The sequence below is a fragment of the Akebia trifoliata genome, unplaced genomic scaffold (genome assembly GCF_017979445.1).
Source record: "Akebia trifoliata isolate Shusen 1 unplaced genomic scaffold, ASM1797944v1 Contig00341_ERROPOS679206+, whole genome shotgun sequence".
Lineage (NCBI taxonomy): Eukaryota > Viridiplantae > Streptophyta > Magnoliopsida > Ranunculales > Lardizabalaceae > Akebia > Akebia trifoliata.
Window position 1 is genome coordinate 382,262 of NW_028236971.1, and position 72,089 is coordinate 454,350.

General features: G+C 35.2%; 4 protein-coding genes, 3 long non-coding RNA genes and 1 pseudogene across 14 annotated transcripts in view; 5 read left to right on the forward strand and 3 right to left on the reverse strand.

Moving 5' to 3' along the window:
• The first annotated feature begins 1,858 nt into the window (after nt 1-1,858).
• On the forward strand, nt 1,859-7,059 carry LOC147381605 (transcription termination factor MTEF18, mitochondrial-like). Of its 5 annotated transcripts, none has more exons than XR_015174464.1 (2): nt 1,859-4,464; nt 6,682-7,059. XR_015174464.1 is itself a non-coding variant. In XM_086430198.1 (2 exons), the coding sequence occupies exon 1, from the start codon at nt 2,212-2,214 to the stop codon at nt 3,991-3,993; it is 1,782 nt and encodes a 593-aa protein (XP_086286324.1). In that variant the 5' UTR covers nt 1,859-2,211; the 3' UTR covers nt 3,994-3,995; nt 4,161-4,993. The 5 variants fall into 5 exon arrangements, 1 of the variants encoding a protein (XP_086286324.1); XR_015174463.1 differs by lacking the exon at nt 6,682-7,059 and adding an exon at nt 5,000-6,351; XR_015174462.1 differs by lacking the exon at nt 6,682-7,059 and adding an exon at nt 6,107-6,351.
• A 175-nt stretch (nt 7,060-7,234) lies between these two features.
• On the reverse strand, nt 7,235-9,636 carry LOC147381606 (pentatricopeptide repeat-containing protein At5g59600 pseudogene; annotated as a pseudogene).
• Nucleotides 9,637-15,451: 5,815 nt separating this feature from the next.
• On the forward strand, nt 15,452-25,547 carry LOC147381607 (ribose-phosphate pyrophosphokinase 1-like). The gene is made up of 8 exons (XM_086430196.1): nt 15,452-15,859; nt 19,777-19,950; nt 21,447-21,695; nt 22,213-22,356; nt 22,502-22,669; nt 22,781-22,850; nt 23,341-23,422; nt 24,920-25,547. The coding sequence occupies exons 1-8, from the start codon at nt 15,737-15,739 to the stop codon at nt 25,098-25,100; spliced, it is 1,191 nt and encodes a 396-aa protein (XP_086286322.1). The 5' UTR covers nt 15,452-15,736; the 3' UTR covers nt 25,101-25,547.
• A 294-nt stretch (nt 25,548-25,841) lies between these two features.
• Nucleotides 25,842-28,276, reverse strand: LOC147381608 (G-type lectin S-receptor-like serine/threonine-protein kinase LECRK3). The gene has a single exon (XM_086430226.1). The coding sequence runs from the start codon at nt 28,274-28,276 to the stop codon at nt 25,883-25,885; it is 2,394 nt and encodes a 797-aa protein (XP_086286352.1). The 3' UTR covers nt 25,842-25,882.
• Nucleotides 28,277-35,641: 7,365 nt separating this feature from the next.
• LOC147381609 (G-type lectin S-receptor-like serine/threonine-protein kinase LECRK3) lies at nt 35,642-38,082 on the reverse strand. The gene has a single exon (XM_086430220.1). It carries the CDS (start codon nt 38,080-38,082, stop codon nt 35,686-35,688), a length of 2,397 nt encoding a protein of 798 aa, XP_086286346.1. The 3' UTR covers nt 35,642-35,685.
• Nucleotides 38,083-49,109: 11,027 nt separating this feature from the next.
• Nucleotides 49,110-53,890, forward strand: LOC147381610 (uncharacterized). 2 transcript variants are annotated; one of them, XR_015174470.1, is made up of 4 exons: nt 49,110-49,328; nt 50,578-50,659; nt 51,299-51,409; nt 52,105-53,890. It is a non-coding gene; the product is annotated as an uncharacterized LOC147381610 (long non-coding RNA). The 2 variants fall into 2 exon arrangements; XR_015174469.1 differs by lacking the exon at nt 49,110-49,328 and having other exon boundaries at nt 50,184-50,659.
• An 8,382-nt stretch (nt 53,891-62,272) lies between these two features.
• On the forward strand, nt 62,273-68,531 carry LOC147381611 (uncharacterized). 3 transcript variants are annotated; one of them, XR_015174461.1, is made up of 5 exons: nt 62,273-62,512; nt 64,222-64,581; nt 64,736-64,979; nt 67,716-67,776; nt 67,904-68,531. It is a non-coding gene; the product is annotated as an uncharacterized LOC147381611 (long non-coding RNA). The 3 variants fall into 3 exon arrangements; XR_015174459.1 differs by having other exon boundaries at nt 64,222-64,979; XR_015174460.1 differs by having other exon boundaries at nt 62,273-62,438; nt 64,222-64,979.
• A 975-nt stretch (nt 68,532-69,506) lies between these two features.
• Nucleotides 69,507-72,089, forward strand: part of LOC147381612 (uncharacterized) — a 4,765-nt gene continuing 2,182 nt past the window's right edge. Inside the window, exon 1 of the long non-coding RNA XR_015174466.1 lies at nt 69,507-70,245. This is a non-coding gene — a long non-coding RNA (uncharacterized LOC147381612). The remainder of the gene's footprint in view (nt 70,246-72,089) is intronic.

Below are 72,089 nucleotides of genomic sequence, written 5' to 3' on the forward strand. Positions count from 1 at the left end.
CACCAAAAATCAGCCCATTCCAAAACCTCTAACCTATGTTTTGAAAAATGTTTTGCCAAAAAGTTTGCTAAAAAGTTGGCCCTTGAACGCCCCCCAATATATATATATATAAGTTTGGGATTTTTGAAAAACATGCTTGTTTTTTATTTGAAAATGAATGTTTCTAGGTAGGAAATGATTTCATTTGGGATTCACTTATAGAATACTTGAAGAGTTCTTGAAAAACATTGCTCTCGACGAGGACGAGTTAATAACTCAAGCGAGTACAAAATGTGGCGTTCAGAGCAATTCCATAAATACTAGCCATAGTGACTAGGCATGCCCTTTTGGATATTCAAGGGGGTATGCAATCTAATCGTGCTATCCAAAATGACTACCATAAAATATTTTAGTATTTTCTTAATTCTACCCAAAATTCAGCTACAACAAAATCCTACCCAACTGTCATTGTTTTTTTTTTTATTGTCAAAAGGTAGAGATCCCATATCTCCCTCTCTTGTTTTGCCGACCAAAAACTCTACTCTTCAGAATACACCAAAATGAAGAGAGAGTTGCAAAGTACGTTGGAGGCCCTTCTAAGGGCTTTAGCTCTCCAAAATGATAGTTGGGAGTGGATACAAAGCATGAGAGTAATGGATAAATAAAGGAAAGAAAGGACCATCTCTTCAACTAGATTTACTAGATATAAATCTCATCAACATTGTGAGCCAAACATCTTGACAAAAAAAAGAAAAAAAAAAGAAAAAGAAAATGAATATAAATCTCGAGGCACATGATGGGGTGATGATCTCGAGCCATGGGTAGGTTATAGACATCAAATAATTGTCACTTCAAGAACGAGATAATTAGGATGTTGGCACATAAATGACAACAAGATTCTCAAAGATGTAACCATCATGTCACGATTATCATAAATTAAGGTGAACAAGATGAATTATGCTTGTGACATAAAGAAATAGAGAAAAAAAAACTCCCTACAAGAAGGGAGTGGGGGATGAACCTATAAAAAGAGAGTAAGAACATTTTATATAATTTCGATAAATAATAGTACTTGAAAGTCTATCTTAAAGTCTCTTTAGTAGATATCACATCGATGTCTAGAAATAAAGAGGAATGGGTTGATTCCATGAAAGATCTCAAGGTGTTGGATTGAAGGAAAAACACCCCATTCTATATAATAACAACATCCTTAATGAAGAGAGATTCTATTGCCATAGCAACATTTGTTGAGATTGGCATAAGCAAAAGTTAGTGTGGCAATAACAGCACTCTAAATAAAGTCTAAGATGATTATCAATCCAACAATCAAGTTGAAAAAAAAAAAAAAAATCTCCTTAGTGGGCATCATAACAAATACCAATATATGTCTATCTACTATTTCTTTTGAGAGATGCTATTGCCACACCAATTTCTAGGTAAATGACCAAAGAGTTGGGGTGGCATTAGCAAAAGTTGGTGTAGCAATAACAGCTCTCTTTCTTTTTTTACTCGTTTTTAAACATTATCTCAAAACGAGGCTTGAAGCTGTTCATCAAACAAACCATTAAGATGAGAGAATATTCCTAAAAATTCCCAAAATATGTATCCCTAGAAAATATGTACTGATTCTGAAGAAAACTAGTACTAATCTCTAGAAAATCTGTGTTTTTCTTCGCATCTCAGCGTTATGTTGGATGAAGATTCGAGTAGTCCTTCCTTCCTTCTCTCTCCCTCATCGTTTGGGGGCCCGAGTTGGCCTGTAAATTGGCCCGTTGGCCGGGTTAGAGATGGGCCAATATTAGTTATATATTACATTTTTCAATGCTGGGCCCATCAACAATCATGAAGCCCATTAACTGGGATTTTGACTTTTGACTGGAGTTAGATAAACAATTGGCATCAGAGGGAAGAATCGATGTTCGAAATCGAAACCCTAATATTCTTTCTTTTTAAGACAAATTCTCGATGAAAATTGCTCTAAATTTAAAGGTGCGATCTCTAATCCCTTTAAATTCATCTCTCTCATTCAAAATCCTGACAAATTCGACTGTTTTTTTTCCACCATTTCTGCATTCTTTATATTTAATTTAATTTATTATATGGTTCTCTTTCAATTTCAAACCGAGCTTAATAACTCGTCGAGACATCTAAAACCCTAATTGTTTATATCTGATTTTATAGTTTATCATCTCTGGATTTAATTAATTACCGAATGTATACTTGTCATGAATCATGATAATTCGAAGAATCTTTAAAAGCATCCCTCCTAGAACCAAAATGATTTTGCTACTCAGTCACCCATCTATCTTTCCTGTTTTTTCTGAAAAATCCTTTAATTTGAGCAAAAACCCATCTTTCAATTTCATAAAAAGCCGATCTTTTTACAGTAGTAAGCCTTACTACATTGCAAAAGCCCCAATTTCCATGTCAAAACCGTCATCTAATTCTTCTTTCGCCGCTCGAATTTCTCGCTCTGCACGAACCGAAGCACAAGAAGTACTATTTGATTACCTACATTGCACTAGAAATTTGCATTTTATGGATGCAGAGCATATCAGCAAGAATTCTCCAACTTTCCTTGAAAATCTTATCTCTAAGGTCGACAATGAGCAAGAAATCACTCGGTCACTAACCCGATTTCTTCGCTACTACCCGATTAATGAGTTTGAACCCTTTTTTGAGAGCTTGGGTTTGACACCATCCGAGCTTCTATACCTTCTTCCACGTGATCGGATGTTTCTCAGTGACGATGATGTTCTACTTGAGAACTTTCATGTTCTTTGCAATTACGGGATACCCCGTAGTAAGATTGGTAAGATGTACAAGGAAGGGATAGAAATGTTCAGATATGATTATGGGGTCTTGGACTCGAAACTTCGGGCTTATGAAGAATTGGGTTTGAGTAAGCCCACAGTTGTTAAGTTGGTCATTTGTTGCCCAACGCTTTTGATTGGTGGTTTAAATAAGGAATTTGTTCTTGTTCTCGAAAAGTTGAAGGGTTTAGGTATTGAGTATGATTGGATTAGAAGGTATCTGTCGGATAAAAGCACATATAGTTGGAGTAGAATGCTTGAGATGATGAGTTTTCTTGAAGAAATGGGTTTTAGTAAGAAGGATATGTGGAGTTTATTTAAGACACATCCTTTGTTCTTGTTTGAGGATTCTGGAAAGAAAATATATGTTCTGGTTGCATTGCTAATCAAAGTAGGTCTCAAGATGGAAGAAGTTTTGGTTTTGTTCCTAAAATATCCTCGAATCCTTGCTGGGAATTTTGCAAAAAATCTATGGCAGGCCATGCATTTCTTGTTTGAGATTGGGATGGAAAGGGAAGACATTGCAAAGATCATTTGTACTCATACACAAATTCTGGGTTCTTGTTCTTTGAAAAAACCTAGAACGGTTTTGTCGAAATTAAATATGGAACCAAATGAGTTGTGTGAAATAATAAAGGTAGACCCAAATAAGTTGATCAGTTTGGCTTCACGATCGAAGATTACTAGTGTCAAGAAAGTAGCCAGTGAGGAAGGAGGGCATCTTATGGAGAAAACCATGTTTTTGTTGAGTATAGGGTACACTGAGAACTCGGAGGAGATGGTGAAGGCTTTGAAACAGTTTCGTGGCAGAGGAAATCAGCTGCAAGAGAGGTTTGATTGCTTGGTGAGCTCGGGATTGGACTACCATGTTGTCTCCAACATGATCAAAGCGGCCCCTCCAGTGCTGAACCAATCCAAGGAGGTTATAGAGATGAAGATCAATTATCTAGTGAACCATTTGGGTTTTCCTTTACAATCCTTAGTAGCATTTCCAACATATTTGTGTTATGATATAGAGAAAATCAAGCTTAGATTTTCAATGTATAAGTGGCTTAAGGAGAAAGGTGCAGCAAAATTGAAGTTGGCCTTGAGTACGATTCTTGCATGCTCAGATGCTAGATTTGTAAAATATTTTGTAAATGTCCATCCAGAAGGTCCGGATGTATGGAACAGATTAAAGAAATCTTCGTCTTCAATCTAATGGTAATGTTCTCTATATTTGACACGATATCTTGAGTGTGCGGTAAGCACATTTGTCTATCAAAATGTCAGCACTTGTTGATTTGGGTATGCGGCCGCACCATTTTTTTTCCTTAGCTGGACAATATTGATAATTTATTCACAATATCTGTGGCGAATAAATTGCAGCTAGAAGGGTATTTTCAACTGATCTTACCATGTAAAGAAGCAGAGAAAGAAGCATCGAGGGAAGGACTAAAGCTTGAAAGATCCATCCAATTGATTGGAAGGCAAATCCATGTGATATTATGAATTTTTTCTCCAAGAAGTTGGCATGTGGAATCTATTTTGTTCAACTCTACAATGTTATCCACACCTTGGGATGATCAAATAGTGACTCATATGTTCACTCAATGGGCAACAAAGTACTGCAAGAGTGGTGCCTGGTTCAGACCCTCTGGTCATGGTTGATGGAAAACATTCACATGTAATTGTAAGTGGCTATAATTTTCTTTTGCTTTCTTGTTTGTCTTGATGTATCTTACCACCCCCAAAAGAGTAAAAGTTCTATTCATTAGCTCTCAAATTAACAGCTAATTAAAGTCAAATGTTTTAAATTAGTAAACCTGGTTAGAATTATACACTCTTAAACAAGATTTCCATGAAAGATGGAACCAAATTCGAAGAACTCCATATACTTGTTGAAAATGGGAAATCCTTGAAACTCCATGCCTTGTGAATTAAAGAGCTTAGAAACCTCATGATACAGAAAAGGAAAGTTGGCTTCAGTTAATATGATCTTGATGGTCGAGATTCATAGTTGGTCTAAGCTCTTCTCAAAATGTAGAGGTTTTTTTACGAGGACTTTATTTTTTGGCTTGGAGTCTTTTATTTATTGGGAGTCGGATGGCATTGTTAAGGCTATTCTTTTCATGGGAAGTTTTTCCTCTGCTTTTGTCAGTCCTTTGTACTTGCTCTTATATTAATAAATTTATACTTATTAAAGAAAAGGGTGTCGCCCCCAATAGGTGATAAATGAAGGGAAAGTTGATTGATATGGTTTGGATATGTGCAACAAAGACCAATAACAGCCCCGTTCAGAAGGAATGTGCAAGTTGAAGGTTCTAAAAGAATAGAGGAAGATCTGAGGTAGTGAAAGCTGATTGAATGCACTTGAATTAACATTGAATGGAGATAAGGGTTTGATGATGATTACTGTAGATTTTTTTTTTTTTTTTTTATAGTAACAATGTGAGTTAGCAACATGTATTTCTTTTAAGAAGTATTTATGCTTAAAATGACTGTTTTATGCTGAAGAAATAAAAATTTCTTTGGAAAATTCAATTCCCCATGCAAGAAGCACTCTGAAATCATTGTGTAAATTAAATGAGAAGAGTAGGCCATTTACGTAATTAACTCATGTTCAAAGAACACCTCACAATATTCAGAAGCCCTTCCTACTCTTATTTTTAGGTTGCCTTGGCCATTAAGAATTCCCACAGTTTTCATTTCCCCTTATTCATAACTGAAAATCCTATCAAAACCCTCCAAAGCCTCAGAAGATTGAGGCCGTGAACCACAATGGAACTTCAAGAATAACTTGATGAATAAAAGATTAGTGGTTGTAGGCTTTTCAATCTCTGATGGTTCCAATTTGAAACTGTGGTTTGGGGACAATTTGATTCTGGGACATATGTGGTTCTTGTGCTGTCTACTAGATGAGGGTTAGCCAAACTTCATTTTGTTCTAAATTGTAGTTGTATGTTATTTCGATGGGAATCTAAGATTTCAGCGGTTCTATTATTTTAAAATGGGACTGGGCCCATATTTTTTAGTTGGAGGGTCAATCCCAGTTGACCCTTCAAAAATAATCTGTTGTTCAAGATTTAATATTTTTCCCAATAATTACACGGATTACCTTAATTTGGCAAGAAAGCCAATGCAGTTGTGTTGATTTCATCATCAATGAACATGTGATTGTGAGTCGTTAATTTTCATATATGAGAATTGGCTGAATCTTAAGTGATTATAAGGTTAGATTGAACTTGTAGAAGATCTAGGTTCAGATACAGGATCTTTGCCTAATAATACTACAAAACTCATTTTATACTTGTTCATGATTCCATCTTTTGCAGGTTTCTTTACCTCTACATGGCAGTTGGGGCAACCTTATTTATTAGTGTTATTGTTTTGGATGTATAGTCTCACCAGCATTTTTATGTATTTTTTGCTGGCAAAAATCTTTTGCCAGACCAATTTCTTAGGATCGATGAGTATTCTGTGTTCGTGCCCATATCTTGTCTTGGCTGAACTAAGACTTGTAATGTTTATGTTCTTTGATCTTAACTGTAAAGGGTTCATAATTCCAATTTGTTAATCACACAGCTCTATGGATGTCTTCTCTTACGAACTTAATTTTCCAAAAATCTCACTTAAACTCTTAACATGCAATGTCGACTTCGTTTTCATCATTAGCTTGTGAAAGCCCAGAAAACAGAGTAAATATGAACCACCGACATAACAGGCAATTTGGAGGCGAAGATTTAATGCTGCTTCAAATTTCCCTTGTTTATGAAATATTTTACAAGTTGGCTGAACTTTTGCTGTTCTGCATGTCATGGCTTTTTTATTAGCTCTTTACTTGAATATTTTGAACTGAGTATCGCATGATAGAAGCGACATTGAGTTTATCTTCTATTGTGGTTTCCAGAGACCACTTACCTACAGAGGAGAGTCCAATCTGCTGGAACACTTGTCCAAGTTTCAACCAAAAAGCAGATGACCTAAATCTGATGATAGATCATAGAACATGAGGATGTGTATGTTGCATATGATAGTATCGAGCATAAATCACAAACAATATACTTCTTTAAATCGTGATAAGGGACTTAATGAACCTGTTATCTTCTTTTTTCATTTACCGTATATCACTACCATATACATTTGCTTGTATTATTTACCTATTTTTTCTACTTTTCTTTTAGATCAAAACAAAGTGATGTATTAAATGGGTATGAATACATCATCATCATAATCATTGTCAAAGCCTATTGGAGCTGCTCCATTGGGATAATTAGTTGAGGTCCAACAAATGGTGGGTGCAAATCAACTTCACAGGCATTGAGTCAGATCCTTCTTCATTTTTTTCTTCTTAAATTGGTAAATGCAGAATATGTTAGGCATTGAGTCAGATCCTTCTTCATATTTTTTTTCTTAAATTGGTAAATGCAGAATATGTAAATGCGGTCGAGAGACAAAGAAGATACAACAAAACAATATTCCAAAGCTAAAGAAGAGACCAGATCCCACCTACTTATGAAGTCCTCAAAGAAAACTCCCCTAAACTCCTTAAACGAATCACACTGAAAAAAAAAAAAGAAAAAAAGACCCATCACAGACATCATAACATATTGGAGAATGCCCTCCTAAAAAATCTGGCGATTTCTCTCTTTTAAAATTCCCTAACTTATAGCAAATGGAAGGAAGCGGTCTTCTTTGCTATAGATGAAATCCAAACCCAACGCCTCCCAAGATTCGACTAAGCTCTGCACAGACCTTGGAAAACAACAACTGATTCCGAACAGTGCCAAGAAATACCCCATACTTCGTGTGCAACCAAGCAATGTGAAGAAAGATAACCCACCGACTCCCCATCCCTTCAACACATGTAGCAAAAGTCTGGTATGCAGAATCCTTTCCGAATCAGCACATCCATTGTTTGAAGTATGGGAGACAGAGTTCTTGCAATCATTGTAATCACTGATATTTCCAAAGTAATCTATAGTACTAAAAAAATAGTAATGATTTAAAAGGATACATGAGGGCTTTGATTTGTAAGATATGGTTTTTACTTACATGTATTAGTTGACATGGGGGAATACTAGACTTCATAAACCTGTTTTTCCTACTTTAAACCCAAGAAAGCCATCTTTCTTCTCAACCCAACTAATCCCAGCTTTCTTACTAATCCCCATTTCCCTCATCACATTCCTCACATTCTCAACCCATTCCCACTCTCCATCTGCTGCATAAATATTCGATAAAGTCACAAAACCCCCCGGCCTCTTCAATTCCATCCCAAGAATTCTCTCCGCCATATCCTTAGCCAAGTCGCTTCTTCCATGAATTCTACATCCATTAAAAAACGCTCCAACGATAGAATCATTAACTTCCATAGACATCTCCTTCACTAGTTCAAAAGCTTCTACGAGCCTTCCTGCACGGCTCAGAAGATCGACCATGCAAGCGTAATGCTCTTTACACAACTCAACCCCATAATTTTCCCTCATAGACACAAAAATCTCTAAACCTTTATTGACCAAACCGGCATGGCTGCACGCTGAAAGAACGTTAGTGAAAGTGACTTGGTTTGCATGCACTCCTCCTTCTCGCATTCTCCCAAACAATCGGATCGAATCATCAACCAATCCATGCTTCCCGTAACACCCAATCATGGCATTCCATGTCGCGACGTTCCTTACTACGGTCTGATCAAAAACATTTCGGGCATCTTTCACACTCCCACATTTAGAGTACATGTCGATCAGTGCGGTGGCTACGAAGATATTGAAATCCAGTCCCATTCTATAGATAAGTCCATGAACTTGTTTCCCTCTATGTAAAGAGCCAATCGATCCAAATGCGGGGAGTAGTCCAGCAATGGTTACTGGATTTGGTTTAAGTCCTGAAGCCATCATTGTTCCAAACAATGCCATAGCTTCAACATTTCGACGATTCTGCGTAAAACCCGCAATAATTGCATTCCAAGTAACCAAATCAGGTTCAAATCCTACTCTTGTCATTCTCGAAAAGAGTTCTAAAGCTCCATTGCAATCTCCTCTCTGAGCATAACCCGCTATCATCGCGTTCCAAGTAAATTCATTAGGTTCCAAGCCTTCCAACTTCATTTCCTCGAAAAGCTTCAATGATTGATCGAATTTCCCTTGATGAGAATACCCACAAATCATCGATGTCCACGACGCAACATCCCTCACACCCATTTGATCAAATAATTTACGAGCAAAATCTAATCTTCCACATTTACAATACATATCTATAAGAGCGTTCCCTACGGAGACATCGGATTCGAAACCCAATTTGTTTATTATGCAGTGAAGTTCCTTTCCTTTCTTTATATCCATCAAACCCACACATGCTTTCAACACGAAAGAAAATGTGAATTTGTTGGGAGAAGTCCCGTATTCTTGCATTTGAGAGAAGTACTTAATGGAATTTTCACAATGACCTTGAAAAGCAAAAGCTGAAATCATCCAATTCCATGCAAAAACAGTTGGTTTTTGCATGGATTGGAAGAGTTTTATTGCTGATCTCACATCTCCACAACCAGCATAAACTCCTACTAATTTTGAGTTTAGAGAGTCGATTTCCATTTCCATATCGATTCCAGTAACTAATAAGTGGGCATGGATTTGCTTGCCGGGTTGCAAAGCTTTCCCTTTCATGCAACCTTGCAGCAGTGTCAGTGTCCCCAAACAGTTATTTTTGGGTGACATAATTAGTTGGTTTCTCATTCTATGCTTGTGTTACAGCTATTTTGCATCACAGCCCCATTGTCAGCATGGGCGGCGCCAGGATTTTGCCCATGTGGGAGCAGCCAAGAGTAGAAATCTTTTGTGGTGCAAGTAAGATTGTGAAAAATATAATTTGTGAGGGTAATAATGGCTGATTTTTTTATCCGATCTCCTAAACTCTGTCGTATTAACTCACTAATCTTTATACTTTGAAAATTCTTACGAGAGGAGGGGGTATTAAGAGAAACTCAATAAGAAAAGAGAAGATACACTCAATTTCTCTCCACCATGTTTGGATTGACAAGCGAGAATTTGGGACAACTTTGAAATTTTAAAATATCTTAAAAGAGATTAAGGGTAGAGTTGGAATTATAAAATCTTTTAAAAGGGTTTTTCTTCATTTCTCTCCTCTTCTCTCCAATTCTTTTCTTTTCTCTCCATACTTAACAACAAGAGAAATGAAGAGAAACTCATTTATTTTCTCTTCTCTTCATTTCTTTCAATCCAAACACAACATAAATCCACCCCTGATTGTCACTTTCTTAGTAAATTCGTGCATTATAAAAGCAAGTAATATACAAACCTATAAAAGAATTAGGAATACATCTTATTAGTCTTAATATTACAGAGGACAAAATTCTAACAACTTGAAAAAAAAAATTTCACAGTTGAATTTTAGTTTTAAATTTGAGAGTTCGATAGTGATCCATTTTCAACACTTTGGATTAAGCTAATATATATGGGAAATGTTCAACACCCTAAGCTTTACCCTACATTTTAACAAACGTGTTTTGTCCTACATGGGTTAGAAGTTTTGGAATGGGCTGATTTTTTGTGAGGATGATCTCTATGATTAGAAGATCATCCTCACCAAAAATCAGCCCATTCCGAAATTTTTAGCCCCATGTTTACAAGTTGAAAAATCGTAGGCCGTCCATTTTTTGTAAATAATTTTTGATGGGGTTACAAGTTTTGGAATGAGCTGATTTTTGGTGAGGATGATCTCCTCACCATAGAGATCATCCTCACCAAAAATCAGCCCATTCCAAAACTTCTAACCCATGTAGGACAAAACACGTTTGTTAAAGTGTAGGGTAAAACTTAGGGTGGGGAACGGGACCCAATATATATATGTTCTTGATTTACCAATTTGATAATCCATGTGGGCCTAATGTTTAAATCTTACTAAGTTAGTTATGCTAGTTTGAATCATAAAGTAAGGTTTGTTTGATAACACACTTGATAAAATAAGGGAGTTGTTTGCCAGTAATAAATCTCTCTTAATTATTATATGATAGTGGATGCGGTACGGGGTGAGGTGAGTTGAAGATGATGGTAGTTTAGTAATTTTTAAGTATCATGCAGCGTTAGATACATGTAAGTTAAGGGGGCGATTGATTGCGCTTCAAAACGCGGATTTTCCAGCGTTTGCGTTAAAAAACGGCGTTTGACGATATTTTGCGCGTTTGATAACGCTTTTAAATGCCGCGTTTTGAAATTTTTAACGCGATTTACGAAATATAACCGCTGTTTTGAAAAGCGCACAAGAGACGCTTCGCGCAATCGCGTTTAAATGCAGTCAAGTGAAATGACTATCATACCCTTCAGCATTATTAGAAATTACTTCTTATGTCCGCGATATTTACTTCGTTCATCAAAAGGGTTTTTCTTACCCATCAATTTCCTCAGCAGCAGTCGACTGAACTCATCGACGACGACCACCACCAGCACCGATCTAACATATCGACGACGCCGACGACGACGCTAACTTCATTCAAGCGAAACCCATCAACGACGACGGCGGTTAAACCATTTGAAATGTAAAAAACCATATCGATCGACACCTTTCATCGTTGAACTCAACCCCGATCAAGACAGCGACGAAGATCGACGGCATTGACGACCCCGTTTGCTATCGACGGCATTGAAGACGAAGACTCGAAATCAATCCCTCCGTCTACCCCTTTTTCCGATCGGAACCCCTTTTTTCCAATCTCTGTGAGCTCTCTCTCTCTCTCTAATTGATTTCAATTTTTGTGAATAATTCTTGCCGAAATTTGTGTGAATGATTCTTGATGAAATTGTGTATTAAAGCTTGGATTAACAGAAAATTTTCTGTTAGGGTTCTAATTTCTTGGTAGATTTTTATTAAAAAATATTAGCTTAATAGAAATTTTATTTGTTAGAAATTAATAGAAATTTTATTTGTTAGAAATTTTAATACTGAGCTCTTTTACGTCCAAAGTTTCTGTACTTGAAATTGGAGTAATTATAATGTCATTCATGAAGTTCCTAATTAACTAATTTTCATTTTTTTTCCAACTTATTTTCTTTTCCATTTTAATATTTTTCCATTTTCCATTTCTATATTATGGATAAAAGTGACAAGTTTGATGACTCATTGGATATTGTTTCCAACTGCCTTTGCTCCATGTTTAAATTTTTTTGCTTCAAGTATGATATTTTTAATAGACCATGTTTTGAGCTTGTAACTATAATCAATGTGGAGGAAGTTCATAAAATTATTTGTTTAGTATCAAAACTTAAAGAAACTCATCTTACAGTTATTGAGACGTTAGTTGTTAAAAAAAAATTGATGATTTTAGTTTTTTATTTTTCAGTAATCCAACTATCATTAATCTGAACAATTTTCTACTTTCTAAACTAGGAGTAAAAATTAAGATGATTGTGATTTTTTTATTTGACCATTGATTCCCCATAAGTTTGAGTTGGATTTTTAATTTTTATCAACCCGTGTTTGTATTTAGGAGAAAAATAGTTTGAGTTGGGTTTTTTAATTTTTATCAACCTATGTTTGTATTTTGGAGAAAATAGGATTACTTCAGATTTGGCATTGATCTTTGAATAGTAGGTGGCATGGTCCCAAAACTTTGTACAGTACTTACATTACTTTCTAATATAGACTCAATTGCTTAGCCAAGAAGAAGAAAGACAACAATTCAAGATAATAAACATTATGATATTTGAATTTTAGTTGATGTTTAAAGTAATTTTTTTTACTTGAATGGCAAATTACAGAACTATGATAATTGAATACCCTTCCACTTGCCTTTGAGTAATTTGCTTGAGATTATAATATTCGTAACAGAACTTGTTTGAGGTTGTAGCTAGATTTTATTGAATGTGGGAGTTCATAAAAATAAAAAATAGGGTTTTTATGAGGCTATATTTTTCTGTTTTTGAATGCTTCAAGTTTGATGCCAATGATCTCAAGATTGTACAATTTGAAATAATTTGAGTGAGCTTCATTCAAAAAGCAAACAAGATGCAGAATTATGGCGGAATTATCTATATGGTTTGTTTATTTTCGTTGGGATTAAATAAAAAATTAGAAACCTTGGGTATGATGTTAATTTAGGAAACTTTTAGGAGTTTGATATTAATTGTTTTACATCCTTTTTTGAGGACTATATGTAATTTCTCACCAAATAGTTCTAATTTTATGAATTTATAGAGTTGTTTCTTTCCTGGTTCAATAATTTTGGAGTTGAAAATTGTCTAAAGTGGTCTTCTTTCTCTGTTCAGCCACTTTAGAAGAATCATAATTGTTGATAATTTATTATATTTATCTATATTTAGTGTAATATATATTTATAGGGGTTTTTAGTAATTTTTGATGCATTCTGCGTACATTATGTTGGATTGTGTATTATGCAGGTATTTGTTTATCAGGAAAATTTTATATGTCTATTTTTAAGAGGAGATGCTGCCGAAATTTTTATAGAATTATAAAATTTTCTATAATTTTTTATAGATTTATAAACATTTTAAAATTAAAATAATTATTTTTTTAATTTTTTATATAATTTTATTATATTTATATATATATATTTAGTGTAATTATATATGTATAGGGGTATTCTGATAATTTTTATGCATTCTGGTTGCATTATCAACCTTAAGGGCATTCTGGTCATTTTACCCTACTACAGCAATTTTAGAAGCTGTATCAAACAGTCCACAGTCAGATTCTAGTCAACAGCACAGCAGTTTTTAAAAGCTCTATCAAACAAGTTTTTCAGCTTTTCAGATTCTGACAGCAGATTCAGACAGCAGATTCTGACAGCAGAAGCTGACAGCAGTTTTAAGAAGCTGAATCAATCGCCCCCTAAGTAACCTACAAAATAAAACAAATTTTTTTGAGCTGTTTGCAATTTTTATTGTAAAGTATAGATTTCAGACATTTAGAATAATGCATGTATAATTGAGAAATATTGAAATTATTGTTACATGTTAGCTGTTTAGTTATGAATATGTAATAAAACACTATGAAGGGTCAATTTTGGTTTTGATGCTCAAATTAATGGAATAAAAATCAGAATCAAAATTAGAATTTATATCATCAAAAACTTCTCTTTAAATTTTCTTGATTCTTATTGGTTTTGATTATCAATTAGTTTGATTTTTAATCTAATTCTAATCCATTCTACTTAAGTTGGCCCTTTTTTTCAACCCCTAGGATTAAAAAAAAGGGGTAATAAAATGGTTACCATAGTTTAACTAAAAAATAAAAATAAAAAAAAGCAATGATTGAGTCGAGGCATGTTTTTCTTACTAGGACTGCTAATTGGGTGGGCCAAACCTGAACGAATGGGTTCAATCAGACCTTAGGACAATTAACTAGGGTTTGGGAAATTTTTTTTTTAGGTTTTTTGTTTTTGACCAAGTCAATTCGGGTGATTCTAGTCTAGACATTGGATTGCTTGAACCCAAACTTTATCCCATCCAACCGAACCCAAACATAATATGATTATAATTTAAAAATAATTTTGTACCTTTCTCAAGCACAATTCATATTTCAAACTTTAATTAATCATCATCATATTTTTTTAGGATAAATAATTGTAAATTTTATAATTTTTTACATGCAAATTTTTTTTTTTTTTGATTTCGCGCCCCCTGTCGCCCAAATTCCTTGGGTACAGGCAATACTCAAGTCCTCTCCCTTTTTGGAGAGATGCCTTGACCATTATACCCAACGCTTGTTGCTTTATATAAATCATTATATCATTAAATTATCTAGTATTAATAAGGAGTAAGTCAAGCCAATCAACCCGACTTGGTTTGAGCATTTTACACTCTGGACAGAGTTAGCCGGGCATGGGTTGGTGTTGTCAAGTGTGGGTTGGGCATGGGTTGACCCTCAACCCGACCCAACCCATACGTGTTGCAGCCTTAGTTTTTACATGAAACCTAATTGCTAATTGTCAATGTTAGGTTGAGTGGGAAACTCATAGGCCCTACATCACGGTCACATGTGAAAATCCTCATCAAATAAATAAACATCCAAATATGAAACGGAATGAATTTCAAAGTCACCGCAAGATGACTCATAACAAATATCTTTGACTTGTTCATTGACCTTCACATGCACACATTAATTCCACACGTTATGCAATTGTCGCACGAGTGGGCAAAGAAGTATCCATTACAAAGCTCAAATCATGTCAAATTCAAATTCTTCCTCGATATCAACATCATACGCGTAGTTTTCAACTTACACAAGTCCCATTTCATTGAATTATTCTCTTGTATCCATGGTTTTAAAATTTGGTTTCGCGTCTCATCTCAACCGGGGTCCGATACTAATTATCGCAGATGAGTTTTTCGATACGTTTGAGACTTCTTATTCAAAAAATCAAAAAATTGAACGTGAGGTATTAAATTCAGGTAAAAAAAGTGACTTATGAGTTGGTCTCGTTCAGTTCTGATACCAAGTTAACTTGGGCGATACGTCTCGATTTCGAATGAGTTTTTAAAACCATGCTTGTATCTCGAGAAAATTAAAAGGGAAAAATATAAAAACCCTGAGTCTATACTGACTCGTCCGATTCAATTTGGAATCGTTCGAGTTTTACAAAAGCAAAATTGAGAGGGACAAAGTCAAACACGCCACTCTTAAAAAAACTCAAGTCTCCCAAGTTTCAACTATTGCGAGGGAAATCTAACGAACCGCCTAAAAACAATACAAATTAACTCTCTCTGCCTTTCTCAGTCGTCCAAAATTAAAAGGCAATTTCTATTTCTAGAAAGTAGAAACTACTCAGAGAGAGAGAGAGAGAGAGAGAGAGAAGATTTCACTGGTTCAATGTATCCAATATCCAAGCTCTGATCTTTAACCTCAAATTCTATCCTTCAAACCCTAACAACTCTCTTAAAGCCCTAACACTTTAACCTCTCTCTCTCTCTCTCTCTCTTAGTTCTTCAGAAATAATGGCGACGAAGACCTTCTCTTCACCTGTAACCGACCTACAGTCTTCCTTCCTGGGTAAAAGCTTGAAGAATAGGACGAGTATTGATGCCTTACGTTGCAGAACCGATCGTTACTCTGTTACTGTGAGTTTTTCGTCATTTTTTTCTTATATTATTTGTGATTTTCTCATTGAATTTCGTTTTTTGTTATTATATTTATTTGAATTTTTTTTCCCCCTCAATTTTTTAGTTGTAGAGCTATGCACTTGTTGCCATATTGTTTTGGGACGGTGGGACGGGTTCTCTCCTCAGACAGAGGAGAGAAGAAGTCTGCAGGGTTGTTTCTAATTTTGTCTTTCTTAGTTATTCCACTCATCCATCTCAACATCAACATCTCTGTTATTCTCAATTTATTAACATGATCCTCGAAAATTCAACTCCATAAAGCATTGTCAGTCTTACCACCATCTTATACAATTTTCCTTTTTAATCTGATTGGTAAGCGTTTGACTCATAGTACTCCAGAAGCATACTGTGGAGGGGTAAAATTGTCATCCCATCTGGAAAATTCAATCGACACGTATCTTGAGACACTCATATGTGTGGGATTATTTGGATTAGATCCTATCTAATTAGGAAACAATTCCAATATAAGAGGATTCTTTCCCTAGGATAACTATTATATTTGCTTAAGGATGAATGATCTAACAGTTAAAATATGAGGAAGATTATGATTACTTTTTGGGATTAGAATTTTTTTTTTCTAATTAAAGGGAAAAATCTATTGTAAAAGGGGAGATGAAAAGTGGGAAGTCAAAGGGCTAACTGCAACCATGTAATATTGGAAAACAAAATACAAAATATAGTGGAATGGTTCCCGTGGATGTAGGCATTTTTGCCAAACCACATAAAATATTGGTGTCTCTTTTCCTCTTTTCTTATTATTATTTTTATATGATTTCTTGTTGGAGTTTTGATCCAAATCATAATCTCGAGGTGGGTGTGGATTTTTGCATCCACATGTACCTCCACTTACTATCCAGCTCTGATTAGATGGTATCACCTTCCTCAAGCTCGTCATCCGTGTGTATCATAGATCCAAGATAGCATAAGTGGTTGCTTTGGGTAATTTCTAGACCATCTATTTTCACTCGACATTTCTCCTCTTCGGTGTTAGTACTAATTTTACCCTCCACATATTCGAGTTTGATCCTACTTTCTAAAGACCTTGGACTCCAACACCTCTCTCCATAATTCTAATTTTGCATTTACTTTCTTGTTTATTAATATTACGTCATCGGCAAATAACATTCACCTAGGTATGTGGTATTTAACATGAGTAGTTAATTCATTTATGGGTAGAGCAAACAAGTCCGGCTGAAAGCCAATTCTTGGTTAGACTTATTGTAATTGGGAACTCATTCATCTCCTATCCATTTTTCCTTACACGGATGACAACCTCAGAATACATGTCCTTAAATTTGTCAATATATTTATTCAAGGCTTCTTTCTTTCCCAGTACTCATCAAATTAGCTCTCTTGGTACTTTTTTTGATAAAAATCTTATGACGATTCTCCCTCTTTTCTTTGTACTTTTCTATTATTTGGTCAAGATTGCCTCGATGGTTGATGTACCTAGCATAAAATCAAATTGATTATTTGATATATTCGTTTTTTGTCTTAACCTTTGCTGAATCATGCTTAAGTTTAATATCTCAAGAGTATAGCACAATACATGAAGCTTGGAAATGCAATATTTGGATGGGAGATCATCGAGTATGAGCTAGTTTGCCACATTGGTCTCGAGTTTGTGCACATTATATGGTTGTAACCATGGATAACAAGCACAACTAAAATTATGCCAAAAACTTGTAACTTGGTAGTTTATGAAGTAAAAATTCTTAAGGATATAGCATATTGGTGATACGACTAGGCATATGATTTATAAGAAATATGGAGGTGCGAAAAGCTTCAACCTAGTACATAGTTGTCATGTAGATCTTGAGCAAGCAATGTGAGATCCATTTCCACAATAAGGAAATGTTTTCATTCAGCCATTCAACTATATTCAGATGTATGAGGACATGCTAACTGATGGAAATCACCATGTTTAGTCAGAAAAATTTGACATTTTTGACTAGTAAACTCACCACGTCTATTAGTTTGTATGGTCTTTATTTTACAGTAAAGTCTTTTACCTACTTTGGATTTGAAACTAGAAACATCATGCGTTGATCACAAGGGAAAGTCCATAAATGTTTTGAGAAATCATTGGCAACACAACATAATGATACAATCCATTTAGGGAATTAACTGGTGTAGGGTCTCAAATATCCGAATGTACTATTTCAATGCTTTAAAATAGATAGTCATGGAAGGAGGCGTATCAATCAAAAAAAACTATTGTTCTATCGAGATATAGACACCCCGATCGATGTGAGAGGAATTATTTTATCGATGTGATTGCATGATACTTTGAATAAATACGACCTCTTTTCAATTGGGTTGTGGAAAAGCGTCTTCAATCCTTTTTATTGGTGTGATTTTATAAGGAAATGGCTTTGATGCACTTGATGGGCGGTGCAATACGTTGATATTGTTGGATGGAGAAGTCTATGAGGACAATCTCATGGGTTCAGTTCACTAAAGCCTTATGAACGCTAGTGGAACCACCCAAAAGTGCAGAACCGAGTGGGCTCTATCTATGTTGATACAAACTACTACAGTTCAAGATTACCAATCCTAGTTCAAGCAACAAGCCAATCCCTTTACTCAAATCTTTACTGGTTGAGTGTTTCCTATCAGGCTTAAAAGATGACATCGAACTCAATGTGATGATGTTCCAATTGGTAACATTTTGTTGGCCCTTGCTTAAGGAGGAATCAACCATAAACAATTAACGATTCAGCCTCCCCCTTCCTTGTAAGCAACACTTAACATTAGCACCAACAATTTCACGTTTCCCACAAGGAGGGAGGACCAAGTAAAAAATATTGACACTGGCATAAATGAAGGAATGTGCAAGAGAGGTTTATACTTAAATTGCGATGAGAAGTATAGTTTTGACAGTCATTGTAAGGCCCTATTAGCTATCATCGAAGGGCTTAAGGAGACGAAAACTAGATCACCATCCAAAGTAGAAGATTTTCATCCTTGGTATGAGGGCATATTGAAGGGAAAAAGAACCTTACAACCATACTTCTTGTGATTGATTGGTTTAGTAAGGTGGGTTAGAGATTGAATTGGGTAAGATTTGGTATTATTTTTTAATTTTGGTCAGACCTTAATGAAAAGGGCTCTTAATTGGGGGTGAGGAGTGGTGGAATGTAATTAGAATATGTAGTGCGTGTGTGTATTTGATATGCATAAATTTTATAAATAGTGGAGGCTGGATAAGATGACTGGCAAAATATGCAAATAGCACACCCACACCCCAAATTATAATTCATAGTGTTGATAAATTATAGGTCATTAGCTTTTGGCTTTATAAATATGGGGATTTGTAGCCCTGAAAAGGGCACATTTTCTTATGGATAAAAATACATTAGTTACTTTGGAGGCATAGCCACCTTGAATCGATCACATCTTTATCTTCTCATGTTATTTTAATTAATATGATCCATTAGGATCGACTATTTTATTTATATTCCCATGGGTCACTTAACTCTGAAAGTGCTCTGTGCCAAAAGTCTTTCCTTGGCTGATATTTACTTTTGAAATTGACCATAATATACCACAAATGCCATCATGCCTACGAATTAATGGGAATTTGGAAACCCTTTTGATCAGGGGATGATTTAACTGTTGGGTGTTTCGATACGTCTCGAGGTGCATTTGCACCCTCATTTTTTGTGTTTTCTTAAACGTCAGCCGTTGTCCCCCTAGATTTGTTCAGGTCTTGTGGTTGAGATTCCTTGTCCTTGATTTTTGATTAATGTTTATGCGAAGTTGTATTAGAACTGATCACATTTTTTTTTTGTTTGCTTTTTTAATTTTTTTGTTCTTGAGCTTGTAGATGTGTTCGTTTTTTTATGTTTCTGGTGGTTTCTTGCTTTTGGCAGAGTTGCAAGTTGAATAATTCATTTCAATGCTGTAATGGAAGAGTATTTGCATCGGTGCTTAAAGATCACAATGTACTTGACTCCTTAGCTATGCAGCCTGAAGCAGAAGTGCTTCAGAAACCCAATAAGAGACTTCGCATATTCTCAGGCACAGCAAATCCTTCACTTTCACAGGTCTTAATTGTTCTTCTTTGCGCATTTATATTGAATTTCAATTGAAAGGTTTGAAGTTTAAACTTAAGAAGACATTGCCCGAACTTGAATATGGGAAAAGCAGACAAGAGTAGGATGAATATCTGATCGATCAAAAAAGAGTAGGATGAATATCTGTTTAGGATTGTAAATCAACTTTGCTATAGTTAAGAGATGAGGCTGTTTTGTTCCATTGCTTAAAAAATTCTTCCTTGAATGTGAGGCCTACATGTGTGAGGATCAAGGTCCTGGTCTCAAAGCTTCTTGACCACTTTTTAAGAGGCTTAAGGCTCCATTCTTAAGGTCTGGGACCTGAGAAAGCCTTGAACTGTGACTCTACAAGTGCATACATGGGTACAGATGAATGTATACCCCTTTTATTTATTTTAGGATTTTGTTAACGTGTTCCCTAAGGGCACACATTAAAGTGCAATAAATATGCTTTGGAAATTGAATCTGAGGGTATTTCGGTAAAAAGCATTTTAAGATATTTTCGGTACAAAATTCAATTTCCAAAGTGTATTTATTGCACTTTAACGTGTGCCCTTAGGGAACATGTTAGCAAGACCCTTTATTTTATATGCCAAGTAAAACTTTAATAAAGATGCTTTAATTCATCTTTTTTACATACAAGTAAATCTGATGTACATGGCTTCAGGTGCTTCAACTAGAAGTGCTTATAAGTTTCTATTATGGAAAAATCAAAATCAATCGTGTGGAACTAAAAACTTGAGCTTTATGTGAAAATGAGGAACATTCTTGTGATGGAAATTGATGGATTTCCAAATAAGTCATTAGCCATGATTTCGATGTCATTATGTTTGCTAAAAGAAAGTCCTTGTTTACTTTGTTGGTTCGACCAATTGAGGGAAAACACTAGATTAGCTGTATAAAATATTGAATTGAAATTAATATATAGAAAATATAATATGGGAACATGGACCTTGCATAATAAATAGCAAGTGTTTTAAATATTGTGCCTCAAGGTGCATGATTTTTATGGTATAAGAAGTAGAGCTCCTAAGTTCGTTTCTTATTTCTTTCTTTTATTTTTGCATCATTAACATAATTTTTTAGTACTTTTTGTGGATTTAAGTCTTTTTAAATTTCAAGGCTGACATCTCATACGGCCTTAATGCTTAAGCCTTGCCTCATGTACGCTTTGTGCTTTACAAAACATTGATTTTGGCAATGTGTTCTTTAAAGGAGACTGAATATAATATAGATGCCATCTACAATCTTCACCTAATCTTCTAAAAGGTTTATAGAAATTGTTTTCTTTTTCATCATGTTAAAATAAGCATAACTTATTTAGTTTTTGCAATTTATTTATTTATTTTTATGGAAGCTGAGATTAAACTGACTCATATTTGAGTTTTATGGCAACTGTACTGATTACTAATTCCTTACGAAGTTCATAATCTTATCGTTGGTTATGTTCACTGATTTCTTTATGCCTTTTTAATTTTCTCTCCAAGGAAATTGCATGCTACCTGGGTTTAGATCTTGGAGGGATCAAGATAAAGCGATTCGCTGATGGTGAGGTTTATGTCCAGTTGCAAGAGAGTGTAAGGGGCTGTGATGTATTCCTGGTGCAACCAACATGCCCACCAGTAAATGAAAATCTAGTAGAGCTTCTTGTAATGATAGATGCATGTCGAAGGGCCTCCGCAAGGAGTATTACAGCTGTTATTCCCTATTTTGGGTATGCCAGAGCAGATCGAAAGGTATATCTCCGTGCTGCTTCTATAAATTCTTGTTTGCTATGGAAGTTAGAATTCTTACCCAAAGATGTCCCTGAATATCCAATTGAGGCTGCATGTAGGCCAACTTAGCAACTAAAAGCAATCTCATTGCCTTTGATATGATGGAAGCCTATAATCCTCTCAAGCATTTAGAAATAAAATATAGTATTTTGGACATTAAGCAGATGTCCATTGTCCTTGACTTTAAGGAGCTTCATAGTGTTGAGTTTATACTTTCCTCCACTGTTGGGTGTGTCATACAAGTTAAGTCCTGTGACTCTCTTATATTCATTGTTCTCCCCCTCTCCAACAAATCGGTCTTTTGGAGTAGTTGGTTGGTTAACACGTAGTTGCTGCTTTGTTTTGGGTTAATGAAGCTCTCACTACCCTTCCTCTCGAATCCTCTATATTCTTTCTTTTTTGCAGTAAAATTCCTTTTTTATTGATAATTTTTTTTTTCCTCTCTCTCTAACTTATGTTCTGTTTCTGGCATTTTCAGACTCAAGGGCGAGAATCTATTGCTGCCAAACTCATTGCAAATGTAATCACTGAAGCAGGTGCCAGCCGAGTCCTTGCTTGCGATCTTCATTCAGGGCAGTCACTAGGGTACTTTGACATTCCCATTGATCATGCATTAGGAGAGGTACTTTACTGTTGTTTCTTGGGATGGACTATGTTTGACTTGTGCAAATTTTCTTTGTTCACAGCATATTTCTGGAGTAATTTTAGGTTATGCGATTGAGAAATTGTCTATAAAGTGACATAAATTCATTTCCCTCATGTTGTAGCCTGTGATACTGGATTACTTAGCAAGTAAGAGAATTTCTTCAAATGATTTGGTGGTTGTCTCTCCTGATGTGGGAGGTGTTGCTCGAGCACGTGGCTTTGCCAAGAAGTTATCTGGTGCTCCACTAGCTATTGTGGATAAAAGACGTCAAGGGCATAATGTTTCTGAGGTAGTCATGCAACTTTCAAGATTGAAGCTCTATTTATTTGATGATTTAATTCTTTTATTTTAAGTGCAAAGGGTAACATAGTAGTTTCTGACTCAAGTTAGCAAAATGCAGGTTATGAATTTAATTGGTGATGTCAAGGGAAAGGTCGCAGTCATGGTTGATGACATGATTGATACTGCTGGTGAGCTGTTATCTGTAATGTTTCCTATACGGCTGTCAATGGATTGGATCAGACCTGAAATCAGATCTGATAACTTCGGGTCTGGATCGAGGATTTGGACTCAGATAAGGATCCGTTCTGATATCTTATTGGATTGGATCTGGAATGACCATGTCCTGATCCGATAAAGTGTTAGAAATTATAAAAATTATATAGTATATTTGTATAAATATAGAAAGTTTATTAAGATTTTGTACATCAAATTGAGTTTGGACCGATCCGGACCCAATTTGATTGTTATTGGATCTTAATATTGAGATCGATAAAAACCCAATCCGTTAGGAGCCTGATCCGATACTTATCGGATCAGTTCCGGATCTGATCCTTGTCGGATTGGTACCAAATCCATTGACAGCCCTAATTTTTTATGCATGCAAGATAGTTTCAGACAATGTCTATATTAATATTTATATCTTGCTTCAATGGTATGTTAACACCATGGGAAATGCAGGGACTATTACTAATGCTGCTGCCTTATTACACCAAGAGGGCGCAAGAGCTGTTTATGCATGTTGTACTCATGCTGTTTTCAGGTATTTGTCTCTTCCATTTTGTCACCAATATAATTATTTTCATGAACAAAACTTCACCTGAAAACTAAGTTTCAAATGATTGCTAGTCTCACAGCTGTTGGAACTTAATAATCACAATTTACAAAGACACGAAGAATCAAATGCAGTAGATGATTCATCCATTAACAAATGATTATTGCATTGATAAATGGCTATAAGGAATTGTGGCTTAAACTAGAATGGATGCTTTCTCGAACAAACATTGAATGTGATAGATCTAGGATATGAGTGAGAAAAAGGTTAGAAGCTTCTGGTGTGCATCAGATTTCAACCCAAACTATTTAACCCTTATAATCTTAAAAGAATCAACTAAATCTTGAGAATTTCTCTTAGTTTATTGCTAAATAAAAACATGAAAACTAGATAGATTTCAAGAAGAAACTTGTCTACTTTTAAAAGCATGTAGAGTTCTTCAAGTACTATATTTTGGTCTTCATTGCATGGACACTTCTAAAAGGGTTAAGTACCTGCATTAGTTTCCAACACTCTTCGAACTCTTGTGCGACACTTCTAAATTTGTTTTCTTCCCTTAGTCTCCTACTCCTTGACATTTGTCCACCTAGTAATGTTCTTACCAGGCCAATGTTGGATGCTTTCAGCTTATATCTCCAAATTGTACTATCCTGTCGACATATTGGGTTTGTGGAGATAAGAGTATCTGATACTTTGTATTAGTGTCAGACATGACAAAAGGTGGCCATATCAATGTTACATAGGTTATTATGAATGTTTAAAGTTTTCTAAGAACATACCTGGTTCCATCCAGGACGAGAACCTTTGAATTATGTCCTCTTTGAAATGTGGTTTCTTTTTCTTTTCTTTTTTCTATCTCCCAAATAGAAAGAGAATCCTTCAAATGAAGAATACTTAGAAATTAAAGGCAACTGTTGTGGGTGGGTGGTATTATAGGGATAGCGGAATATTTTATTTATTCATTTCTTTTTGTAAGGAAAAAATAGATGAGCTTCGAATATTGATCTTTGGGCAGGCTGAGCCTGACTAGATTTTGTCTAGACTTGGCTTTCTTGCTTACCACCTGTATAAAGAAGCCTCTCATTTCTCCCTCAAATTAATCACGCATTCCATTTTATATGTGGCATTCCCTGAATAACCCGATAAAATTGTCTGGCTGAGCTTCACAGCTGCCTCAGTTTCTATCATAAGACAATAGGTTTAGTTGGAGGTAGAGGGAATGGGATGCTAATAATGCTTATCCTTCGCTAATGAGTAGAACATGAAAAACATGAAAAAAATAAAAAAGAGATCAGTATTGTTTTTATCTATTAGCCTATGCTACACTTTTGGGGTGCACTGATTTTGTAACCCCAGATTACCTGAATGGATAACCTGCTGTGGAAACAAAGTACAGTTCATTTGTTCCCCAAGCATTTAGTTTTCCCTTAAATTGAAGCAATTATTTCTCCCAATTTGATTCTTGAATATGGTTTCTATTTGTAGCCCCCCAGCAATTGAGAGGCTGTCTGGAGGACTCTTTCAAGAAGTCATAATTACAAACACAATTCCAGTAGCAGAAAAGAATTACTTTCCTCAGCTGACTATACTCTCAGTGGCAAACCTGCTTGCAGAGGCTATTTGGCGTGTTCATGATGATGGCTCCTTGAGTAGCATGTTTCGGTGACTTTTGTCTCGTGTTTTTTTTTTTTTTGGCTAATTCATTATAGTGTCTCATTGCATTATTTCTCTTTAGTTCAGAATCGGGCTTTGACCAACAACCCATTTCATGAATATTAGAGAAATAAAGTTTTGGGGTATGTTATGAAGTCTTGTTTTTTTGTTAAAGGAATGATGAGCTAGAATGAGAGGGAACAGGTTCTCAAAGAATATATTTTGACAGTGTAGGTTCTTGGCCTATGTTTTCCAATTGTTGAAGTTAAACTATGGACAGTGTATTTAATGTTATATAGTTAATACTTCAATACAATTGTTGTTGTGTGCGAAATTCTGTCTCTTCTGAGCAAATTTCACATGTGATGCTCTTCTATTATCATATTTATCGAGACTTGTTCCTCCCTTTTGCTTATAAATTGTGTAATGGTTTATCATCAATTATGAAAAAGGTTTTGTTTTTTTTTTCTTCTAATTATTATCAAGGCAGTACATGGAAGGTCACAACTACATAGAACCCAACATGTGATTGTTGGTTTGTGAATCAAATCATGAAATTGAAGGTAACATAATTGTATGAGCAGAATTAATTTTGAATAAAATCACTGACTCAATTGTGTTTTCCTAAGTAGTTCATTCAAGACCATACTAACTCGACTATAGATGATTAAACAACAGACTCACAGACATATTGTTCCAACATGTCTAAGTAACCTTCAACATATAGATTATTAGGACCTTGAATTCCCCATATCTAGGTGCACACACATACATATAAAACTGTTGTTTCAACTTTCAACCAATTGAACTAATGAAGGATGAAGGGTCGGGGGGCACAGAAACTTCGACGGATCCTTCCATCATTTGTGTTACTTTTTTCATTGTAGGTCTAAGCGATGGCTCCTCCTGAATGCACCAAATTGCTATCATCACAAGCTTTTCCAATCTCTTCATGTTGTCCATGGCCTCATCTTCACTCTCCACTAACATATCCAATCTTCCTTCTTTAAAGCAATCATAAGCCCAATCCATCAATATCACCTTGTCTTCATCTTCGAGATCTATTTCAATGTTCTTCCGACAACAAATGATTTCCAATAACAAGATTCCGAAGCTGTAAACATCCACTTTCACTGTGATAGCCATGTTTTTGAACCATTCAGGGGCAACATACCCTTTAGTCCCCCTAATACCCGTATTAGTACGAGACTGATCAGATTTCAAAAGCTTTGCTAATCCAAAATCGGAAATCCTGGCAGTAAAAGAGTTGTCAAGAAGTATGTTTTGAGGCTTAATGTCGCAATGAATGATTTGGGTGCTACACTCTTCATGTAGGTACGTGAGCCCTCTCGCAATTCCAAATGCAATCTGCATTCTTTGGTACCATTTTGGCCTTGATCTTCCAAAGAGGAAGCTCGCCAAAGAGCCGTTGCTCATGAACTCGTATACCAGAAGCCGGTGTGGTCCGTCATTGCAGAATCCTAATAGTTGGACTAGATTCTTGTGATTGGTCCGGCCGATCGCAGTTACTTCAGCTTTAAATTCTTGCTCACCTTCTTTAACCTCGTCTAACTTCTTAACCGCTACCAAGTTTCCACCATCCGATGCCATCACCCCTTTATAAACTGTTGCAAAAGCACCACTACCTAATTCTTCTTTAAATCCATCCGTAGCTTTTTCAAGCTCTTTGTACGTAAAACTTCGCAGATTCATCCCTGACGTGATTTGGCCCGGGTGAATTTTCTTTGATTTCTTACGGTAGGTGAAGAAAACGAAGAGAGAAATCAATGACAGCGTGACGAAGTTCAGAAACACCGAGCCTCCAAAAAGAAGTGACCCAATGAGGATCAAAGTCGAACGATCTTTCTTCATTAAAATTATAACCGGAGATACCGAAGAATTATCTTTCCTTACTTTGATCAGGACTTTGCCTTCAACACTAGACTTAATCCTCCCATTTGAGAGTGGGAGCTTCAACTTCCAACAGTTTCGATTTTTAAATTTGGCTGCCGCGCAGAAACAATCACTCAAACAAGCTTCTCTGCACCAATCCTCATTTACCGATTTATACCTTTCAGAGGCGGAAGTTTGCCATTCGGTGTTCATTATTTCCTTCATGTCAAATAGAGACGATTCTTGTGATCCCTCCTCGCAGCTTTGCGAAGTGAAATTTTGTTTGCATCCATTTAACTTGTTATTATGATCCAAGTAGGTATACCCGGGTGGGCATTCACAACTAGGTCTCTGATTCTCGTCTAATCTGCAATAGCTGTTAAACCCACAAGCCCCGCTTCCCCTATTCCCCATAATTTTTGTACAAATATTTGAAGGCACGTACCACTTGGTGGACCATCCTCCATTTCTTGCGCGGCTGTTTTTTGGGTAGACATATTGCCTAAAAACTCCATCATAATCAAGTGTTGCTCTTTGGTAGAAATCATTTGTTGAAATCGCGCTAGATGCTGTGTAGTCAAATACGGTTCCATTTGTTGGCATAACGTAAATATAGCCGGACTCATTGAAGACCACATGAGCACCCGTTTGTAGAGTCATGGTTGCCCAGTAAGGTTTGTAAACATCGTCAGTCGGGAAAGCAGTTGGGTAAAGCACGAGATTACCATCGTTTTGTAACCAAAGCAGAAACCTCCCACTCGAGTAATCATCGCTTTCGGTCTGACGAGAAACAAGTCTGCTTCCTTGATCGAATGTCTGTGTAGGCAATATGGTGTCAGTGGGAACATTAAAGCTTTCCCATATATTAATATTGTTTCGGCTCACAATTACTAAATTCCCCGTGTCGAGCATAGCTGCATAAGCGGCTTTGCTTCCTTTGAATTCAGCTTTCCAAATCTCTCCATCTTGAGGGTCGCTCAAAACGAGTTGACCATCAGTAGTTAGCTCAACTTTTGATCCTCTGTGCACCAAATTTGCTCCATTTGCAGACCAAACTATGGTCTTGTCAGGTACTTTGTTGAACCAGATTGCAAGCAAGAAACCTTTGATCCCTATGGGTTGGAACCCAAAAGCAAAATCTCTTGAAGGTGATATCCAATAAGAGTTGTCATTTAAAGCAGATAGAGATGAGCCCAAGCTAATGTTTTGGTAAGTCTGAGATATGGTAAATAGTGGTAGGTGAAGAAGAAAGAGAAACAACAAGTGGAGTATACGATGATGAATGGCTGAAACCATTTTGAGGAAGCTAATATGTTTGAACTATCAATGGTAGGAGAAACAAAACTTGGATTTATAGGCATGAAACTTGGATTAGAACTTATTGTAAAGATTGCAGCACTAGAGGCAGGTAGTGAATTCTCATCAGTGCTATAAAAAACAGATGTTTGACTTCCCCAACAATTGACTTCTATAGTTGATTTTGTTTTCAAGTATTTAAGGTATCAAAAAGACCCAATTTTCTGAAAATCTTTCAAACAAATGACCTGTTTAGCCATATCTCATTGTCATAAAAAAAATTTGGAGCAAACATCCAAAATGATTTTTATGGGGAGTGAGTACTAGAGACATATATCGTTGTTGACTTGTTGCAATTAGGATAATGTAACAAACAACTCAATCTCTATAAAATAAAAATAAAAGGGTAAGTTACGCTTTGACCATCTGTAATTTGTCTTAATTTTATGTTGATCCTCTAATATTTTGATAATTGCACTTACCTCCTCTTTTACTAATAGTGTTAAAATTCAGATGTTATTTTACCATTTAACAGTCATTTATTTTTTATTACAAAAAATAATAATTAAAATTGCCTCAGTCTAAGATTTCACACTTTAATTGTTTATCAAGAAGACTAATATTTTAAAAGGTAAAATGGTCTTTATAAAAATAAAAGAAATCATTTTTAATTGTTTGGTTGACGACAGGTAGATACAAGTGGGGGTAAGTGAGCCCCTTCGATAAGTATAAACGAGGTAGTTAGGGGTCAACATAAAATTATGCCAAACGGCAAGGGGTAAAAGTATAATTTACCCCTAAAAAAAACAAGGAAAAAAGAACATCATCCTCTATGGTGTTTGTCAAATCAGGTCATGAGCAAAGTATTATTTGATAGGGATCAATAGGTCCCTATGATAGTGAAATTATGAGCCGGCAATAATTTTGTTTTTTAGATAATTCAAGGATCTTTATTAATAACATGGTCGAGGAGACCATAAAGCAAAGTACAAATAAGAGAAAACAAAAAAGCAAAGGAAAACAGAACCAAACACAAACTACAAATCAATACTACACACCTAATTTCCTTGGATTCATCGAAAATCTTCCTCTACAAAGAGATGGACCTCAAGATAGAAAAAATAATGTTTTGGATTGAATATTCCTTTTATTCAAAACTCATAAGGGTCCTTTACTTCCAAATCTCTCGGCACATTGCAAAAGGAGTAATGCTCCATAGTTTTTACTTAAATGTCAAGAAGCCCTACCCTATGACAAACCATTCTTCCACTAAACTCCAGAAAGAACTCGGTACACACATTTTCACCCCTACCTACTCACCATTCTCCTTTCAAAACCCACTAAAGTTAACGAAAATTACACGTCTCTTCATTACATTGTCCAATGTCAACACTTTACCTAAGGACATCACTCAAGCTAAGAATACAACTTTGGAGGGAACTTTCAAACCCCCATACATTAACCACCACAAAGCATACCACTCTCATTAGCTTGCAATAGAAAGATTTGACCGAGAATACCTTGTTCTTACTTGGATCCCAAATACAAAAATCCTCATCCGAGAGTCTGCAATAATAAAGTGGTCACAAGCATAGTTAATTATTCTTCGAATAATTCGCGAATCATAATTGTCTTTTCCAACTGATACACAAAACGATTAAAGCATCCATCCGATTCAATTCCTATTAAAAATTCTCGACTTTTTGAACATTGTTGAATCATTCACAATTTATTCTTTTTTAGAATTAAACAAATTAAAAAAACTTTCTACGAAGAGGGTTAAAAATATAAATTAACCCATATTTTTATTATAAAAAAATTCTATATTTTCATTATTCTCTCTTTACAGTTAAAGGTTTTATCATTAGACAATCACTAATTGTTATCGTACTAATCATTGTTTGTTATTTAATATCATGATTATCTGTAACACCCCGGATTTTCAACTCATATCTCGAGGAAATTAAATGGTGAGATTTGGAGGAAAATGTCGAATGAGAGATTTAGAGTAAAATACTCGAATATTGCTATGATTAATTTTGAGGAAAAACCGACTTCGCCATTAGATTCAAAAGGATCGGAATATACACATTAGCCTGTAAGCAAGTTCAAATTCGAGTTCGGATAGAGAAGTTATAGAATCCTCGAATTTCGTGTTAAGTGGGACCCAAAACAGTGGAATTTCGTTAGAGCGAGAATCAAAAAGATTTGATGACACCATTAGATCCGAATCGAAAAATTATTCGAAATGGTATATTCGTTTGTCGTTTTCCGAGTCCGAATAGTTAAGTTATGATCGAAACTAGAAATGAGGAAAAATTACAAGTATGCCCTTAGCTGTGTTATAAAAGAAAAATCTAATTTTTCTTTTATTTCATTTTTCACTCATTCTCTAAGAAACCCAAACGACAGCCACTTTCAATCCAAGGGTTTCGACCCATTGCCATCAAGTTTGTGCGCAAACGAAGCCGAGTTGAACCTCAACGAAGAAGGCAAAGTTGTCGGCCACGACGAGGGCTACAACTTCACCACCTTTGGTTGATCATTCTTGTTCGTTTTCTCCATCCTCCATCAAAACCAGCCCGGTAGCTCGAGTAAACCTCCACATCTTCCGTCCGAGGGCTTCATCGAGTTAGGAGCTAGGTCTATACTTCATTGTAGAAGCGAAGGAGAACGTCATTGTCGGATAGCTTGCAAACCCTCGCTCGTTTCGCATCCAAGTCAGCCCAACCTCGACTCTTGAGCCATCCAACCTTGAGTTGTAGTGCTAGCTTGTACCCTTGGCGTCCACAACCAAGTAAGGGACTTCCAATTCTTATTGGTAGCTTTAGATTTCTCAATGTGCATTTAGGGTTTTGAAACAAAACGTATTGTTTACTTTTGAATCGTAGAAGGTTGTTGTTTGATTTCAAATTCATGGTAGAAGTAGGTGTTTTGTTTATGTTTTATCGAATTTTGATAACAAAATCGTGGGTGGGTTGAATGATTCGAAGAATGGAAGAAGAATCCGAAACATGGATCGAAAACTCGAAGGTTCGAGTAAGGTTCAGGCTGTAGGTGGGAAGGGTCGGTGCCACCGGCACCTACCGAAGGCATTCTGTCGGTCCCACCGACAGAATGGAGCTTCTGCCACCGACGAAGCTAAACAGCCCGAGAAATTTTACACTGTCGGCAGGACCGTCGGTCCCACCGACATCTGCCGATGTGTATTATGTCGGTTCCACCGACAGCATCTTGTTCCTGCCGCCGACAGCCACCGACAGACACAGTTCTCTTCAGAACAGTGTTCTGACTCTTGGCTTGACTTCCTCACACCTTATACACTATTTCTCACCCTTTATTTCATTAAAAACATTTAAGTAAATGTCCTCTTTAATTTTTACTTTCCATTTACTTTAAGTTCTTTAATGAAATTAAGGTTTTACCCCCCATTTTGGAACAATGGGAATGGTTTTAAGATCCAAATCTCAAAGGATCAAAATCCGAATTTTGGTTTTAAGAACAAAACGTATTTTTCGACGTTTTCGGCAAGTTTTCAAAATATAATAACTTTCGTATTACTTTGAATTATATTACGAAAACTATATGGTTGCGAATCTCGTGATCGAGACTTTCATTTCGAAAAACCCGTTTTCAATTTCGAGAACTTTGAAAAAATGAATTTTTGACACTTAGCCAAATTTTCACCAGCTTTCTCTATTTTTAACAGCCTTGGTCCCGAGCATCGCTGGGACTTTATTTTTAAATAAACTTTGAGGGTTTTTAATGGAAAGACCAAAAGAATGACTTTGAAATATTGAAAATGGATGATTGATTTGAAAAGACGAAAAATGAGAATGTTGAAAGAATGGGAAAGGGATGAAACGGTAAATTGTCAGAATCACACCCGAGGGGTGATGTCTGCCTTTTACATTGTATGTTGTGTGTAGGTTGGTGAAAGGATATCCAGATTATTAATGAAAGGGTTGCATGTTTATTTCCGATTATGTTAGCGCTTGCGTTGAGTACTGTTATTTATTTTTAGGCCGCGTGGCCACGGTTGCATGGTAGGAACTGGATATCCGTTCTCAACCCTGTTCTGTTAATTTCTCTTTTGTTTTAAATGAAAAATCATATATGTACGTAGCTATTTTGTGAGCTGTTAAAGGGTTTGTGAATGCCTGAAGGGATAGTGTGTCACATCATCCGGAGGGGTGCACTATCCTGGGATGTACGGTAGGGACCACCAAACTCATACGTGGTATGGGACGCGTATGAGAGTGGAGTCACAACTGGAATCCGGGTCCATTCCTTTCTTATCTTTACCAGTGAACGTGTTTTGTAAAGGTGGTCGTATACGAGTGGAGTGTCTTTTGGGAATCATATGCACGCCTGATAGGCATAGACGAAGATGATTAGTCAGTGATCACTAACAATCTAGTAGTAGTCGAACGTTCTGACACATCGAAAAGAGACCCATTTGCTTACGGTCACGTCAAACGGCCAGCCTGAGCCGGATAAATGGTCACCAGTGTGGTAAGCGCAGCGACCGGCCACAAAATCAGGAACTAAAAGCCAGATTTATGTTGTAACATCATGTCCCGACTGGGAGCGATCCAGTCGTGAATCCCAACTCTTTAATTCCAATACTCCACCACTTGTATTATGTATCTGTTGTTATATTTCGAATTATAAACTGAAAAGCATGTCTATCGTTTTAATATTGTCAACGGTATTTGCATAGAATGGAAAATGTATAATGAGTATGGATGATTGATGCCATGTGTAATCTTTAAACTGTTTAGTTGCTCATCCCTGGCTATATGTACCAGTTGATCGTATTTTATCTTGTAAAACCTTGCATGTATTAAAATGTTCAGTATGCTTTATTCGATCATACTTAGGAAGGGTTATTAGTAGGAATTGGCTGTGGACTTACTGAGTAGCCATTGTTACTCACCCTTTGCTTCCTATTTTTTTAGTTTCAGCACTTGCAGCTGTCGAGGCAGGCGTAGAGGCAGTAATTGAGGAGTATCTGGTCGATCAGATCGACGATCAGATTTTATTGCCTAGTGAGCACTAGGGCTACATCCGTTAGAATTGCCAGTTTCATCCAGGATGTATGTAGTTTTTGGATTGAGAGTTTAGGCCTATGTTAGAGAGAGTGTTTTGGTAAGCCTGTATATTGATAAATCTTCCGCACTCTGATCTACTTACATGTTAGATGTAATTTAGTCTTCCGCTGTTCATTTCCCGTATTTACAGCTTTATATACAGGTTGTATTATAAATTGGTTTATCAGGTTTGAGTTCCGTGAAACGTTAACATAAACAGAGGAGACCATGCCAAAATTTCGAGGTGCCACCTAGTACCTTGGGATTTGGCATTGGGATTTGTGTTAGCGTTTGGCGGGGCGCCACATTATCAATCAACAATTAGGTGTTTTTTGTTAAACTAAAAAAAAATAAGTGCTGAAAAAAATAAGCTCTGATTTTAAGTGCTGGAAAAGTTGTTTGTTTAGATGTCAAAATAATGTTGAATTCATTAAAATTAAATTCACATAATCATGTTTATTACATATTGCTGAAAATTGGTAAATTGCCCTTACAATCATATTATACATTATTTGCATATTTCAATTGCCTATTTCTTATCAAACACAATAAAATATTTTATTTCATATAAAATTAAAATACAATTCATTTTTAAATAATAAAATAATACTAATTTTCAATTTCTAAATAATAATTTTTATTTCTAAAACCCCACAAATTTCAAATTAAAAATAATAATGTCATATAAGTCATCAAAATTTGAAATTAACATTGTCATATTATCCATCAAAATTGAAAATCAATATTGTCATACCTAACAAAATAATATCATTTCATATATTTACACCACTAAGATGATTTGCAATTTGATCTCGTAAGGTATTATTCAGATTGTCCGAACAACTTTTCCACACCAAGATGAGTATCTCCCCCATTAGTTATTTTAAGAAGAACATCTTTATCATCGTATTGATGAACAAGTTCATTAGTTATCAAAATTTTACGAAGAAAAATTATGAATTGTCATATATGTAATCACTATATTTCTCTGAGTAAGAAAATAGTATGGTGCCATCTTTTTTAAAATTAGGAACCGCACTTTCAAAACTTCGAAAGCCCTCTCAATTACATTTCTCAATCTATTATGTGTATGGTTAAATATTTTTCTCTTGCATCTACGACATTTACGACAAAAATCAGGTAACCAATAACGCATATTGTGATATGGTGTCATAAAACCTTGTATGTACTGTAAGCATCATCAACCAAATAATATTTATCTACATCAAAATGAATACATTGTTAAATAAGAAATATATATAGATATTATATTTATTACTAAAAAAACTATAGGAAATACTAATAATATTAGATGAAAGAATTGGAAATCTGTTTGCAAGATTACGGATAGTCTTTATTAAGACCCTTGAATCATGCGTTACTCCTTCCCATCTAGCTTGTACGTTTATAAATATTATATCAAAGTTACAAATAGTCATTACATTTTAATAGCATTCAGACATTCTCCTTCCTCTGTAAGGAATTTGTCCATCCGATGGAATGCAAGCATAGATGAGTGTTCCATCAATTATACCAAGAGCACCCTTGTTAATTAACTAAAAGAGTACATTACTACTGATAAAAAATATAAATATAAATATAAACTATCATAGGTAGAAAGTTAAGTACCTTAAATATTTGTCTAAAATGTCGATGAGTTTGAATTTCTTCAATTTGGTTGATCTTGTTTTTTTGTTAAAGGAATGATGAGCTAGAATGAGATGGAATAGGTTCTCAAAGAATATATTTTGACAATGCAGGTTCTTGGCTTATGTTTTCCAATCGTTGAAGTTAAGCTATGGACATCATAGTTAATGTTATAGAGCTAATACTTCAATACAATTGTTGTTGTGTGCAAAATTCCATCTCTTCCGAGCAAATTTCACATGTGATGCTCTTCTATTATCATACTTATCGAGACTTGTTCATCCCTTTTGCTTATATACTGTGTAATGGCTTGTCATCAATTATGAAAAATGTGTTTTTTTTTTTTTCTTCTAATTATTATCAAGGCAGTACATGGAAGGTCACAACTACATAGAACCCAACATGTGATTGTCGGTTTTCGAATCAAATCATGAAATTGAAGGTAACATAATTGTATGAGAAGAATTAATTTTGAATAAAATCACTGACTCAATTGTGTTTTCCAAAGTAGTTCATTCAAGATCATACTAACTCGACTATAGATGATTAAACAACACTCACAAACAGATTGTTCCAACATATATAAGTAACCTTCAACATAGATTATAGGACCTTGAATTCCCCATATCTAGGTCCACACACATACATATAAAACTGTTGTTTCAACTTTCAACCAATTGAACTAATGAAGGATGAAGGGTTGGGGGGCACAGAAACTTCGATGGATCCTTCCATCATTTGTGTAACTTTTTTCATTGTAGGTCTAAGCGATGGCTCCTCTTGAACGCACCAAATTGCTATCAGCACAAGCTTTTCCAACCTCTTCATATCGTCCATTGCCTCATCTTCGCTCTCCACTAACATATACGATTTTCCTTCTTTAAAGCAATGATAAGCCCAATCCATCAATACCACCTTGTCTTCATCTTCGAGATCTATTTCAATATTCTTCCGACAACAAATGATTTCCAATAACAAGATTCCGAAGCTGTAAACATCCACTTTCACCGTGATAGCCTTGTTTTTGAACCATTCAGGGGCAACATACCCTTTAGTCCCCCTAATACCCGTATTAGTACGAGACTGATCAGATTTCAAAAGCTTTGCTAATCCAAAATCAGAAATCCTTGCACTAAAAGAGTCGTCAAGAAGTATGTTTTGAGGCTTAATGTCACAATGAATGATTTGGGTGCTACACTCTTCATGTAAGTACATGAGCCCTCTCGCTATTCCAAATGCAATCTGCATTCTTTGGTACCACTTTGGCCTTGAACTTCCAAAGAGGAAGCTCGCCAAAGAGCCGTTGCTCATGAACTCGTATACCAGAAGCTGGTGTGGTCCCTCGTTGCAGAATCCTAATAGTTGGACTAGATTCTTGTGATTGGTCCGGCCAATCGCAGTTACTTCAGCTTTAAATTCTTGCTCACCTTCTTTAACCTTGTCTAACTTCTTAACAGCTACCAAGTTTCCACCATCTGATGCCACCACCCCTTTATAAACTGTTGCGAAAGCACCACTTCCTAATTCTTCTTTAAATCCATCTGTAGCTTTTTCAAGCTCTTTGTACGTAAAACTTGGCAGATTCATCCCTGGCGTGATTTGGCCCGGGTGAATTTTCTTCGATTTCTTATGGTAGGTGAAGAAAACAAAGAGAGAAATCAATGACAGCGTGACGAAGTTCAGAAACACCGAGCCTCCTAAAAGAAGTGACCCAATGAGTATCAAAGTCGAACGATCTTTCTTCATTAAAATTATAGCCGGAGATACCGAAGAATTATCTTTCCTTACTTTGATCAGAGCTTTTCCTCTAACACTACAATCAAGCCTCCCGTTCGAGAGTGGAGCCCTCTTCTTCCAACAGTTTCCTTCTCTAAAAATGGCTGCCGCGCAGAAACAATCACTCAAACAAGCTTCTCTGCACCAATACTCGTTTACCGATGTATACCCTTCAAAGTCGGAAAATGGCCAATCAGCGTTCATCATTTCCTTCATGTCAAATAGAGACGATTCTTGCGATCCCTCCTCGCAGCTTTGCGAAATGAAATTTTGTTTGCATCCTTTTAATTTGTTATTAGGATCCAAGTAGGTATACCCGGGTGGACATTCACAACTAGGTCTCTGATTATCATCTAATCTGCAATAGCTGTTAAACCCACAAGCCCCACTTCCTATATCCCCCGTAAGTTTTGTACAAATATTTGAAGGCACGTACCACTTGGTGAACCATGACAATGGCCATGTATTTCTTGCGAGACTGGTTTTTGGGTAGACATATTGCCTAAAAACTCCATCATAATCAAGTGTTGCTCTTTGGTAGAAATCGTTTGTTGAAACCGCACTAAATGCTGTGTAGTTAAATAGGGTTCCATTTTTTGGCGTAACGTAAATATAGCCGGACTCGTTAAAGACCAGGTGAGTGCCCATTGGTTGAGTATAGCTTGCCCAGTAAGCAGTGTAAACATCGTCAGTCGGGAAAGCAGTTGGGTAAAGCACGAGATTACCATCGTTTTGTAACCGAAGCTGAAACCTTCCACTCGAGTAATCATCGCTTTCTGTCTGACGAGAAACAAGTCTGCTTCCTTGATTCAATATCTGTGTAGGCAATATGGTGTCAGTGGGAACATTAAAGCTTTCCCATATATTAATATTGTTTCGGCTCACGATTACTAAATTCCCCGTGTCGAGCATAGCTGCATAAGCAGCTTTGCTTCCTTTGAATTCTGCTTTCCAAATCTCTCCGTCTTGAGGGTCGGTCAAAACGAGTTGACCATCAGTAAGCTCAACTTTTGATCCTCTGTGCACCAATTTTGCTCCCTTTGCAGACCAAACTATGGTCTTGTTAGGTATGTTGTTGAACCAGATTGCAAGCAAGAAACCTTTGATCCCTATGGGTTGGAACCCAAAAGCAAAATCACTTGAAGGTGATGTCCATGAAGAGTTGTCATTTAAAGCAGATAGAGATGAACCCAAGCTAATGTTTTGGTAAGTCTGAGATATGGTAAATAGTGGTAGGTAAAGAAGAAAGAGAAACAACAAGTGGAGTAAGCGATGAATGGCGGAAACCATTGAGGAAACTATATATATGTTTGAACTATCAAGAGTAGGAGAAACAAAACTTGGATTTATAGGCTTGAAACTTGGATTAGAACTTATTGTAAAGATTGCAGCACTAGAGGCAGGTGGTGAATTCTTATCAAGTTCTATAAAAAACAGATGTTTGACTTCCCCAACAATTGACTTCCATAGTTGATTTTGTTTTCAAGTATTTAATGTATCAGAAAGACCCAATTTTCTGAAAATCTTTCAAACAAATGACCTGTTTAGCCATATCTCATTGTCATAAAAACAAATTTGGATCTCATCATCACCGTAGCAAACATCCAAAATGATTTCCATTGGGAGTGAGAGTGCCAGAGACATATATCATTGGTGACGTTGTTGTATTAGGAATACAATAATCAACTCAATCTCTATAAAATAAAGTAAAAATGGTAAGTTACAGGTTGACCCTATGTAATTTATCTTAATTTTGTATTTATCCCCTAATATTTTGATAATTGCATTTACCTCCTCTTTTGCTAATGTTGTTAAAATTAAGATATTATTTTATGATTTAACCCTGTCTTTTATTTTTTATTACAAAAAATGATAATTAAAAATGTCCCAGTCTAAGAATTCACTCACGTGTGAATCCATTTCTTTCACGAGCATATTATAATATTTTAAAAAGGTAAAACAGTCTTTATAAAAATAAAAAATCATTTTTGACTGTTTGGTTGACAGGAGGTAGTTAAAAGTGGGGGCAAGTGAGCCCCTTCGATAAGTATAAGCGATGTAGTTAGGGGTCAACATAACATTATGCCAACGACAAGGGGTAAAGTGTAATTTACATCCTATATGGTGTTTGTCAAATCAAGTCACGAGCAAAGTATTATTTGACAGGGATCAATAGGTCCGTGTGATAGTGAGATTATGAGTCAGTAATAATTTTAATTTTTTTGATAATTCAAAGATCTATATTAATAACATAGTCGAGGAGACCATGAGGCAAAGCACAAACAAGAGAAAACAAAAAAGGAAAGGAAAATATAACCAAGTACAAACTACAAATCAATACTACATACCTAATCCCACTTGGTTATGAAGTCTTCAAAAAACACCCCCTTCAATCTATTGAAAATCTTGCTTCACAAAAAGATAGGCCCCAACATGAAAAAAATAATGTTTAGGACTGAATATTCCTTTTATTCAAAAGTCCTAATGTTCCCTTCCTTCCAAATCTCCCAGCAAATTGCGAAAGGAGTAATGCTCCATAGTTCTCTCTTAAATGTTGAGACGTCCTACCCTATGACAAACCATTCTTCTACTAAACTCTAGAAATAACTCGATACACACACCTTCACCCCTACCGACTCCCCATTCTCTTTTCATAACCCACTAAAGTTAACAGAAATTACACATCTCTTCATTACATTATCCAACGTCAACATTTTACCTAAGGACGTCACTCAAACAAATAATGCAACTGTGGAATGAACTTTCGGACCCCCACACATTTACCACGGGAAAGGAACAAGCATGCCACCCCATTAACTTGCAATAGAAAGATTTGACCGAGAATACCCCATTCTTACCTGGATCCCAAATACAAAAATCCTCATCTGGGAGTCTGCAATAATAAACTGGTCACAAGCATAATAGTAATTTTTCGAATGATTCGCGAATCATAACTGACTTTTTCGAATGATACACAAAACGATTAAAACTTCCGTCCAATTCAATTCCTATTAAAAATTCTGGACTTTTTGAACATTTTCGAATCTTCACGATTTATTCTTTTCTTGAATTAAACAAATCAAAAATACTTTCTACAAAGAGGGTTAAAAATATAAATTAACCCATATTTTTATTATAATCTTTTTTTTCATTATAATCTCTTTACAGTTAAAGGTTTCATCATTAGACAATCACTAACTGTCATCGTATTAATCATTGCTTCTTATCGAATATCACGATTATCAATCAACAATTAGTTTTTTTCACTCCATTTATATATCTTCTCTCTCCTCTTAGAATTTTTGAACATAAGTCTTGGTAACTCAATTAATTCTGATAGTATGTGTTTTGCATTAAGAAGATTTGTGTTAATAGTATGGTTAATCATAAGAAAAAAAAAATGTTCTTAGTTTTAACCTTTTTTTTTTCTATATATGTTATTTTAGAATAACTATTAAAATGGAATATGTGTAAAAGTATCCAAGTGTTATTTATTTGTAATAAGACTAAAGTGTTTGATGTATATGCATAAAAATATCATATGCTCTTATTTTACCAAGGATGAGTTCAAAGATGAAGGGTACTGATAGTGATTTTGAAAAATTAGATATAAAAATAATAAATCTTAAAAAGATAGCAAAGTTTTCTAAGTGTGTGTTTAGTAACACTTTTGAAGTCCGAATAGATTCAAACTTCAAAAACTTTATTTTTATTTGTTCAATTCAGATTTCAGAACCCAAATTCAAAAGTTTTGAACTAGCGATGGGGAGGTGTTGGATGAAAACTTTTGAAGTCTAAATTCTAGTTTTAGACTTCGAAAGTGTTACCAAACATACCATAAATATTTGGATATGAGTACTATGAAAATTTTAATATGTATACACAATTTTTTTAAAATTTTCTAGAGTATTGAAGTTGAATTATACCAAAATCATCCTCGTATTGCATTATTGTTGTTTTTCAAAATTTTAAATGAACTACTAAATATATATTCTAAATTGTACTCAAATTAATCCCGTAACGTTTTTTTTCGTACACGGAATTGCTAACTATGGCCACAAGTGCATGGTGAAACTGTAATCTGATTAGTATTATCTTTGATATTTAATTAGGAATTAGGTTTAGATTGACTATTTTGATTATTTTAATATTAGATTTTTATTTTTTATGTAATGTTCTTAGACTTAATACAGTTTAATCTAGAGGTACAATATAATTTTAATATTTTATTACTTTCAGTGATAATTAATAACTAGCCGGCTTCAAAAGTTTGAAGAAAACGTCCATGTATTTTACTACTTATTTTAAATTTATAAACATACTCCTCCACGGTTTGGTGAATATTTGAGTTATCCCTATATTTTCAAATTGATGACATGCCCCCTTGACTTCCTTGACCTCTATCTTCCCTATTAGACAAATAAAAATGATCTAAATGCCCTTGTCTACAACCCTCAAACAAAAACCTTGATGTTTTTTTTAACAAAATTAGTCATTTTCAACCACTTGTGTAAATTATTTTACTCTACTCTTTAAAAGGGCTAGCAACGGATCAGTATTAATATCACTACAATACTGATCCAATTTTTTTAAAACATGTACCCGATCTGATCAAAATAATGAATATGTGAATCGAATCCGATCTATTTCATTTCATTCTTAATCCGAAACGATCCGAATACATGCCTTATTTTAAAATTATCAATGCTCATAAATTTTTTTTTTTTTTTTTTTTAAATTTACTTTCCAACTACAAATATAGAGGGAAACCAAAAGGACTAAAACGTTTTATCTATATGTATTTATATAAAATTAAGAGTAATAAAAAATTATAAAAATATATTCGAATCGGATTATTTTCAAAGCGGATTGGGGTACATCTATCCGAATCCGATCCGAAATTGTTTCAGATCTAAGATTTCAATCCGATCCGAAAATCTAATTTTTCATGTTTTTCGGATTGGATCGGGGTTCAAGCTAGTTCAAACGTTGGGTATATTTCGGATCATTGCTAGCCCTACTCTTTAACCTTAAGAGTCTATCCACTTCAACCTTAAAAAGGTTATACGATGAAAGATTTTACATATAAGAGGTTGAACATGATTGGTTTTGTTGGTTTTGTTAAGACGTCAAGGGCATAATGTTTCTGAGGTGGTCGTGCTACTTTCGAGATTGAAGTTATATTTACATAATCTTCTAGAAGATGAGTGACAAACATAGAGTAGATTTCATCAGAGAGTTCATTAGTTCTCCAAGTTATTGGAAAGATTGCAGCACTATAGTGATTTTGTTTTCAAGTATATTTTCTGAAAATCTTTCAAACAAATGACCTGGTTTAGCCATATCTCATTGTCATCAAAACTGTATCACAAAAAATTGGGTCTCATCATCCCCAGTGATTTCTATTGGGAGTGAGAGCACTAGAGACATATATCATTGTTGACTTGTTGCATTAAGATAATGCAACAGTCAACTCAATCTCTCTATGAAAAAAAAAGCAAGAGTATGTAGGGTAAGTTACACTTTGACCCTCTGTAATTTGTTTTAATTCCATGTTGATCTCCTAATATTTTGATAATTGTACTTACCTCCTCTTCCCCACTAATGGTGTTTGTCAAATCAGGCCACAAGCAAAGTATTATTTGATAGGGATGAATAGGTCCTGTGATGGTGAAATTATGAGTCAACAATAATTTTGTTTTTTTAATAATTCAAAGATCTTTATTAATAATATGGTCAAGAAGACCAAGAAGCAAAGTACAAACAACAGAAACCAAAAAGCAAAGGAAAACAGAATCAAGCACAAACTTCAAATCAATACTACACACCTAAATCCACTTGGCTATGAAGTCTTTTAAAAACAACCTCTTGGATTCATCGAAAATCTTACTTACAAAAAGACAGACTCCAAGACAGAAAAAACAATGTTTTGGACTGAATATTTCTTTTATTCGAAAGTCCTAAGGTTCATTTCTTTCCAAATCTCCCAGCAAATTGCAAAAGGAGTAATGCTTCCTAATTTTTTCTTAAATGTCTAGAAGCCCTACCCTATGACAAACCATTCTTCCACTAAACTCCAAAAAGAACTCGATAGACACATCTTCATCCCTACCGACTCTCCATTCTCCTTTCATAACCCACTAAAGTTAATGGAAATTACACATTTTTTCATTACATTGTCCAATGTCAACATTTTACGTAAGTATATCACCCAAACAAAAAATGCAACTTTGGAGGAAAATTTTGGACCCCCACGCATTAACCACCGGAAAGGAACAAGCATGCCACCTCATTAACTTGTAATAGAAAGATTTGACCGAGAATACCCCATTTTTACTCGGATCCCAAATACGAGAATCCTCATCTGGGAGTCTATAATAATAAAGTGGTCACAAGCATTGTTAGTAATTCTTCGAATAATTCATGAATCATAACTGAATTTTTTGAATGATACACAAAATGATTAAAACTTCTGTCCAATTCAATTCCTATTAAAAATTCTAGACTTTTTGAACATTTTTGAATCATTTTATTGTTTTCCTGAATTTAAAAAAAAAATCTAAAATACTTTCTACAAAGAGGGTTAAAAATATAAATTAACCCATATTTTTATTTTAAAAAATTCTATATTTTCATTATTCTCTCTTTACAGTTAAAGGTTTCATAATTAGAGAATCACTAATTGTTATCGTACTAATCATTGTTTGTTATCGAATATCACGATTATCAATCAATAATTAGTTTTTTCACTCCTTTTATATATCTTCTTTCTCCTCTCAAAATTTTTGAACATGAGTCTTGGTAACTCAATTAATTCAGATAGTATTTGGTTTGCATTATGAAGGTTTGTGTTAACAATATGATTAACCATAAGAAAAAAATGTTCTTAGTTTTTTTTTTTCTTTTCTTTTTTCTATATATGTTATTTTAGAATAACTATTAAAATGGAATATGTGTAAAAGTATCCAAATTTTATTGATTTGTAATAAGACTCAAGTGTTTGATATACATGCATAAAAATATCATATGCTCTTAATTTACTAAAGATGAGTTCAAAGATGAAGGGTACTGATAGTGATTTTAAAAAATAAGATATAAAAATAATAAATCTTAAATAGATAGTGGAGTTTTCTAAGTGTGTGTTTGGTAACACTTCTGAAATTTGAATGGAGGTGGTCCACCTTTAAAATTCAGACTTCAGAAACTTTATTTTTATTTGTTTCAGTTTAGATTTTATTTTTATTTGTTTCAGTTTAGATTTTAGAACCTAAATTATTCAAAAGTTTTGAACTAGTGATGGGGAGGCGCTGGATGAAAACTTCTTAAGTCTAAATTCTAATTTCAAACTTCAGAAGTGTTACCAAACATACTCTAAATATTTGGATATGACTACTATGAAAATTTTAATATATATACCCACAATTTTTTTAAAATTTCTTAAGTATTGAAGTCAAATTGTAATCAAACCATTCTCGTATTGCATTTTTATCATTTTTCAATTTTTAAACGAACTACTACATATATATTTTGAATTGTCCTCGAATTAATCCCGTAATGTTTTTTGCCACACACGGAATTGCTAACTATGGCCACAAGTGTGTGGTGAAACTGTACTCTGATTAGTATTATCTTTGATATTTAAATAGGAATTTGGTTTACATTAAGATTGTTTTGACTATTTTACTATTAGATTTTGATTTTTTTATGTAAATGTTCTTCGGCTTAATATAGTTGAATCTAGAGGTATAACATAATTTAATATTTTATCACTTTTAGTGATAATTAACAACTACTGCCGGCTTCAAGAGTTTGAAGAAACCTTCCATGTATTTTACTACTTATCTTAAATTTATAAGCATACCCTTCCACGGTTTGGTGAATACTTGAGTTACCCATATATTTTCAAATTGATGACATGCCCCCTTGACTTCCTTGACCTCTGTCTTCTCTATTAGAAAAATAAAAATGATCTAAATGCCCTTGTCTACAACCCTCAAATAAAAACCTTGATTTTTCTTCCCAAAATTAGTCATTTTCAACTACTTGTGTAAATTGTTTTACTCTACTCTTTAAAAGGGATACAACGAATGGGTATTGGATCAATACCATTGCAATACCGATCAATTTTTTTTTAAAACATGTACCCCACTACGTGAAAACTGGAAAATTTGACAGAAAAATTGACAGGCCAAGGGTCACAAATTTTAGAAACTGAATTTTGACGGTCTAAGACCATCGAAATTCTTGATGTTCCCAGATTTGACGGCTTAGAGCTGTCGAATTTCTCCCATCTTTCATTAATTTGATAGTTTCGGACCGTTGAAAAAAAAATTTGACTATGAAAAATTCGAAACCAATTTGACCTCTTGGTCCGTCGAATTTTATGAAATTTGACGGCCCAAAGCCGTCAAATTTGGGCTTTTTTCACATTGTGCCCGATCCAATCAAATTAATGAATATGTGAACTGAATCCAATCTATTTCATTTCATCCTTAATCCAAAATCGATCTGAATACATGCCTTATTTTAAAATTATCAATGTACATAAAATTTTAAAAAAATCTACTTTCCAACTACAAATATAAAGGGAAATTAGACAGATTAAAACGTTTTATCTATATGTGTTTATATGAAATTAAGAATAAAAAAAATTATTAAAAATATGTTCGAATCAGATTATTTTAGGAGAGGATTGTGATACATCCGAATCCAATCCGAAATTGTTTCGGATCTAAGATTTTAATCCAATCCAAAAATCTAATTTTTCATGTTTTTCGGATTGGATTTTGTTCAAGCTAGTTCAAACGTCGGGTTTATTTTGGATCATTGCTAGCTCTGCTCTTTAACCTTAAGAGTATATCCATTTCAACCTTAAAAAGGTTATTTGATAAAAGATTTTACATATAAGAGGTTGAACATAACAGGTTTTGGGAAGAAAATTTCAAGGGTTTTTTATTATAGGTTGAAGAGAATGAAATTTAGCCCATTTCTTAATGATATATTATAGAAGTTCAAGGTTACAAATAAAACTCCTAGAGAACATCCCAACATGCTTAAAGCCAAGAGAGACTCAAAATATGAAATAAGGTTTTTTTCGTACATCTTTTACCCTATTATCAAAATGTGATGCCAAATAATTCCCCTCAAGCCCTCGGTTGCTTAATTTTGATTAAGTCATGTTACTTCAATGTGACATGCAAATAGTCTACAAATATTAGCCTCTACTTCACAATATGGTCAATAATGACTAATAGCACAATGATTATCTACCAAACCAATATACTCAAACAATAGGAAAATAGGGTTTCATTTACTTATGTAGGTAAAATCAGATTAAAACAATACATATAGGGTTTAGGGTTTAATTTCACTATAAATTCTTAACCTAAACTTATCAATGAAGTTTGTAACCATAGCATCTGATCGAAAGTTCGAACTAGTGACTTTCTTAGGTCATGTAATTATGTTGGACCTAGGAATCATGTTTAATTCCTATGAATATGATGAAACTGAAAAAATAATCGAAGCGAACAGATAGACAAACAATCACAATCAAAATTTATTGCTTCCCTACTTATTTTTAATAAAATCAAGACTAGCCATGATCATACTAGACTACGTCCAACCCATGACAAGGTCATACCTTATTTATTGGTAGAAAGTAATGTTTCAAAATCTTAGGTAACATGTTGAATGATAAAAATGTTTCGATTTCATCTTGATGTTTCTGAAAAATATCAAAATGGAATGAAAATTTGCACCTTTCAAGTGACATTTAACAACTCAAGGAATTACAAATCAAAGAGAGTAGTCGTATCCAAGAAGGAATTATATTTCCTTAAGAGCATTATAATTAAGGCCACCTTAAGCCTACAAAGCTTAAAATACACACAAAAATCGAATTTAAATCTATAAAATTCATGTTGTTTTAAGAATGTGTACCTTGATCAATGTTAATTGGAGATGTTGTAAGTTGTAATATTAATTAATGAAAGTAGGGCTGTCAATGGATTGGATCATACCCGAAATCCGATCCATTCCAGTATGATAACTTTGGGTCTGGATCAATTATTAAGATTTTAATATCTTATTGGATCGGATCTAGATTGACAATGTCTCGATCCAATAAGGACCCGTTCGATAAAATGTTAAAAAAATTACATAATTATATTATATATTTGCTGAAGGGTTAGGATCCTTTGACTCATAAAAAAAACACGTGATCGCAACCATTTAAACACAAAATCAAATGGTATAGATTTATCTTCGGGATACATATCTCCTAGAATTGTGTTATCAAGATACACATAAATCTCAACTGGATTTTGTATCTAAACAGTTGGGATCATGTGTTTTCTCATGAATCAACAGATCCAAACCCTTTGCTTAAATATGTAGAATTGATTTAGTTTCATTTATATCAAATAGGATCCCGATAGAATTACCATACTTCTGTATAAAAAGTTGTCTTCAAAGAGGCATGACCTCATCTTCCTAAGGATTCTTCTTGAAATCACAACTCAATTCATGTGGTTGATAATTTCTTTTTTCAATATGAGGCCACCAACATCAACTAGAAGCATTCCAAGACAATCCCAAACACAAAATATTTTATGGTCAAATGTTTCATTCCAATCTAATATGTTCTAACGAAACATTTCAATGGCATAAAATTTTCTTTGTATCGCCTTCTTTCAAGCAATTCAATTGCCATCAAAACATTTTGGATGGTTGAAGCTAATTCTTGTATGATCGGATTGTTTAGATATCCCAATTTAATAAAATACATTATACATTGAGTCGTGATAATATGAATGCCTTCCATCACATAACCGTAGATCTCTTACCTCGGGATATGCAAAACCACAAATCTTTTTCTTGTATATCCCAAGGTATTTGATCTATGGTTTTATAATGGGGGCATTTGTCAGAGGGGAGTGTCATATTATAGATTAGAGAGATGAGAAAAGAAAAATGATTCCTCTTTTATCACCAGAGCAAGAACCAAGTATTTTAATCTTATATAAGAAAACTTCAACCATCTCCATCGAAAAGCCATTGTAAATCTAAAGATTCCTGAACACATAATAAATAAAAATCAAATAAGAATATAGCATAAACAGCCCAACATCTACAAAAAAGAGAGAATACGGTGTAAACTCATAAATAAATAAATAAAAACGTAATAGAAAGTGAGAGAATAAGAACCAGGAGGTGGGTTAGAAAACATCATCTAGTTAATTGGAAACAAGTTTGTTCAGACAAGAAAAATGGTGGTCTTGGGGTTAGGAGACTCGGGATAATGAACATGGCTTTGAGGGGGAAGTGGTTATGGAGATTTAGATTCGATGAGAATAGTTTGAGGAGAAAAGTCATACAAGGAAAATACGGAGCAAGGCGAACGGGGTGGGAGAGTGGACCAGTTAAACATGCTCATGGTTGTGGGATGTGGAAAGGCATCATGAAGATCATTCCTTTGCTCAAGTCGAGAATCAAATTCAAAGTAGGGCAAAGGAATAAAGTAAGATTTTGGGAGGATATATAATACAACAATCAGCCTCTTATGGAGGTATTCCCTTCCTTGTATTTCATATCCTTAAAAAAAAGGTTCCCAATCGCATCTTTCTAACGAGATGTAGGTGGAGAATGGGCTTGGGACTTTGGGTTTTGAAGAGGTATTGACGACTTGGAGTTGGTAGAAGTTGGCAGATTAATTGATGAAGCTTTGAATATCGACCTTTGCTTGGGTAGGGAAGACGAGAGAGTGTGGATGACAAGTTTTCGATACGTTCTTTCTACCATCCTTGTGTAATAATGGAGATAATTCTTTCCCTTATGTCTCAATTTGGGGACCAAAGGTGCCAAGTAACGTTGTTTTTTTTTCACTTGGACGGCATCGTTAGGAAGGATACAAACGGTGGGTTTTTTGATGTGGCGTGGGTGGTACAGGGTAAGTTGTTGTGCCCTATGCATGAATAATGGAGAATCCTCAAATCATCTTCTCCTTCATTGCAAATTTTCTCATGGTATTTGGGCACATTTCTTTAAGTTGTATGGAATCCTAACTTGTCTACCAAAAACAATAAAGGACCTTTTCACGTGTTGGTCGTCGATTGGGTATTCTGTTAAAGGCACGAGGAGATTGTTGTGGAGCATTACACCTTTCGCAATATGTTGGGGGCTGAGGTTGGAGAGGAATAGACACATTTTTGAGGGGAAACAAATGGATGGCATAGATATGATTGTATCTATTTTGGGTATTTTGTCTTGTTGGTCTAAAGTTTATAAAGAATTTAGAGGGCTGTTTTTCGAGGATTTTATTTACAATTAGGATGGGATTCATTGTGTTTCTCGTGAGTAACGTCTTTTGTAAGGTCTTGCTAGATTGGTCATCTCGACTAGCCTAGCTTTGATTCATGAATAAAATATTACTTATCAAAAGAGAATAAGAACCAGAACCTCAAGGACCACCACTTTTGTTTAGGAAACAATAAAGAACCACCAAATCTTTTCATAAGAAGAATTTTTAAGAGATGGTATGCATTCAAACTAGTTTTTCCTATTTTTTATGAACCTAGGTAAAACCAATGAAGAGGAAAGAAACTGCCCCCGACATGTGCAATTACTGTACTGTGTCTCTCCTTCTAATTGCCCAAGACATCACGAATAACCTCTGTAAATGTTCCATTGTATTACTTATAGCCAGGACAAAGAGCCCAAGCACAAAATAAGTCCACAAAACCATGGATGTTTCATCTCTTCTACTAAACAAGAAGCAACAGAAACATTATCGTAGTATTTGCAACAAAATTAAAAGCTTTAGTGGTAAAAATGGCTTAAATTAGAAACCAGCCCATCCAGTAGGCTGAGAAGCTTGTTTGTTTCCTTCGCTCTTTGGGTCTCCAAATCGCTGAGAGTTATTCCCTTGAACTAGAGTTTTCGATATCTGAGAGCTAGCAGGGACTGCTCTGAAACTATCTGATTCGAAACCCCAAATGTCAATAGTTCCAGAACTAAAGCCAACTGTGGACTTGTTCTGCTGCCCATTCATTGTTTGAACCGATGACTCTTTGGAGTTGTTCTTCGATAAAGGTGGTTGTTGACTTGTTGTGGTTTGGGTTCTACCGCGAATGCCTGCCATGGCTTGGAGTCCGGGTATGGGGAAATGTTTCCGAATATTCCCTGCTGGAGTTCCCCTATGGTTCCTTCATTCTTCGCCCTTGGCTGTGACAAGGAATACAAATATACACACTGTTAGAACACAATTTTGAATTAAATCTTGGACAAGACCAAGATGACTTTGACAGGGTGAATTAGCCACCTAAGTACCACATTCAAAACCAGAGTCATCTTGTCTGCGATTTTGAAAAACTAATCCATTTTTGAATACTTAAGCTACCTTTTTTTTTTTTTTTTGTAATGGGTTTAAGTGTGAAGGAGAGGTTTTGGTCCCATGTATGTGGAATTAGTGTATTACCACATTAAATTTACCACTATAGAAGAATTTAACAATTAGAAGTGAAAGTAGGTTGAGAAGGCATACCAATAGCAAAATGGAAAAATTCTAGACTTAATTATCCTAACTATAAACTGAATCCCACCTAAACAAGAATTCCTTTAAGAACACCCTCTTTAAAGTCCTTCAAAACTTTACACCACTAAAATAAATATATAAAAATAAGAAGTAAGAATACTAATGATGCATGCAAGATAGTTTCAGACAATGTCTATATATTAATATTTATATCTTGCTTCAATGGTATGTTAACATTATGGGAAATGTAGGGACTATTACCAATGCTGCTGCCTCATTACACCAAGAGGGCGCAAGAGCTGTTTATGTATGTAGTACTCATGCTGTTTTCAGGTATTTGTCTCTTCCATTTTTTCATCAATTTAATTATTTTCATGAACAAAACTTCACCTGAAAACTAAGTTTCAAATGATTGCTAGTCTCACAGCTGTTGGAACTTAATAATCACAATTTACAAAGACACAAAGAATCGAAGGCAGTAGATGATTCATCCGTTAACAAATGAGTATTGCATTGATATATGGCTATAAGGAGTTGTGGCTAAAACTAGAATGGATGCTCTCTCGAACTAACATTGAATGTGATAGATCTAGGTTATGAGTGAGAAAAAAGTTAGAAGCTTCTGGTGTGCATTGGATTTCAACCCAAACTATTTAACCCTTATAATCTTAAAAGAATCAACTAAATCTTGAGAATTTCTTTTAGTTTATTGCTAAATAAAAACATGAAAACTAGATAGATTTCAAGAAGAAACTTGTCAACTTTTAAAAGCATGTAGAGTTCTTCAAGTACTATATTTTGGTCTTCATTGCATGGACACTTCTAAAAGGGTTAAGTACCTGCATTGGTTTCCAACACTCCTCAAACTCTTGTGTGACACTTCTAAATTATTTTTTCTTCCCTTAGTCCCGTACTCCTTGGCATTTGTCCACCTAGTAATGTTCTTACGAGGCCAATCTTGGATGCTTTCAGCTTATAACTCCAAATTGTACTACCCTGTTGACATATTGGATTTGTGGAGATAAGAGTATTTGATACTTTGTATTAGAGTCAGACATGACAAAAGGTGGCCATATCTATGAGGTTAGTATAAATGTTTAAAATATGTCCTCTTTGAAATATTGTCCTTCTTTTTCTTTTCTTTTTTGTATCTCCCAAACAGAAAGAGAATCCTTCAAATGAAGAATACTTGAAATTTAAGGCAACTGTTGTGGATGGTATTAGAGGGATAGTGGAATATTTTATTTATTCATTTATTTTTGTAAGGAAAAAATAGATGAGCTTTGAATATTGATCTTTGGGCAGGCTGAGCCTGACTAGATTTTGTCTAGACTTGGCTTTCTTGCTTGCCACCTGTATAAAGACGCCTCTCATTTCTCCCTCAAATTAATCACCAATTCCATTTTATATGTGACATTCCCTGAATAACCCGATAAGATTGTCTGGCTGAGCTTCACAGCTGCCTCAGTTTCTATCATAAGACAATAGGTTTAGTTGGAGGTAGAGGGAATGGGATGTTAATAATGCTTATCCTTTCGCTATTGAGTAGAACATGAAAAACATGGAAAAAAAAAAAAACAGAGATCAGTTTTGTTTTTATCTATTAGCCTATGCTACTCTTTTGGGGTGCACTGATTTTGTAACCCCAGATTACCTGAATGGATAACCTGCTGTGGAAACTAAGTGCAATCCATTTGTTCCCCAAACATGTTGTTTTCCCTTAAATTGAAGCAATTATTTCTCCCAATTTGATTCTTGAATATGGTTTCTATTTGTAGCCCCCCAGCAATTGAGAGGCTGTCTGGAGGACTCTTTCCAGAAGACATAATTACAAACACTATTCCAACAGCAGAAAAGAATTACATTCCTCAGCTGACTATACTCTCAGTGGCAAACCTGCTTGCCAGAGGTTATTTGGCGTGTTCATGATGATGGCTCCTTGAGTAGCATGTTTCAGTGACTTTTGTCTCGTGTTTTTTTTTTTTTTGGCTAATTCATTATAGTGTCTCATTGGATCATTTCTCTTTAGTTCAGAATCAGGCTTTGACCAACAACCCATTTCATGAATAAAGTGTGACCAATTAGAGAAACACAGTTTTGGGTTATGTTATGAAGTATTGTTTTTCTTGTTGAAGGAATGATGAGCTAGAATGAGAGGGAACAGGTTCTCAAAGAATATATTTTGACAAAGTAGATTCTTGGCCTCTGTTTTCCAATAGTTGAAGTTAAACTATGGACAGCATATTTAATGTTATATAGCTAATACTTCAATACAATTGTTGTTGTATGCGAAATTCTGTCTCTTCTGAGCAAATTTCACATGTGATGCTCTTCTATTATCATATTTATCGAGACTTGTTCATCCCTTTTGCTTACATATTGTGTAATGGCTCGTCATCAATTATGAAAAAGGTTTTTTTTTTGTTTCTTCTAATTGTTATCAAGGCAGTACATGAAAGGTCACAACTACATAGAACCCAACATGTGATTGTTGGTTTGTGAATCAAATCATGAAATTGAAGGTAACATAATTGTATGAGCAGAATTAATTTTGAATAAAATCACTGACTCAATTGTGTTTTCCAAAGTAGTTCATTCAACACCATACTAACTCGACTGTAAATGATTAAAGAACTGACCCACAAACATACTGTTCCGACATATATAAGTAACCTTCAACATAGATTATTAGGATCTTGAATTCCCCATATCTAGGTCTACACACATACATATAAAACTGTTGAACTTTCAACCAATTGAACTAATGAAGGATGAAGGGTTGGGGGGCACCGAAACTTCGATGGATCCTTGCATCATTTGTGTAACTTTATTCATTGTAGGTCTAAGCGATGGCTCCTCCTGAATGCACCAAATTGGTATCATCACAAGCTTTTCCAACCTTGTCATGTTGTCCATTGCCTCATCTTCACTCTCCACTAACATATCCAATCTTCCTTCTTTAAAGCAATCATAAGCCCTATCCATCAATATCATCTTGTCTTCATCTTTGAGATCTATTTCAATGTTCTTCCGACAACAAATGATTTCCAATAACAAGATTCCGAAGCTGAAAACATCCAATTTCACCGTGATAGCCAAGTTTTTGAACCATTCAGGGGCAACATACCCTTTAGTCCCCATAATACCCGTATTAGTATGAGACTGATCAGATTTCAAAAGCTTTGCTAATCCAAAATTGGAAATCCTCGCAGTAAAAGAGTAGTCAAGATGTATGTTTTGAGGCTTAATGTCACAATGAATGATTTGGGTGCTACACTCTTCATGTACGTGAGCCCTCTCGCGATTCCAAATGCAATCTGCATTCTTTGGTACCACTCTGGCGTTGAACTTCCAACGAGGAAGCTCACTAAGGAGCCGTTGCTCATGAACTCGTATACCAGAAGCCGGTGTGATCCGTCGTTGCAGAGTCCTAATAGTTGGACTAGATTCTTGTGATTGGTCCGGCTGATATCAGTTACTTCAGCTTTAAATTCTTGCTCACCTTGTTTAACCTTGTCTAACTTCTTAACCGCTACCAAGTTTCCACCATCCGATGCCATCACCCCTTTATAAACTGTTGCGAAAGCACCACTACCTAATTCTTCTTTAAAGCCATCTGTAGCTTTTTCAAGCTCTTCGTATGTAAAACTTCGCAGATTCATCCCTGGCGTGATTTGGCCCGGGTGAAGTTTCTTCAATTTCTTACGGTAGGTGAAGAAAACAAAGAGAGAAATCAATGACAGCATCATGAAGTTCAGAAACACCGAGCCTCCTAGAAGAAGTGACCCAATAAGGATCAAAGTCGAACGATGTTTCTTCAATAAAATTATAACCGGAGATGCTGAAGAATTATCTTTGCTTACTTTGATCAGGACTTTTCCTTCAACACTAGAATTAATCCTCCCACTTGGAGCTTCAACTTCCAACAGTTTCCATCTCTAAAAATGGCTACTGCACAGAAACAATCACTCAAGCAAGCTTCTCTGCACCAATCCTCGTTTGCCGATTTATACCATTCAAAGGCGGAAGGTAGCCAATCGCTGTTCATCATTTCCTTCATGTCAAATGGAGACGAATCTTGCGATCCCTCCTCGCAGCTTTGCGAAATGAAAATTTGTTTGCATCCTTTTAACTTGTTATTATGATCCAAGTAGGTATACCCGGGTGGACATTCACATCCATGTCTCTGATTCTCATCTAATCTGCAATAGCTGTTAAACCCCACAAGCCCCGCTTCCTTTATTCCCCGTAATGCTCGTACAAATATTTGAAGGTATGTAGCACATGGTGGACCACGACTGTGGCCATTGTGCCTAAAAACTCTATCATAATCAAGTGTTCCTCTTTGGTAGAAATCGTTTTTGTTTGTTGGAATTGCGCTAGATTCTGTGAGGTTAAATAGGGTGGTTCCATTTGCTGTCGTAAGGTAAATTTGGCCGGACTCATTGAAGACCATGTGAGCGGCCATTTGTTGAGTCCAGCTTAACCAGTAATAATTGTAAAAATCGTCAGTTGGGAAAGCAATTGTGTAAAGCACAAGATTACCCTCGGTTTGAGACCGAAGCTGAAACCTTCCACTCGAGTAATCATCGCTTTCTATCTGATGAGAAACAAGTGTGCTTCCTTGATTCAATATCTGTGTAGGCTATTGGGTGTCAGTGGGATCATCAAAGCTTGCCCATATATTAATACTGTTTCGGCTCACGAGTACTAAATTCCCAGTGTCGAGCATAGCTGCATAAGCGGCTCCGCTTCCCATGAATTCTGCTTTCCAAATCTCTCTGCCTTGAGGGTCGTTCAAAACGAGTTGACCATCAGTAGTTAGCTCAACTTTTGATCCTCTGTGCACCAAATTTGCTCCATTTTGCAGACCAAACTGTGGTCTTGTCAGGTACTTTGTTGAACCAGATTGCAAGCAAGAAACCTTTGATCCCTATGGGTTGGAACCGAAAAGCAAAATCACTTGCAGGTGATGTCCATGAAGAGTTGTCATTTAAAGCAGATAGAGATGAGCCCAAGCTAATGTTTTGGTAAGTCTGAGATATGGTAAATAGTGGTAGGTGAAGAAGAAAGAGAAACAAGAAGTGCAGTATACGATGAATGGCGGAAACCATTGAGGAAACTATCAAGAGTAGGAGAAGCAAAACAAAAGCTATGGAATTACTTGATTTATAGGCATGAAACTTGGATTAGAATCTCACTAGAAGATGAGAGACAAACATAGAGAAGATATCATGAGAGAGTTCATTAGTTCTCCAAGTTATTGGAAAGATTGCAGCACTATATATAGTGAATCCTTATCAGTGCTATAAGAAACAGATGTTTGGCTGCCCTAGCAATTGATTTCTATAGTTGATTTTGTTTTCAAGTATTTAAGGTATCAAAAAGACCCCATTTTCTGAAAATCTTTCAAACAAATGACCTGGTGAACATAGTCCAATAAGAAAATCTTTCCTTATTGGACAATTTTGAGCTTTTTTTTCTCAATGTTTTAGAAATGAGTGTCATGTCATCTTCATTGACGCACAAAATGAGATCAAAGCAAGTAACAGACCAAATGGCCCTGGTGAAGATAGTGTCAGACTAAACCCTTTAATCCGAAGTATAAATCAAACAAGAACACAAGAATCTCACGCGACACAAGATATACGTGGTTCGGTCAAAGCATCAACCTACGTCCATAGGCGTAAACGGCGATTTTACTATATTAACCAAAGAAGAACTAGGTTACAATTTCTCTCTGTCTCTCGTATATGTCTCACCACACTTTCGGGTTTCATCTCTTACCTTTTATATACTTAGAGTTATAAAGATATTAAACGGGTCAGATCCAAAACCAAACCAAATGGGCCCAATGTTAAACGGGTGGGGAAACCCCACACATTACCAATTAAATAGGTCATGCGGGTTGTTAACGGATTATTAAAAGATTCGGTTTGAATCCACGACAATCCCATATACAAGAATAGAAGACATAACCCAACACATAGTGATGTTGAAATGTTAAGGGAGTGTTTGGATCGAAATGCAGAACCTAATTCCTGATTCTGATTATGGATTAATTGTCTTAAGTGAACTATAAAAACTGATTTCCATAATCCTAAATCTCCTTCGTTTACACTTTTTTTGAAATTTGATTTTACAATTCGAAATCAGAAGCTCGTTTGGTTAAAATTGTTTTTGAAAAACTAATCTTAATAGAAAAAATTACTTCATTAATTTTCAATAAAATTTCATGGTCAATAGGTATGTTTAAAGAGTCGTGATGGGGTGACATTGGGATTTATTAAGATTTTCACCTTTCTGACATAGGGTGCGCACATAACCGTAGTTGTGTTCCTTGAGATATGAGTAAAAGCATCCACGGTCATGTGTGCAACTTCACGTCAGAAATGTGAGAATCACAGTAAATCCAATGTCACTCCAACATTAGTGATGTTTAAATTATCCAAAGAATTATGATGATTTTGTAATTTTTATTAGCATAAATGGTCTAATTAGCATTTTCTCAACAGCGTCGAAATACTCAAAGGATGGAAAGCTAAGATTGCCTTGATTAGTGTAACAATGATGGGCTGTCGAAGCATTGAATGCGCACGGCAAACAAAAGAATGATACAAACACGCGTGCACAACCAACCATCCAAAATGTGATAAGTGTACACGGCGCATAAATGCCCCGCAACCGACACACACGATTATCAAGACTTGATAGTTGGCAGTGCGCTGCAAGAAGAAGTCATTAATAGCACCGCCATGGAAGTTTGAATGGTCAGACTTCAAATTTAATGCCAAAGGCAGAAGGCAAAAGGAAAAGTGAATGTTAACGATCCAATGGGGGGCTGCCACATGTCGATAATTAATAATTTGGTCTCGATCCCTCGGATCAAGATCCGAAACATCGAGAGGGAGTATTATGGAGGATATTTTTCAGACACTGACACATGGTAGTTATGAGATGATTCTATCGAGTCACATGTGAAGAAGATTTGACCAACCAGTAAAGATAAAAAAAGGGAGATCGAGTAATACGGGAAGAGAATCTTAAATCGAGATTTCGAGATTCTGAGGATCGGAGATATAGTTCGGTCACATCCTATCCATGAAAATTAGGAATTTAACCATATTTGCGACAATCAAGGGAAGTCTCTAAAAGGGAGGGAATGGATAAAATGGAAATTAAAGAGAAAATTAAGGAGGAAGTTACCAAATGATTGTCCCAATTAACCATATGTTGACTCTATCATTGTATATCTATAATACTCTATTTTGTAATATAAAAAAATTGAGCTCTTCTTCCAGTAAATCAGATTCAATGAATCATCAAAGAACGAGGGGTTCTCGTATCACACTTTTGTCGTTCTCATTGCTAAATGTATGCCTGTCATTCAAAAATTCCAAACTAAAATCACAAACTAAGATGAGAGTTTTGAGAAGGAGAGGAAGAGAAAAAGGGAGAGTCTTTCCATTACCTTAGGGTTGAAGCCGATTGTGAGAGAGCTCAGACAGAGAGAGCTCATCTCCTGTGTTTAGGGTTGAAGCCAATTGTGAGAAAGAGAGAAGATAGAGAGATAGTGGTCTTCGTAAGGTGTTCTTAGGGTTGAACCCGAGAGAGAGAGAGAGATCGTTCGAAAGTCTGGTTTTTCTCTTTAGGATTGAAGATGAGAGAGAGAAAGAGAGATTGAATGATAGGGGGTGATTCTTTTTTCTGGTTTGAAGAGTTTCTTTTTTCATTTAAATTTTTTTTGGAGGGAGGTGTTGCAATTACCTGATTTGTTTCAAATAAGAAACGTGTTTATAATAATTATAAGTCATGTTTTCACATTGAGCCTTGATCTGACCATTGAATTGCTCAACATCCAACGACTCGACCTCATCAATTTCATGTTTGTTGTCACATCTGGGCGTGGAACCACTCTCAATGATATTTTCTTATAATTCCCCAACCCCACAAATTACATTGCGTTTGGATAGAACTTCTTGAAGACTTCTGCTCCTACGGAGAGCTAGTAAACGTTTAGATAGGTTTTTACTCTTGCGCGGAGAGGTTTTTGTTCTTGCGGGGAGAGATTTTTTGCTCTTTGTTGAGAAGCTCCAAGAATCTGCGTAGGTGTTTGGATATGACTCCTTGGCTACTTCTGACTCTTGCGGGGAGTTAGAAGTCGTTTGGATGCGTTTGGATGAACAACTCATTCGAAGAGTTACTCCGTGCAAGAGCAAGAAATTACTCTTTGCGAAGAAGTCGAGAAAACCTATTTCTCAAAATTCATCTTGCGGGGAGTCAATATCTAACGGTTTGTTTTACCAAAATACCCTTAACTTTATGAATATTAAATTTTTTTTTTTTTTAATTTTGAGTATAATGGATTTAAACACATTATATTAATATTTAATATTTAAAATATTATATTATATTATATTAATATTTATAGTTAAAATGTCAAAAATAATATAGTTTGAAGGCATATTATGACACTAAAAGACAGTCTGTCAATTTTTTTTTTTAAATTTTGAGTATAATGGATTTAAATACACTATATTAATATTTAATATTTAAAATATTATATTATATTATATTAATATTTATAGTTAAAATGTCAAAAACAGTATAGTTTGAAGGCATATTATGACACTAAAAGACAATCTGTCAATTTTTTTTTTTAATATTATGTCATATTATGTCAAAAATAGTCTGTCATTTTTTTTTTAAATTTTGAGTATAATGGATTTAAACATATTATATTAATATTTATTATATTAATATTTATAGTTAAAATATAAAAAACAGTATAGTTTGAAGGCATATTATGACACTAAAAGACAAAAAACAGTAACTGGTATAATATAAGGGTATTCTGGTCTTTTTTCTAGAAGTCATGAGAAGTCAGTATGGTTCCCAAACAAACTTCCAGCACAAAAGTACTTCTGCCAGTACTTCACAGCCCTTTCTGCACAGAATTACTTTTTCAGCTTCTCCACAGAGTACTTCAGCTCCTGTTCTTTGGAACAGTAGTTCTGCTCTTGGTATCCAAACAGGCCTTTATTCTTATTTTCTTTTCGACATTTCCTAAGTGCAATCAAATGCTTGGAACAATTTTTCCACGAAATTTAGTTTCACTTCCTTGAAAATAAATACCCTGCAAATCATATGAGCCCTAGTGTTAAGAAAACAATTTTTCAACAACCATGGTTGAATGACAAAGCAAACCCAACCAAATCATAATTTTCACCAAATAATTTATTTTTCCAAGCAAGATATAAGAGCCTTTTTTTAATTAACTAAAATAACGGTCAAGTCTTAAATGTGGGAAAGCCCCCTCAACATCACAACAATTATATAATGGACGAGAAGATGTGAAATAATTAGTCAAATCGTGTGAGCTGAAAAAGTTGTATGAATTTGTCAGAGTTGTCTCAAAAAAAAAAAAAAAAAAAAAAGGCACAAAGTCACCTGACTTCAATTAAACCTTAAAAAAGTCTTTCCATCTCAACCACGCATATACATATGGGGAGGCGTTTGGAGGCCCTAAAGAGAGCCTAACATTGTGCCAAACATTTTTCAATGTATGGGTTAGAGATTTCATAATGGGCTGATTTTATGTAAGGATGATCTTTATGATGAGAAAATCATCTTCATCAAAAATCAGTCCATTATGAAACTTCTAACATTATCAAAAGTGGTTTATAAAAAACGGACAGTCCACAATTCTTCAACTTGTAAACTAAGGTTAGAAATTTCAGAATGAGCTGATTTTTGTTGAGGATGATCTCTTCACCATAGAGACCATCCTCACAAAAAATCAACCCATTATGAAACTTCTAACCCCTATCTTAAAAAATGTTTGGCATAATGTTTGGCTCTCTTTAGGGCCTCTGAACACTTCCTATATATATATATATGGGTAGCGTTCAATGGCAAACTTTTTAGCAAAACATTTTTCAAAACATGAGTTAGAAGTTTTGGAATGGGCTGATTTTTGGTGAGGATGATCTCTACGGTGAGGAGATCATCCTCACCAAAAATCAGTCCATTCCAAAACTTCTAACTTATGTTTACAAGTTGAAAAATCGTGGACCGTCCATTTTTTGTAAACTATTTTTGATGGGGTTAGAAGTTTTGGAATGGGTTGATTTTTGATGAGGATGATCTCCTCACCGTAGAGATCATCATCACCAAAAATCAGCCCATTCCAAAACTTCTAACTCATGTTTTGTCAAAAAGTTAGCCATTGAACGTGACCCTATATATATATATATATATGGGTCCCGTTCAACACCCTAAGCTTTACCACACACTTTAACAAACGTGTTTTGTCCTACATGGGTTAGAAGTTTTGGAATGGGCTGATTTTTGGTGAGAATGATCTCTATGGTGAGGAGATCATCCTCACCAAAAATCAGCTCATTCCAAAACTTCTAACCCCATCAAAAATGGTTTACAAAAAATGGACGGTCCACGATTTTTCAACGTGTAAACATGGAGCTAAACATTTCGGAATGGGCTGATTTTTGGGGAGGATGATCGTCTAATCATAGAGATCATCCTCACCAAAAATCAGCCCATTCCAAAACTTCTAACCCATGTAGGATAAAAAACGTTTGTTAAAGTGTGTGGTAAAACTTAGGGTGCTGAACATTTCCCTATATATATATATATATAGGTCCCGTTCAACAACAAACATTTTGGTAAAACATTTTTCAAAACATGGGTTAGAGGTTTTGGAATGGGCTGATTTTTGGTGAGAATGATCTCTACGATGAGGAGACCATGCTCACCAAAAATCAGCCCATTTCAAAACTTCTAACCCCATGTTTACAAGTTGAAAAATCGTGGACCGTCCATTTTTTGTAAACCATTTTTGATGGGGTTAGAAGTTTTGGAATGGGCTGATTTTTGGTGATGATGATCTCCTCATTCTGTCGCAATTAAAAAACCACTCTTTTTAAAACGATCCCATTTGCAACTGTAGCGGGAGTCGTTTTTTTGAAAAATGACTGTTCTGGATAGTCGTTTTTTTGAAAAACGAATGACGTAGTGCATCACCCCTTTATAAACTGTTGCGAAAGCACCACTACCTAATTCTTCTTTAAATCCATCCGTAGCTTTCTCAAGCTCTTTGTATGTAAAACTTTGCATATTCATCCCTGACGTGATTTGGCCCGGGTAAAGTTTCTTCGATTTCTTACGGTAGGTGAAGAAAGCAAAGGGAGACAGCGACACGAAGTTCAGAAACACCAAGCCTCCTAAAAGAAGTGACCCAATAAGGATCAAAGTCGAACGATCTTTCTTCATTAAAATTATAATCGGAGATATCGAAGAATTGTCTTTCCTTACTTGGATCATGACTTTTCCTTCAACACTAGAATTAATCCTCCCGTTTGAGAGTGAGAGCTTCAACTTCCAACAGTTTCTATCTCTAACAATGGCTACTGCGCAGAAACAATCACTCAAACAAGCTTCTCTGCACCAATCCTCATTTACCGATTTATACCATTCAAAGGCAGAAGGTAGCCAATCGGTGTTCATGATTTCCTTCATGTCAAATAGAGACGATTCTTGCGATCCCTCCTCGCAGCTTTGCAAAATGAAATTTTGTTTGCATCCTTTTAACTTGTTATTATGATCCAAGTAGGTATACCCGGGTGGACATTCACAACTACACTACGTGAAAATCCCCAATTTTAAGCGAAAAAATTGATGGGTCTCGCCCGTCAATTTTTAATACTTAAATTCCGCGGCCTTTCGACCACGTTTCCCGTCTCTCGCACGATTTCACTCACTCTCACTCTCTTTCTCATGATCTCATCTCACTCTCTTTCTTTCTGTCTCTCTCTCATTCTCATCGATCGATTGATCGATCGACCTCTTCATCTCTTTCTCACAGTCGTTCTCTTGATCGATCGACCTCTCCATCTCTCTCTCTCTCTCACACACACAGTCTCTCCCTTGGTAGATCTCATCTCCCACTCTATTTGATCGATCTCTCTTTCGATCTGCTCCCTCAATAGATCTCTCTCACTTCCATGTCTCTCTGACGCAATCGCAATCGCAATCGGATTTGAAGTCTCTAGGGTTTCGATTTCTCTCACGCAATTGGATTGTACTCTCTAAGGTTTCGATCTTTGTCACAATCCGTCGTCTTAGATTGGAAGCTGAGTTTCTGCTAAGGTGTTCTCACTCTTCAAGGTATGATCGACTGTAAATCTTGATTTGAAGAGAATCGACTGTAAATTCGATGATGATTTGTTAGTTTACTAGTGCGTGTGCGTCTTACGATTAAATCTATCTTCGATTCTTTTAATGATTCATTTTGTATTATTTTGATGTTTTAATGGTGGATTCTGTGAAATTGATTTCCAAATGTTGAATTAGATGGTCAGATCCTTGAGAAATCATAGCCATGTAGATTATAGATTGGACTTTTGTTATAGGAAGCCAGCATTTGTTCTTGAAAGAAAAAAAATCTAATTTAGTCATACAGGAAGTTCAATTATTATTGATAAGGTCCCAATAATATCATTTTGGGACCGTAATTTCACCGAGATTACCATCGTATAAATACTAGTTCCCTTAAAATAATAATAAATTTTATTAAATCCCAAATTAATGTGGCTAATAATAGTTTGTTACTAATTTCAGGTAAAAAGGGCACATTCGGAAACCAACAAAAGAAATAACAATTACTGTTACAACATGCAAGCAAAAAGGAAACATCCGGCAAAATCTCGAGGATTTTGGACGTCACGTCACCGCGCCGCGGTCCTCTCGAGGAATTTGTCCTCGAGATTTTTGCAGAAGCTTCCAATTGCTTCGGTGGTTGTAACTGAATGGGTAGTTCGAAGCGAATCATCCGAAAAGTTGACCCGATTACCCGAATACGAATGTTATAAATTGGAGGGTTGATTTTAGAGAAGGGGTCTTCTCCTCTTCTCTTCTTCCATAATTTTTGGTTTTTATTCTTTTAATTTCTCTGTAATTTTTCCTTTTGGTGAGATCTTGAGTGTAGTGAGAACATCAAGAGGAACCATTCATTGTTTGTGTAATTGTTGGGAGAGCTATAAAAGAAGCAATTCGGATCGATCATCTTCTTCACCCATGTTCTTTGATCTTTTATTAATTTCTGCAATTTTAATTCTTGCGATGATCGGCTAGACCTTCCTTAGAGAGGTCAAGAATGCCAGAGCAATTTCATCCTACCAATGTTGTTTGATTCTTTATTTCTAGTTTACATGTTAATTCTGAAAATCCTCTTAGGATAAGATTAGCAAACTTATACATTCAAATCAAGCTTAGATGATTGTTACTTAGATAAGTTCAAGAACAATCATGCTATGTGAAGGATTGAAGTATAAGTCAGCTACACTTGTTTGAAGTTGGGATTTTCATGAATACTCTTCGGTTACCATCAATGTTTAATTCGATTTATCATCCGATCCACGAGCAATGACTTGCTACGTGGATTGAGTTATAATTAGAATAAATCAGCATTTTGGATGAATTGCAATGGTTTGATTGACTTCTCTAATCCCTCTCTCTTAGATTTTCAATCTTTCTTTTCTGTTTTTAATTTCAATTGCAAGTAATTTTCATTTCATTTGTGCAACAAATCAATTTTGTTTTTAAGAAAAATCTGTTTTCTAATTCTATTTTTGTTTCTAACCGAATGAATCTTTGAATCTTCATTGTCCCTGTGGAACGAATTCGACTTGCCCAAAGTTTTAATTCACATCTTAATCTCTGCATTTATTTAGCAAGATCTACAATCGATCAATTATGCTTAAGGTTCACTTTAAATCTTTCACACTTTTCTATTGATTTTTGTTTATTTGCTTTTAGCGAATTGGAGTGGATTTCTTCTCTGTTGGTATTTATCTCAAATCTCTGTAATTGTTCAGGTAGACAAGATGACACGTCTGAGAGACTCAATGCTCTTTTTGAAAGATTCATGAATCAGCCATGAGCTTTGGTTGGCAGGTCCTGAATATGGAACTCATAGAGGTAAAATCTTTTATTACAAAATCTACTTGAAAGCTTTTTTTCCCCTCTTTTTATCTGCTTTGGCTACGGTTCTTATACTTTTCTTTCTCTAACTGTTCCCTCAAATTTGGCCTTGATTTTGTGTAATTGTTCCTCCAATTTGGCGCCTGACTTCTGCACTCAATCTTTCATTATAAAATATGAATGTACACCCAAAGGTTTCCTTGAATATATCAATCAATCAACTGTCCCTGCACTATGGAATTTACTTTTCACAAGTGAACTAGTACTCCATTAACATTGTCTGTATTTCTTTTTGCAAATTTACAATATATATCATTGTCTGTATTTCTTTCTGCACTTTTGATGCGGACATACTTTGTTTTTTCTGTGCTATTCATGCGGACTAATTCTTGGGTAGCTACCAAACAGGTGCACCGTGTACTGGTAGACATAGTTTCTGCTTCTGCAAATTCGACACCGGGTCTCGGAAGATATCCTCCATTTAAGAGATAGATAGTTATGCATTATATGGTTGGGAATTTCCATCGATGCTTCTTATTTTTGCTGCATTGGATGTGTTTAAGAATGAAGCAAAGAAGATGGTGGTTGCACTAGTTGATATGGAACGTGCTTTTGTTCCTCCCCAACACTTCATCCGTTTAGTGCAGAGGAGGTATGCTCAATAATTATTTTTTTTATATATATAAATCCATACTATTTCATGATAATATCACTTTGATTTTTTATTTTTTTAGTCAATTCCATGTTGATAGTTTAGTGTTGACATGATCCCAATTGACACAGATAATTGTTCCAGGATTTTTAGCTATGTTGACAGGGGCCATCTAACATACCTTAAGCCACATTAACACATAACTCCTAAAAAAATTTCACAAGCTTTCCATAACTTTCTTGGTTTTTGTTCATTTGATGATTAAGTTATTTGAACTTATCATTCCTTTTGTATTGAGATCATTTACTTAAATGGTAAAATCATAAAAAATAAAAGATAAAAAAATAAGGGGAGTCTAGGGAAAAACATCTCTCTTAAAATAATCTGCAGAAGAAAAATCTGAATCTTGGAATGATTGGAGTTGTGGATTGAATGAAGAAATATGAATGTGAGTTGTTCATTTCGTCTTCTGTACAAGATGCGCCAAAGAGATGTTAAGGCTTTTTGTTTGAAAGTGGGTGCACTTAATGAAAAGTCAAGGACATTGATGTAATTTTTGTTCTTTGTTGTTGTTGTTTAAGGTGGTGCACATACGTCAGATTGTAGGTGCAAATAGAACAGACATTCTTATGTATCAATATTGGCCTACTAGTTGGGATTGGTGCATGCCTTTCTGCACTCGCCTGATTAATCAACTCGTCAACCCGATCGCAATGATTCCCAATGATGGATGCGTATTCCATTGCTTTATTTTGTTACCAGATGTGTTTCAGAAATCCGGATGAGGTATCTCGAATTGACAAAACCTTAGAAATCACACTACGCTAGGAAAATACGACCCCAGAAACATAGAAATCATCATCTTGCAAATCAAAAAGAAGCTTCACGATAAAAATCACTAAAAATTGACCAAATTACCAAAATACCCCTAACCTCAAAATAACCCTAGAGCCTACGTTAAGCTTAGGAAATCCCATTCAAACACATAAAATAACAAATCGAAACCAAATAAATCATTTCGCCAATTTTCACAGAATTCGACAAAATTACGAAAATGCCCCTCATAAAGTTCATGAACATTTCGCACAAAAAAATTTCATAAATAACAAAAACTAATATTTCCATTGAATTCCTTACGAAAAATTGATTCTAAAACATCCTAGAACATTAAAAACCGACTTAAAACGTGAAAAGTCCTCTCCGGGGGTAAAACGATAATTTCACAATTTTTCATAATTAAAAATTCCGAAATTAATAAATAAAATATTAAATAATTAAAGTGAAACATTGATGAAATTAATTTAAAAATTTGAATTAAAAAATCGATCAATCGAGCTTTCAAGTAAAATTGTTGAGGGTTCGTGAGATATTTCTTTAAGGACCCCTCCATTTGGGGGTCCAAAGAATTAAAGATATTTTAGAGGGGGGTTCTTCAAAAATTAAAAGTAAATCAAGCAAGACTGAAGTCAAGGTATTAAAGTCAATCAAGTGAGGCTGAAGTCAAAATTAAAGTCAATTAATGAAGACTGAAATCAAGATATTAAAAGTCAATCAATTAAGACTGAAGTCAAAACATTAAAAGTCAATCAAATAAGACCAAAAGTCAGAATAGAACTCTAATTAAATAATAACTCTATCTAATAGAGTTCTAACTTAAAAATAATTCTACCTAAAACAAGTCAAACTAAAACACAACTCTAATTAAAAGATCTCTAATTAAACACTAACTCTATCCAAATCAACCCCTAAAAACATCTATAAATAGAGGTGCTCACACCCTATTTTCGTATCAAATCAAAAACCCTAAGAGAAGTAAGTCTAGAAGCTCCCCTAGCCCCCCATAAACCTTAGTTTTGGAGCCCCAACTCCTTACCTAACATCCCCCCTTCAATTTTAGTCTAGAAAATCCCTAAAATCCCTCCAAAAACACCCCTAAATCCGCAACAAACTTGAAGAGTTCAGATTCAAAAACAAGGAGATACCTTAATCTAGGAGATCCGAAGTCAAATCCGGAGACAGAACGACGCAAGGGAGTACAGTACAAGGAGCTCTTTTTATCAGATATGAGGGAGCAAAATCCTTGCTATCGGAAAGGTATGAAATTTTTTATTTTTATTTTTATCTAGGTTTTTAGCAATGTGATATATTTGGGAAGTTAGTAGAGACCGGCTTTGGCCGGGCGGGGTTGGTGCCTAACACCTTCCAACCCCGTAACATGATCCCCGAATTCAGATTTTTTTATGGTAGATTAGTTCTTTTTATCCATGTTAGAGTCAGTTTGGTTCCTAGACCATAATAACTAGGTGGCGACTCCCAAACCTCAAGGGTCAAAAGCGGATCCGCGCACCCCGCGGATCGAGGGCGCTTTCACTTTCTAGAGATCCATTATCTAGGGAATCACCAATTAAATCTGAATCACATTAGACACCAAAATTTGATTAATACTGAGTTTTTCCCCCGTAAGGGTCACTTTCTTCTGCTTTTCTACCCATTACTAAGAGATCACACATCAAGATTTTGTTCAAAGAAGTCTTTCTGGGGCATAAATATTATACAACCAGGTGCTTTAAAGTACATATAATACACACAATTCTATTCTTGTATACCTAATAAAGCTCTTCATATATAAAACACACAACACTAGAACACCAACAACAACAACGATAAAAATAGATGGTTTAATCTACGCTTTCTTTTTTTCTTCAACATTTACTTATTGTTGCACTTTCACACCAGAGGCTGATTTGGGTGAAATGAGGCTTCCCACATGTGGAAATGCTAGAAATGAAGTAGCAAGGTAATGATACAATCTTTGCTGAATCTCAACTTGTACACTTTGTCATCTGACCTTTTGCCTTGTTGGGTGTGCTTGCATGGCAGGTCAAACAATCCCTTATAAAATATATATATTTTTTGTTTTGGAGGGGAGATTGCACGGGGCTTTTACCTGGGTTCTCCTCTCCTCTGTTGTGTGTGTTTTGCTTCTATTTTTACTTCTATGATATTTTTGAATTGTACATCAACAAGTAATAGGTTGTTTGTGATAATAATGCTCTATGAAGAATTGGCAAAGCATGATAAACACTATTTATTTCATAAAAAAGGAAAACAAAAAGAAAAAGAGTAAAGTACATACAAAACTAGTTCAAATTCATTTAATTATACATTTTTTAGATATATATTTGAACAATTTAATATTTTAATTCACATGTTTAGTAGACGTGATATTCATGGTTACTACCTCAATCTTAAAGTACTTGGTTAATCCTACATATCGGCTAAAGAATTTATACTTTTTGGCACACTCGTTACACATACATGTTTTCTATCATTTGGTTGAGATATTTTATGTATCCTCAGCATTTATATAATCCCTTTTATTATTATCTCTATTAACTAACTTCATAAGAGGCTGAAGAGTATACACTTGCAGAAACAACCAAATTGGCACTTTTTTTAAATCCTGTATAGGTGTTCTGCCAGGCATTGCTAACTAGGCTTCTTTGCTAGATTGGACTCTCGAGGGAATGTAGTATTGTATTTGTTTATTTAATTGGGTTATTTTATTTTGCATCATTTGATATTTGCCTCTATGAGGGATCCTAATGTCGTGGTGTTCCTTTGTGGATTGTGTGGCTTTATTGAACTTTTTTTCCTTTATAGTCTGATGTAGACGAAGTATATTAAAAGTTCTATGTAGTTTATTTACTTGGTTTGTGCCTCCATCTCACGCGCACTACTTGGGTTGTATTTCTCTTTAAGCTCTTCAATCATAGTTGTTCTAAATCTAGTCTTAAATAGTTCATGTCAGTCGATGTCCAGCATTGTTACCTAATTGGTAACACTCCATTAAGAATTTTATTAAACACAGATCTGATTGGAATCCGATTGGATTGTTATTTTTAATTCTAGACCAGATTTAATGTGATAATTATTGGTAAAATCTATGAGTATTGATGCCATGGACCTGGGTTCAAAAGGGTTCAGCCCCCATGAGGGAGCCAACCCTTCATCTAATCAATCACAAAGGTGGTTCTCCCACTATCTTTCACAGTTGGTAAATTTGAAGTAGGGAAATAGTGTTGTATGAGTTGATACGATTGTGCGATCCTTCTATTTTGGGTATTTTATCACTTTTGTTGACCTTGTGCTTGTGTTTTTGTCCATTTGTTACTTTCACTATGATTAATTAGTTTCTACCTGAATTGCTTAGTGATGCTTTGGTATTCTTTAATCTTCTACTGATATTTGTGTACTTAACCAATGTGATATTCTCAAATCAACTTATCTCTATATCATAAGTTCCGTGGTGAATGAATATGTAGATTCATGCTTTCGTTTGAGCATATTTTTTGCAACAAATAACCGTACAATAGTATTAAGTGAGATGTATGTAAGCTGTCATCTCTGTTTATTGTTAGATCTGTAAAAAATTGCAGCCAGATAATGCGTTCTGTTTTGTTGTGGTTTTGTTGCTCTAGGTTCCAACAATGGCGTAATTTACTTAAGTAGAGTTTAAGCAAGCACATCAATTTTGAATTGTCTGCATCTAATCCATTTATATTCCGAGCAATTAGATGCATGTCATCTTCCAAGCTATTCATTGGACCATCTGTTCTTTGGAATCCATAGACCATCTGTTCTTTGGTTCCTTGTTTTCTTCTTCTACATGGAAATCGACTTTGAGTTGGTTTAATAGGATTTTACCTCGGCAATGTTCGTTATGGTTGGTAGCCCTTCTTTTTTTCTTCTCTCTTTTGTATCCTTGAGCATATTGGATATTTTGTGTTGTGAAAGTGTGTATTGGGCTCGTTGGTTTTTATCTAAATAGTTTTTTGTAAGCAAATTTAATCTCGTCTCTCCATGTTTTTTGAGTGCCTTTTTGATTGGTTAAACTTTCTTTCATTTAATATTAGAGTTCTAAATCCATGCCTATACTAAGCAATGCCATAACTTTAGCAATACATGTTGTTGTGTGCCTTCCCTAGTCAGAATAACTACTACTTCATAGCTTAACAATATTCTCAAGATTCTACATCCCACCTCTCAATAAATTTTATTTATATAAAATAAAAACCCTACATCGTCCAATTTATGCATTTACAATCTGTTTTTAGACTTTTGTCCACAGTCTAGAAGCTTACTATTAAATGGCATATGATTGTTATAGTCACCGATAAAGGAATTTTTGCTTGTGTTGTGGAAAACTATGCCCTTGGAACTCTTGAAGGTGGTCTCCAACAAACAACAGGGATAATTGAACTTGGTAGGGCATTTGCTCAGGTTTAGTTTCCTTGTCTTTACGTTTTGCTCGATTACTTGTTCATATTTTTTTCTTGATTTTTGATTGGTATGAGTTTTGGAACGTTGCATTTGTAATATCTACTGTAAAGATAAACATATTAGAAGCTTAATCTAGTTGTTCCTTATTGACTATCCATTATGATGAATGGATGTTGCTAGTGTTGATCAGGATGGGAATACCGATGAATGCCGGCTCTATGGCATGGATGGGACCTTGCTTTGTTGTGATGGATGCCCTTCGGTTTATCATTCCAGATGTATTGGTCTAGTCAAAGTGCTTATACCGGAAGGTTCATGGTTTTGTCCTGAGTGTACAGTTTGTAAGATGGAGCCGGATCTTAGAATTGGAACAGGTCTAAGAGGAGCGGAATTCTTTGGCATTGATCCATATGGGCAGGTTTTCTCGGGTATCAACAACCACTTACTTGTGTAAGTCTTTCAACTTGTTTGCTCTTTTTTACTCGTTTTGTCTTATTCCTTATGATTTTGCTGGAATGCTTGGTGGTCCTTTGCACTATTTCTGAGCATTGTTTATTTGTAGTTTCTCTCACTCTCTCTCTTGTGTTAAGTATAAAAATTTATTGATTAAGAAGTCAACAGGAGACCGAGGTAGCTCCCAAACAAGGAAAATAAGAACCTGAAAAAGAAAAAAAAACACACACACAAAGGCCAATGGCCATAAACAACCCCAGCCAAAGCCTGTTACAAATGCATAAAGAGTCCCACTTCAACAAAAATCCCTCAAAAAAGACTCCTTTGAAATCTTTACATATTGCTCCAGTGGCAGAGAAGGCCCAATATCTCTAAAATCACATCTTGAGGAGAGTTTTCCTTTCCTTGAAACACGTTTTTGTCCCTTCTCTTTCCATAGCCTCCTACACACGGCAATTGGAAGAATAACCCATAAGTATCTTTTCCTATTGGAGAAAATATTGTGAGTCCAACCAAGAAAGAGGGGAAAGACTGGAAATCTGCAATAACCCATAAGTAGAGTCTCTCTCTCCCTCTCTTGATAAGCTAAAATTTTATTAGGGAAAAAAAACAGGGTCATGTACAAAAACTTATCAAAAGAAAAAAAAAAAAAACAATCGCAAGCCCCTAGTTCGCCTCCAAATTACAAACGTGCTCCCATCTAACAACAAAATCCTAAAAAAAGTCCCCTTGAATTCCTTAAAATAACAAACCCTAGGCAGCATGGATAGAACAAGTTCCTCTCTCTCTGTCTCCCACCCCAAGGCAGCATGACATTTACTATGAAGATTGCAGTTTTTTTTCTTCTTCCAATTTCTCTAAGGGCTCGCCACTGCTTGTTTATGGTGCTTTGAAATTAATGATTGCAGGGTCAAGGCATGCGAGTACTTTCTTCGTCTGTACAACATGCAACCTTGTACTCAAGTATCTGCAAAAGTATTTTACAGTACTGGGAAATACCTGAAGATACAATAGTTTTAGTTGCATTAGAAGAAAATCAAGTTTCTGAGGCTCATGCTTCATCTAACCCCAGGAAAATCGTCTCTGCAAAAAGTGTGCTTCAATTAAAAGCATTCTCATCAGCATCCCTTCTTTTCATTTGGCCAAATTCAGAAAAGAAACTAATGGAGGTCCCAAGGGAAAGATGTGGTAGGTGTCTTTCATGCAAGGCTCCCATTACAAGCAAGAAAGGGTGTTTATTAAACATGGCTGCCTCTAATGCCATAAAACGACCAGCAAGGATCCTTGTTGGCCTTCGTTCCTTAAAGAATGGAGAGGGAAATCTTCCTGGTATTGCAACATATATTTTATACATAGAGGAGAGTTTACGTGGTC

Coding starts and splice junctions, on each gene's coding strand:
- LOC147381605 (XM_086430198.1), top strand. CDS start 2,212: ATGATAATTCGAAGAATCTTTAAAAGCATCCCTCCTAGAACCAAAATG.
- LOC147381607 (XM_086430196.1), top strand. CDS start 15,737: ATGGCGACGAAGACCTTCTCTTCACCTGTAACCGACCTACAGTCTTCC. Junction 22,357..22,501: donor TTGATCATGCATTAGGAGAG/GTACTTTACTGT, acceptor CTCATGTTGTAG/CCTGTGATACTGGATTACTT. Junction 22,851..23,340: donor TGACATGATTGATACTGCTG/GTGAGCTGTTAT, acceptor TGGGAAATGCAG/GGACTATTACTAATGCTGCT.
- LOC147381608 (XM_086430226.1), bottom strand. CDS start 28,276: ATGGTTTCAGCCATTCATCATCGTATACTCCACTTGTTGTTTCTCTTT.
- LOC147381609 (XM_086430220.1), bottom strand. CDS start 38,082: ATGGTTTCCGCCATTCATCGCTTACTCCACTTGTTGTTTCTCTTTCTT.